Source organism: Musca domestica, unplaced genomic scaffold, assembly GCF_030504385.1.
Source record: "Musca domestica strain aabys unplaced genomic scaffold, Musca_domestica.polishedcontigs.V.1.1 17, whole genome shotgun sequence".
NCBI classification, from domain to species: domain Eukaryota; kingdom Metazoa; phylum Arthropoda; class Insecta; order Diptera; family Muscidae; genus Musca; species Musca domestica.
This window is the reverse complement of record NW_026712230.1, coordinates 10,347,406-10,410,282: the sequence shown is the minus strand read 5'-3', so window position 1 is coordinate 10,410,282 and position 62,877 is coordinate 10,347,406. Positions and strand designations below refer to the sequence as shown.

The 62,877-nt window shown below is 34.6% G+C and overlaps 1 protein-coding gene across 2 annotated transcripts; it reads left to right on the top strand.

Annotated features, from left to right (window-relative positions):
* The first annotated feature begins 7,817 nt into the window (after positions 1-7,817).
* LOC131801637 (heterogeneous nuclear ribonucleoprotein K homolog) lies at positions 7,818-60,778 on the top strand. 2 transcript variants are annotated; one of them, XM_059120503.1, is made up of 8 exons: positions 7,818-7,918; positions 10,326-10,382; positions 11,934-11,977; positions 17,564-17,636; positions 18,837-18,932; positions 56,146-56,958; positions 57,023-57,192; positions 60,212-60,778. In XM_059120503.1, exons 1-8 carry the CDS (start codon positions 7,823-7,825, stop codon positions 60,240-60,242), a joined length of 1,380 nt encoding a protein of 459 aa, XP_058976486.1. In that variant the 5' UTR covers positions 7,818-7,822; the 3' UTR covers positions 60,243-60,778. The 2 variants fall into 2 exon arrangements, with proteins under 2 accessions (XP_058976486.1, XP_058976487.1); XM_059120504.1 differs by lacking the exon at positions 11,934-11,977 and having other exon boundaries at positions 7,836-7,918.
* The last annotated feature ends 2,099 nt before the right edge of the window (positions 60,779-62,877 follow it).

Here is a 62,877-nt window from a genome sequence, read left to right as displayed (position 1 = left end):
TATTTCTTTCTGTTGGGGTGTAAGTATTGCACTTTTTGGAATTCAATGGCTTTACCCGAGCTCATTTTTCAACATTTGCCGAATGGAATATTGCGATATGTTCAGCTCACGAGCCATTTTTCGACCGTTTTCTTTGCTGATGTTGTTGTATCTTCCGTCCACATCCCTTGACGTCGGCTACGCTACCAGTATCACGGTAACGAGCGATGGTACGAGACACAAAAGATTTATTAGCATTTAAATGCTGGAGAGCTCTAGCCACTTGTGATTTTCTAGCCAAATATAAAAAAATTCCACTATCACGCTGAATCCATCACGAATAACTTTTTTCCGGAGAATTCTCACCAAATGCTTTTGTACGCTTGTAAACAATATAATGTGCTGTCACTGGATAATTTTAACAGCTGTCGGACGAGTGGCTTAGAAATGACAGCAGTCTGAAGTTGATTGCAGTTTTTTCATCTCACCCTGTAAATTGTATTGTGCAGCAATTTTAAAAACCATGATTAGAAATGTATACCATTCCATAAAATATACCGAAAACTACTCAAATAGTTTTAATTTTAATGTGACACAAAAAGAGTAGGTTTTGATGGGATTGCTGTCACTCTCGTCAAATAAATATGAACAGATTTCAACATTTTATGAAATTTCCAAAATTAAAATTGCATTACCTACTGAACGAAAATTAAAAGTACTTTGTTGGAGCACAAACACACTTACACGGAAATGAGACGGCCCACATAAATATGCCGCAGACAATAACTAAAATCCCTTTACCTCCCTTGGCCTCCTCATTTCATATCGCTTTACTTTTGACATATTTTGAAATGAATAATCATACGTGTTTCTTTTGAAATGACCTTTCTAGGTAACAATAACAAGAAAATAAAATAATCATTATTTAAAAAAGTCAACCTCAATCAAACATCCAATCTTGATATTTCCCTAATGTGAACACATTAGTTGGACATGAATGGAGGAAATTAAACAAATCATAGATGGGAATGGGTTAACCTTTTGATCAGGGGCATTATATTTCTTTAATATCATTATCAGTTGATGTGGCCTGCTAAAAAAACATTTACTATTATTGATATTTTGATAATAGAATGACGAACAATTAACCATGATTAGGATTTAAATCTTAAAGATTTCGATACGAAAAGCTGTAAAACATAATTACAATAAAACGATTTGTTTTTTCGAAATAAAAAATTTAAATATTGAACTTAATTTTTTTATAATTTTAACATATAACTTAAAATATTTTTAAAAATAAACATAAACTTAAAAAGAAAAAATGGTGGATGATTGCAATTTGTTTTCGACTTAAATAAATATAAAAATATAACTAGTTGAGAAAAACCTGAAAACTAAAAAAAAAATGAAATAGAACACGGTCGGCGTTTTATGTAAGACACCATAGTTATTTTATTGTTACATAATAGCCAGCCTTAATCACATTATTGTTGTTTTTTTTTTCATAAAAACAACGTTTATTATTAGTGGAGAAAATGGTTTGAAAAATTTCACAAAAAAACAAATTAAAAATACAAATTGAATTAAAATTGAAATAAAAATAAAAACATATAAAACATAAACTTAAATAAATGAATAAAATTAGATGATAAAAGAAACAGTTATATAAAATTAAAATATACCCCCAAAAAAAACAATAAAATTAAAAAAAACAACTAAGTTCAGCCGGGCCATTTTGAACTTATTTAAAAATTAAAAAAAAATCCCTAGAATAATACCTCCCGAATGACACCCTTATGTGGGGGGCTATACGAAGACTGACTTTCATAAGTAATTTTGTTTATAAGCTTTAGTACCGATTTCGAATTTACGAATGCGAAATTTGAAACTATTCCGGTGATTAATGCCGCTAATATCTTTAAAATACCGAATATCGGGAGGTACCGTTATATGGGGGCTATACGAAGACCTGGATCTATATAAACATTTTTTTGTCATGTTGTAGTATCCATTACGAAACTTCAACTACGAAATTTGAAACAATTCTGGTAAAGTTTCATTAAAATCATCAAATATCGAATATACAGGGTGAGATGAAAAAACTGCAACCAACTTCAGATTGCTGTCATTTCTAAGCCATTCGTCCGACAGCTGTGAAAATTATTCCAGTGACAGCTCATTATAATTATTTTAGATGGAATTGAAGCGTTAGAGCACTCCAGCATTTAAATGAAAATCGTTTGTGTCTCGTACCATCGAAAAATGGCTCGTGAGCTGAACATATCGCAATATTCCATTCGGCAAATATTGAAAAATGAGCTCGGGGTAAAGCCATTGAAATTTCAAAAAGTGCAAGAACTTACACCGCAACAGAAAGAAAATAGACTCAAAAGAACTAAAGAGTTGCTTCGCTTGGCCGAAAGTGGTGAACTGCCGAATTTGGTTTTCTAAGATGAGAAAACATTCGTTGTCCAGCAATTTTTAAACAAACAAAATGAACGTGCTTACTTGCCAAAGAGGTGCACCTTCGGTTGCCCACCAAATCTCAAGCGCGCCGGCCATAGTGTGGTGTGGGCCGCAAATAACAGGCGATGGTCGCCCTCCGCTCGTATTAATCGACCATGGCATTGAATAAATGCCGAATATTATCGCGAAAATATTCTGGAGGGTGTATTAAAGCCTTGGGAACGCAAACATTTTGGCCGCATACCTTGGACATCAACCCAAGAACAGTTAAAAAATGAGTTTCTTCGCTTCATTTCCAGCGCAGAATGGCCACCAAAATCTCCGGATACAAATCCGTTGGACTATTGTGTCTGGAGTATTTGTAAAGCAAGGTTGGTACTAAAAATACCAAAGTGTCGATCACCTAAATACCGCAGAGCAACATTCGGGCAGCGTGTGACGGTTTCATTGGCCGTTTGAAGACCATAATTCGTGTCAAAGGTTATCAATTCGAAAAAATCAAAGTTTTCTGTCAAAACTATTTCAACGACTTCATATGCAAATCCTAGAAACCAACAGAGACCTCAAGATCAAATTTTGGGATTTCAGCTACAAATGTATGACGTAGCATCAATAATCTAAGTATCAAATATCAGAATTGTATATTTTTCTTCACGTAATACCAAATTAGTTCCACTTAGTACTTTTCGAACAGTAAAGATTTCAACGGACACCACCTCCACATCTATGTCAAATTTAATTATTTCAGCTTTATTCCTTCATCCAATACCAAATATAGTACCATTCAGCAGGTTCGTACAATTATAGCACACATTTCCGAAACCAGCTCCAAATGTCCGGGTTACACTTGCATAGCGACCCTAATGCCAAATTTCAGATTTCAAGCACTATCTGTTCACTCAATACCAAATTGTATCAAATATGGTTATATTTAGTACTTTTCGTGCACTTGAAGTACACATTTGCAAAACTACCTCTATATCACCAGCCTACCAACAATAGGGACCCCAATACAAGATTTCAAAATTCCACTTTCATTCGTTCACCCTAAACCAAACTGTTCTAAATTTAGTAACATTTAATGCAGTTCACACACTTAGTACACATTTCCAAAACCACCTTAATATATCAACCTGATTTTCAAATACCAAGTTTTTAGCTTTATCCGTTAACATAATACCAAATGGTACCATTTTATAAGTTTAGTACCATTTAGAACTTTTCGTAGCCTTAAAGGTCGAATTTCAAAATCCTTTGGTGACTATTATTCCAGTTTGGCTAATACAAAGTGTTAAATTTTTAGTAAATTTTAGTACTTTTCGTACCTTTTAAGTACGAATTCCCAAAAACCCTACACACTTAGGCTGACGCTCGTGCAAAATTTCAAGGGTCTTGCTTCAGTTAGTCCGTCAGTTACTCTTTTTTTTTACGGGGGGAAATAAAAAAAAACTGCAACAGAGTCAAACGCCATAATATTTTTTTAATTTTATTGAATAAAAGCAAAAACTGTCGGAAATAGCAAGATTATTCACATTTAAATGCTGGAATGCTCTAACGATAGCCACTCGTGGATTTCCAGCAAATATAAAGAAATCACACTATCACGCTTGAACGCCATCACGAATAATTTTTTTTTTTGAAAATTCTCACCAAAATGCTTTTGTACGCTTGTAGACAATAAATGAGCTGTCACTGGAAATGACAGCAGTCTGAAGTTGGTTTTTTTTTCATCTCACCCTGTATATACAGATGAAATATAGTTTTTTTTTTTTGTAGAAAAAGTGTTATTTTGAGATGCTCTGGTGTTTATATTATTTATTTTGATTTAATTTTATGTAATTCATGTATTCCCTGTAATAAAATCTAAGCTTTTCAAATTCAAAAACAATTTTTCCGACTGATTTCACAATGACAGCCATTGACATTTCAACTAAATATTGCACAAACAATATCATATATTTCAATGTTGATACAAATGCTGTTGAAAAAAAAAAAACTTTGCAAAATATAACGAGTTTTTAAAACAAATATTTTTTTTTTTTTTTGTTAAACTCATTTGTTGGGAATTTATTTGTCCAATTTTTATGTTGTTGTTGTTTATTGTTATTATGGTCAAATGCAATTGATGATGGTTTTTGGCTTTTGTTTTAATTTCTTGTTCTCATATATCAAACAATTAGCCATACATACGTATATACAGGGTATGTACATTCACATACTGTAGAATGTGTGTGCACATGTGTGTTTGGTATTTGAAACCTTGAATGTATTAACCCATCATCATCATCATCAGCAATGGTTGTTGGCTGGTTGGTTAAGTTGTGGCCAGGAGATCGCTGCTCTTTGTGGTATTTTATAATCGTATTAAATAAAAAATAAATATTTGTTGTTTTACAAAAAAAAAGCATTACAATAATCTCCTCCTGCTTCACAAATATGTGAAGCAGCATCTATCTACTTCCATTCAATATCAATATTCTGTGTGTTGTTGTTTTTGTTTTTCAATTTATTCATTCATTGATCTGTCAGACTGAGGACCGCCAGTCAGCCACTCAAATCACTTCACTCACTCATCATTGCTATTCATGGTTGATAGTTTCAATTTTATATTTATTGGAGGTTTTTTTTCGTCACACCACCCCCACCTCCCATTCCATCTCTTTGATATTACCCCCACCTGTATTCGGCCCATTGTGTTGGCTGGCTTATGGTTTTATTCTTCTTCTTCTATATCAACAACACAACACCTGTTGTTGTTTTATATGTTGAACAACATCAGAAATATTTGCAAAGCAATAAAAAATTACCACAAATTGAATTAGCAATACTTGAGAAACACATTGATTTTTAACCCACAAATCGCTAAGACTCTTTACAGAGAGGACCCTAATATACAAGGGTTTAAAAGCATTCCTAATCAAAAAACAACAAAAAAATCGAAAAATCCTAAATTCAATTACTTATTTCGGACTTCTTTAGAAATAAATTTTTGTAGAAGTAAAGACCCGGGTTTTCTATATTAAAAAAATTCACGTTTTTCTTTGTTGTGCAGCAGTTGTAAACAAACAAAATGATCGTGTTTACTTGCCAAAGAGGCCTGCTGAAAATGTACACGTTCGGTTGGCCACCAGAACTCAGGCGCCGGCCATGGTGACGGTGTGGGCCGCCATTAAAAGCTGATGGTCACTCTGCACCAGTATTAATCGACCGTGGCATCAGAATATATGCCGAATATTATCCGCGAAAATATTCTGTAGGTTGTATTAAAGCCTTGGGCACACAAACATTTTGGCCGCAGACCTTAGATATTCAACAGGATTCAGCACCATCGCACTCAGTACGAATGGTTGTAAAATGAGGTTCCTCGCTTCATTTCCAGCGCACAATGGCCACCAAAATCTCCGGATACCAATCCGTTGGACTATGGTGTCTGGAATGTTTTGGAAAGCAAGGTTGGACAAAAAAAAATGCCAAAGTGTCGATCACCTCAAGAAAACGCTTCGCCGGTAATAGGCCCAAATTCCGCAGAGCAACATTCGGGCAGCGTGTGATGGTTTCGTTGGCCGTTTGAAGGCCATAATTCGTGCCAAAGGTGACCAATTCGAACAAATCTGCACTTATTCTAATAATTAAAAATTTATTTCCGACATTTTTTGCCTTCATTCAATAAAATTTAAAACAAAAATGTAAAAATTATGGAGTTTGACTTTATTGTAGGTTTATTTTTTATCTCACCCTGTAGATTTACCCGGACCACAGTCCCCCTTGACGATTTTTTCTTCCTATATGTCATACCCTCTGAGAAGGCCGAGCCGAACTTCACCATTTGGAACGAATTTGGCAATTCTCAAAACAATAAAATCCGCTAAAAATTCTGTTAAAATCTTTAAAATACCGAATGTAGCTCTTATATTAGGGTCTATACGACGGCATGGACCTGGATAGGTAGCTTTTGTCATAAACCATTACAATATTCAAATGCGAAGCTTAACAAAATCGGTGAATATATACCTAAAATCATCAATATACCAAGATGTGGACCTGCACATACAATCTCCTGTCATAGGCTGTAGCAGCCATTTCGAATTTCAAATATCAAATTTGAAACATTTCCGATGAATAAATTCGCTAAAATTATCAAATACCGAATATCGGGAGGTACCGTTGTATGGGGGCTCTACCAAAACGTAGGTCCACGGTTTTTTTTTAATACCAAAGTCCTGCAGACATAATATACATTTAAGTAAATTTATCAATCTAAAATTTTATCAATAAAATTTTATCAATAAAATTTTATCAATTAGTTCGGAATCTAGATCGATTTCCACAGACGGATAGACGGACGGACTAGCTAAATCGACATAGATTTTATGCTGATCAAGAATATATATACTTTGTGGGGTCTAAATTGTATATTTTGAGGTGTTACAAACGGAATGACAAACTTAATATACTCTTCATACTATGGTGGAGGGTATGAAAAAGTCTCAGACCATGAGGATAATTTTTTTTCCTATAAAAAAATCTTCAGTTTACTGAGGGACCGATGCTTTCCACCAAAAAAAAAAATATATTTTAAAACAAATTGTCTTTAAAATGGTGTCATGCCAAATTTCCATGTAGGAAAAGATCGATACTTTGGTATTTATTTCAAGTCAATAAAAAAATGTTCTCCTAAAACAAAATTCTCTGGTACGCTTATGGGCAACTTGTGTGCATTTAAATCGGTAAATTCACTTTTCTGTTTAATTGTTGCTGCCACTTTTGAGTTTAGGTTGGTGCCCAGACAGCTAAACCAGCAAGGCAGTGAGCTATGCTGTTGATTGTTGGCTCAGTGGCTGGGCTGAGCTGGTGGTTTTGGCTGCTGCTGTCTGAATGTTTCAAATCAGTTTCGACGACAACCGACCATATTATTATTTATTTTGTGTTTTTTTGCTTCTTGTTTCGTTTTTTTTTTTTTGTTGTTAAATTCATTTATTACGAATTCCAAAAACAACAACTACACCCGTTTAATGTGCATTGTTTTTTTTTCTTCATCTGAGGTTTGTTTTTGTTTCACTTTTCAGCCATTCAAAGAAATTCCAAGTTTTAGTTGTCTTGAAACACTTCAACACTACTGGCAGATTTATTGTTGGCGCTTTGCATTTCGAACACAAATTTGAATTTTCAATTATTTGTTTTGTTTACAAACAAATCAAGAAACCTAACAACGACGCGGCCACAAAAAAGAGGCGGGAAAGAAAGAACTCTTGTTGCGGAGAGAAATCTGTTTACATTTTCTTCTAAAGTATTTATCATGTTTTTTTTTTTCTTCGGAAATTGTTTACTTATTACTAATTTTGTGTTGGTATTTTTCATTCTTTTTCCAGAAAACATGAAAATCAAACGTGAAAATCACGATGATGGTCCCCACTCAGAGAAACGTAGCCGACACGGTGATGATCAAGTTCGCATCTTGATACCCAGTAATGTAAGTATTTGTTCGTTAACTTTTATTTTTTAAATAAATAGAAAAGTTTAATTGGCTTATTTGCCAAGTACTTACCATGGTATAAGACAAATTAGAAAATAAATATGTGAATTTTAAATGAAATAATCTTGAACTCCATTAGGCGGTCGAGATATCTCCAGAACTGTTTAACATCTACATTTAGATCGTAACGATCGCTAAGTAAATTCGTGATAGGTTGAATTACCATGAAGACGAAGTATTTTCCAACGTAAGGTATATAAGATTCAGTCTTAAGCGCACATTTGAACTCAGGGACTTTTTACAACATTTTTAAATACAGTTAGGGTGAAATTTGACAGGCAAAACTAAACATTTTAAAATCTAGAAATTTACACCATTAACCTTCAGCCAATATACAGGGTGATATAAAAACAATGCAGCAAAGTCAAACGCCATATTTTTACATTTTGTTTTTTTAATTTTATTTAATGAAAGCAAAAAATGTCGGAAATAGCATCAAATTTTAGAATAAGTTTGGATTGTTCGAATTGCTCACCTTTGGCACGAATTATGGCCTTCAAACGGCCAATGAAACCGTCACACGCCCATTTCCGGCGAAGTGTTTGCTTGAGGTGATCAACACTTTGGCATTTTTTTAGTACCAACCTTTCTTTCCAAATACTCCAGACACAATTATCCAACGGATTGGTATCCGGAGATTTTGGTGGCGATTGGGCGCTGGAAATGAAGCGAGGGACATCATTTTACAACCATTCTCGGGTGATGCGTGCTGAGTGCGATGGTGCTGAGTCCTGTTGGAATATCCAAGGTCTGTGGCCAAAATGTTTGCGTGCCCAAGACTTTAATACGTTCTCCAGAATATTTTCGCGAAAATATTCGGCATTAATTCTGATGCCACGGTCGATTAATACGAGTGGAGAGCGACCATCGGCTGTTATGGTGGCCCACACAATCACCATGGCCGGCGACCACCGAAGGTGCACATTTTCAGCTGACCTCTTTGGCAAGTAAACACGATCATCATTCATTTTGTTTGTTTACAAACTGCTGGACAACGAATGTTTTCTCATCGGAGGAAAACTAAATTCGGCAGTTCTAAACCACGAACCATATCTGCTTATGTTGCGTTTTCTTACGTCCACTTCCTTGACGTCGGGCTACTTTACCAGTATCACGGTAACGAGCGATGGTACGAGACACAAAAGATTTATTCACATTTAAATGCTGGAAGTGCTCTAACGATAGCCATTTGTGGTTTTCCAACCAAATATAAAGAAATCACACTACCACGCCTGTATTCCATTACGCATAACTTTTTTTTCTGGAAAATTCTAACCAAAATGCATTTTTACCCTTGTAAACAATATATTGAGCTGTCACCGGAATAATTTAAGCAGCTGTCGGACGAGGGGCTTAGAAATTATAGCAGTCTGAATTTGGTTGCAATTTTTTCATCTCACCCTGTATATTTAAACCAGAGCTCTGAAATGCCAATGTCGCTCTCTAGTCAAAGTATGGGAAAAATAAAGAAATCAAATATCCTCTATTTTTCTAGGCCACTCGAATAACTGTGAGTAGGCTTTGAAGTTTTCAAATGGGAATAAATTTGGCTCGAAATCGAACAGATTTTACTCTTTCTGAGAACTCTTAAGTTGTATCATACCATTATTATTATTATTTTTTGTTGTAAGTAGGAGCAATTTTTAATCCGCAGCTGCAAACGAAACAAAAACAAATAGCGTTGTTGTTTTTACACAAAGCCCACAGAGCCTTGGCGTTTGTACACAATCTCGTCGCGCTTCTCAAAAGATGTAGAAGGTCTTCTTCTCACACGAGACCAGAAGTTCACACAGAAGGGCGGAATGTCTTCTTCCTACAGACGACCCTAAGGTCCTCCCAGAGAAACCCCAATGGCCTTCTCATAGCAGTTTGCTACTACCTACTCACACGAACACACAAATTTCCATTTGATTTCTTTCTTAGGATACAATCTTACTCTATTCTGAAAATGTTGATACTCTCTTCTTTTTCAAATAGCAGTACTCGTTAACTAGTGTTGAACTCTGGTTTAGAGGCTGATAAGATATTCTTTTATAAAAAAGTACACCTTTATTGATTTGATACTCCAAGCAAGTATTTTTTTTGTGAAAGTTGGACTCCATGTAATTAATGGACTCCATATTCCCTTGGCCTTCAATAAATTAATTAATAAATAATAAAAAAGTAGTATCCCTAGTTTTTTTTTTTTAAATTTCAATTGAGCCCTCAATTAGGAGCCCCCACTGCTATATATATTGTGTTCGTAATGGTAATACGTTCAAAAACGTTCAGCATTGAGATCTCGCCCAACATAAAGATAATTTATATATAATTTTATAACTTATATTTTTCTTTTATTTTTCAGATTGCCGGTGCTATTATAGGCAAAGGAGGCCAACACATTCAAAAAATGCGCACACAGGTATGGTAATGAAACTCCCTATCCACCTTGGTTTAGAATTCTAAGTATTTTTTTATGTATTTTCTATTTTTTCTGAAACAATGTAACCTCCTATTTACCAGTCAGATTGATTGTCCTATTTTTTTCCAAAACTAATTTGTCAAAGACCACAAAAAACTTTGTGAAATTAAAAAAATCTCCCACTAAGTTAAGAGTTTAATGTCCTTTCAAGCCCTTAACGAGTCATTATTTTGATGGAGAGGACTGGATCACTCGACCTTTGCGACAAGGAGTATTAATGGGTTTTATTTAGTTTTGTGGGTTATCTGTTTGCGATTTCAATTTTTCTTTCACTGTGTCTCATTATTTGCTCTTATTTAAGTGTGGTTTAATTGGTTTTAACAACAACTAAAGGGCCCTTATTTTTGGGATATCTATCCTCTTTTCTTAATACATTTATTGCTTCTGCTGGTTTAACTTCTTTTCTTAACATTTCTGCATCTCAAAATATCTTTTCTTTACCTACTTCATCATAACATGGTATCTGTATAATCTTCCAGTTCTTTTTTTTTTGTTTTAACAACCTTTGCTGCCTTGGCTGCCCCTCCCTCTTTTTTCCTAGTCGACTGCGGGGTGTGGAGTGTTGTGTGTGGATCATCACTACTCTGCATCTTCTCGGCAAATTTTTGTTAACCACGAATTCTCGTATTTTGTAGAACCATTTCAAATATTTTGTAGCTAAACTTTTAGTTAGTCCCAACTTAGTATACAATTTTGAAATGAGATCATTTTAATGCAAACAAGAACAAAAACAACCTTGACAAAAAAAAAAAACGAATAAAAATAAAACAAATACCACTTGCAATTTACCATTAATTAAATGATCAATTTTTCTCTTTCTCTTTTTCTCGCCCCCCAACCACCAAAATCTCTCAAAACCATAAACCAACTAAATCCAAATGTTGTTGGTCTCTCAAATACAAATCTCAATTGTTGACCTAATCCAACAACCAAAAATTAATGGTCCCTGTCTGCCTGTGTATTACCTGTTGTGCCCGACCAAACCACCACCACCGACCAACCGCGACCGACCATGATGGAACCAAAATGATTGGTGTGGTTCTGAAATTCGATCTTCATCAACGATTTGTTTTCAATAACAAATACAATTTTATATATCCGGCCCGGTTACTTGGCCCGATTGCCTGTCTGCCCGCCAAATGATTGACCAAAAAATTAAAACTCTGACCAAATATGCCCGAAATCTAAAAAACAATCTGTCATTGAAACCTGAACTGATTCTGCGTACCAAACCAAAACCAACACCGAAAATACCAAAACACCGACCAAACAATCTACGGGTCTTCTGTTGTCTTCTTTGTGGATCTGTTTCAAAATCTGTGTCTCTGACTCTGCGCGACCCAAACAATCGATCAATCCATCCATCAACGACCGACCAATGTCTGTAACTACACCAACACCACAAAAAAAATATTACCAACCAAAAACAAAAAATACCACCACCCCCCAATCAACTACAACAACAACAACCTAACTTTGTTTGTTGAGCAGTATAATGCCACTGTGTCTGTCGACGATTCCCAAGGCCCCGAACGGTAAAGATCTTACTATATAACTCACACACACACATACATATATATTTTCTTCTTCTCTTCCTATATAAACAAATATGTCTCATCATAACTTTATTAAGCCATGAAAAAAAAAAAAAAACAAAAAACCGACAAGTATAATCCAATTTTATTAGGTCTAAAATTCACATATATTACAAGAAACAAAGAAAGGGATTACATTTTCTTTATCTAGACTTATAATGGGCTTAGTTTTAACAAGTATTATCATTGAATATAGTATATGTGTTTGTAATATGTATTCCTTGTAGACTAACCTAAGCTGAAAGATTCACTGGAAACGAAGGTAGAGTTTGAAAAATTCCCTCTGAAAAATATGTTGCATGTCGTCAAGCATTAATCACCATTTTCATCAACTAATGCTAAAGATTGCTGGTGTTCTGGTAACTAGTTGCTTCACAAATGATGAAAATGGCACTTAAAGCTTTAATACTTTTTTCCCAAATGCCTAATTAACAACCCACAAAAATTATTATCATGGAATTTTTAATGTTAACATTAGCTTTTGCAGATTTTGAATCTCTTAAGGAAAAAGAAAACACAATTTCATTACAAGGCCTAAGAAGGTGAAGGTCATAAATCCCAAGCAGATGCTTTGGAATATTGAGAGGAATTCAAAGGAAATAACATTTCAGTTAACCTGGAAACCGTCATCTTCTGGGCCTGCTAGGTTCATTTCTTAATGCTATCGGCGTAGAAGTGTAATCACTGAAGAGGCACCCGTTAAATTCCTAGACGGAGAAATGGTCCGTGTTACCTGGTAATCGTCATATTTGGGCCTGTCAGGTTCATTTCTTAGTGCTATCGGCTTAGAGAAGTAATCACTGAAGTGGCGTCTAGACGGAGAAATGGTCCGTGTCACCTTATTAGTAATCTCATTCCTCGCCAAGTTGGAGTGCCAAGGACCGAAGCATGGCTTGACATTTTTTTGTTTCATTTTAGAGATGAAATCTGAAATTCGCTGCCAAAATGTTAAGCCAGAGATACACAACAAGACCCTTTAAGACGTGACTCGTGCCGACGTTGTGTTAGCGATTATTAATGACAATTGGTGTGGATGGCATCCAAAGTTCGTGCATTTTTAAGATATTGTTTCGCAAATGATCAGACAGCAGAATTTCACAATAGCATAAATGTGAGCCTGAAAATTAGACTATCGAACTTTCAAACCCAGCCCTGGCATGGAACTTCATAGCTTCGACAGGTTAGCTTTATTGCCAAGAGCTTGCATTAGGGTGTCAAAAGATCTAAGTCTCTAAACTGTTACTTTACAACTACAGAACTTCTATAGTCATGTAAGCTCTTCAAGTTAACGGAAACTCCGCTTTCTTGTGAAAAATGCACGCCTAAAACTCAATGTGATGCTCATTATTTCGTTATTCCTCATTATGTTGAGAACTTTTTAAAAATCCGATAAGACTCAATTGTACATGTCTTACTTTACTATTTCCCTAATTAGTTTTCTTGATTACCGCAGCCAGCAGAACGTCTGCATTAATCATTGGAGATAGTCTCAGAACAGACAAGCAATGGACAATCTGATGGGACTCATGGAAGTCCATGAATAGAACCTCTTATAACCCCTGAAGAATTTAATATTCGAATGGGTTCCCTTTTTAACTGAAATTCCAATGAAATCGATGGGAGAGTGCAGGTCAATGTTTCAAAATACCATAAAATGTGCGGTAGGCTTTATATGAACCTTCAAAGGGCTTTTTTTTATCAACTGTCAGTTCCAAATACCAACTTTGAAACAATTTCCTTGAAAAAAATGGCTAAAGTCATGAAAATAACCGGAGGTATCGTCACATGGGGGCCATTGATTTCCTATGTGCACCATGTTCTGCCAAAAGATGTAGAAACCATTACAAACTCTAAATAACAAATTTAAAACAATTCCGTTGAAAATGCTTACAAAATACCGAATATGGGAATATTATATGGGGGTTATACTAAAACGTGAATCTAGAAATTTCATTTTCAATACCAGTCATCCTAGACAAATACAATACAAACTAATAAATAATATAGGCTGTATCTCGATTTCAACACACAGGCGGATAGACATATGGACTTCAGTTAGAAATGAATGTTATATGGGATTTCCGACGAGTATTTTGAATAACAAATTTTATGTACCGTCCTTTTCATATACTCTGAAGAATATAAAAATTCCAAAAACAAACACCAAGGCTTCGCGTTCTTCTTGAGCTTCGATTTAGCACTTGCAAAGCATTTAATATTGCAAAGTTTTCAGCCTATACTAGAACGCATTTATCCATGAGGTAATATGAGAACTTTCTGGATTTGCTCTGCCCTGTAGCCATTGTGGAATTTTGTTAGCGACTGCAATCTTTTCAATACTGGAATTGAAAAAGCAGCTTTTTAATATTCCTTCAGAACATGGTTACTGTAGAGCCAGATGAATAAACTCAAGTCTGACCTCTTAATAAGCTCCTTCTCTTTTTTATCGAGAAAATCAGCGAATGTATTAGGTTTACGAATGTCACTAAAACCAAGTCCAAACTTATGTATAGTAGAATAAGTTCCCATTCAGGCCGAACTTTTTGCACCTTCCACCGTCAAATCATGTTTTGAATGCCAATCACAATCCCAGAACTAGATTTATATGTGCCTGCAGGACAAATTAAATACATTCGTAGCTTATGGAGGAGGTAACAAAATGACGAGCTTCGTACATCTCTTTTAGGTAGACAAGCCTCGAAAATTGTATTTTAAAATACTTCAAAGTAGACTCGCTTCTATTCTATTCCTTACGGCTTTCCATGAAGGTTGTTTCTCAATACATCGCAGAATGCATAAACCCTCTGTTAGATGGTATCGATGGCAAACCGGAAATTTTTCATATGTGAACCGTAATACAACACCGTCTTTTTTGGACATTTTTTTGTGATCCCTACCTGACCTAAGTCTGATAGAAATATTGCCACGCACCAAGTTTTACTGGATTTTTATGATGTGGGAAGTTTGACGACGATTTCATGTTTAATGAAAGTTATTCGAAATGTTTACCTTTTGTGGGGGGTCTTGTACCTTCAGGAATCACAAGTAGTGCCAAGTTTTAACTATACAGGGTGAGACAAAAAAACTGCAACAAAGCCATAATGTTTACATTTTTTTTGTTTTATTGAATGATAGCAAAAAATTTCGGAAATAGCATCAATTTTAGAATAAGTTTAGATTTGTTCGAGTTTGACACCTTTGACACGGCCAATGAAACCGTCACACGCTGCCCGAATGTTGCTCTGCGTATTTTGACCCATTCTCGGCGAAGCGTTTGCTTGAGGTGATCGACACTTTGGTATTTTTTAGTACCAACCTTGCTTTCCAAAATACTCCAAACACAATAGTCCAACGGATTGGTATCCGGAGATTTTGGTGGTCATTGTGCGCTGGAAATGAAGCGAGGAACCTCATTTTGACACGTACTGAGTCCTGTTGGAATGTCCATGGTCTGCAGCCAAAATATTTGCGTGCCCAAGTCTTTAATATACCCTCCAGTCATTTTTCGGCCACTGCTACGCGGGTTTCGATCAAGTCGCTTCTTTACTTTTCGAACCATTTCTGCTGATGTTGTTGTTTTCTTCCGTCCAATTCTTTGACGTCGGTCTACGCTACCAGTATCACGGTAACAAGCGATGGTACGAGACACTAAAGATTTATTCACTTTTAAATGCTGGAGTACTCTAACGATAGCCACTTGTGGTTTTCCAGCCAAATGTAAAGAAATCACACTACCACGCTTGAATTCCATCACGAATAACTTTTTTTTTCTGGAAAATTCTCCCCAAAATGCTTTTGTACGCTTGTAAACAATATAATGAGCTGTCACTGGAATAATTTTAACAGCTGTCGGACGAGTGGCTTAGAAATGACAGCAGTCTAAATTTGGTTGAAGTTTTTTCATCTCACCCTGTATAGGATACTCTCCGCTAAATATGATATTCGTATTTGGCGTCCAAACTTTTTAACTTTTCTGTCGGAATTACCTTACCGGAAAGAGTGAACCGAATAGCCCATTTCGCTAAGTGTGATAAAAGTATTACGATGTACTATTTACACAAAATCGTATCGTGCGAGCACTTTGCGCACAGCGTTCGATATTCATATCACTGAATTCAGATGCGAGTCAGACCAGTTCAACGTCTAGGTCTTTCTATAACACATCTAGGTAAATTTTGTACGGCAGCATTGTAACAGATGTCGAATGCATTAGAGAAAATTCAAAAAAAAAAAAAAAAAAAAAAAAAATAGTACCTGACATTGAATCATAACGCGATATTAATAATTGATTATTTGTAAAATATTTAAATCTATTTCCTATTCCTGCACATATTTCAAAGCAATTTTACTCAAAAATTACCACAATTTCTGAGTTACTAACCAAAAATTAGTTCGATTATTGTTCCTATTCTCATTACCACATCATACCATATGCCGTCGCTAGACAATTGTTATAATAGAAGCTACCATTCAACTCCATATGGAATTCGCATTTCCCCCCCTTAGTTACTGGCTTATGTATTTGTGTTGTGGTTAACCATAATGTGAAGTAACATCTATGGGAGCGGCAATGGTCGGTCAGACAACTTTTAGATTTAAGTTCAATTAATACAAAGTATGTATGTACTGTAATTGAAGCAAGTAGATTGATGGTAACCAACTACAGTCCTTTGAATTCATAGCCAAATACCAGTTGCTTACGCCTGTGTCTTCTGTGCGTTTTGTGTGTAAGCTATTATGTCACTAATACAACTAATTGACGACAAGAGAGAAAGACAACCAAATATGGTTGTGTGTGTAACCGAAAACTCAGGTGATGATTACCTTGAAAAGGATATTGACCGACCCGACCTGTCGTAACTTACATAACGGATAACAATTGTGACGATGATGATGACTATAATGAGCCTTGGGTTACTGGTTTTTATGTTGTTTCGTTTTTTATTCTACTTCTTTACGTTAATGTTTGTGTGTATAATTGTCCTCTATATACAACTTATTTATATACTATAACCATGTACTTGCTCTGTTTCTGTTAGCAACACTTGGTATTTAAAAAATGGAAAAAAGTTTTATTTTTGTAAATACACTTTTTATCTTCTCAACTTTCTTGATCTCTCTCTCCCTTTCTCCTCTATCTGTATCCTGTTTCATCTTCATGACCACCACGACCTACAACTTACATACATACAGTGTACAAAAGATAACCATTTGCTAGTCCTTGAAAAAAAGCTCCTTCCCAAAAACAATAAATTTGCCACTTAATGTAATTGATTGTATTTACGTATGTGGGATAGTCATTTTTGAGAAAAAAATAAGAAAACAAACAAAAGAATGTCCTTTATTTTGTTCCTTACTTGATGATACCACTTCTTTTTCTTATCCTAAATGTAATATTTTGTAATTAGTTTTTTGTTTTAATTTCGTATATTGTTGTTATTTTGTTAATAATTTGTTTCCTCTTTTTTGTATTCTTCTCTTTTCTTGCTTGCTCCGTCGTCTTTGTGGACTCCAAATGAAATGTAGAACAATTTTGATATCAGCCGAATTGGATGATACCATCTCAATTATCACGGAAATGATGAAATACTATGAAGAGGTAAGTAAACTTAGTTTTATCTGACATTTTTGTGAAAGAGAATAACATTTCCTTCCGCATAATTCGAATATTTTAAGAACTATCCAATTTGTTGAATTTCCGAGGCTGCCTTAAAGTATAAATATTAAATTTGATTATTCCAGGTGAAATTTATAATTTCTTTGAGATGATTAATGGGATTTTTAGTTTAGATCTTTTTTATTTTTGAGGGGAAATGTAAAAAATAAGCTAAACTTCTTGGAATGAATATCTACGGGTCAGATTTTTACTAAGACCAGAGCAAATGAGAGAATGATATTAAGATGCAGGGGTCCAAGGATTGGGGCCATGCGCTTGTACTGTTTGACAGCTACTTTACTTGGAAACCATTCGGTACATGTTTCAATGATGTAGACACGAAAATGTTCAAAAAGTAATAACTAGAGAAAGTCTTCTGAGAAGAATAAAGGGTTTATTACGTACCAGGGCATATTTAGTTCTATAAGGACATTTAAGAATGAGGAGATATTCTTATAAATATTGATTATTGTAGCCAAATTAAATTTTGATCCATTATTAGTCTATCAACCTAAAACGTTTCTTATTGGTCTATATTAAAAAAATCAATTCAAGCATTAGAGGTATATAATATTTATATAGTTTTTTTTTCTATATTATCCGATTGCACACTGAAGATAATTAAACATTCTCACGTCATATGAATCCTCCTTCGACTCGAACACAGTCTCCAAGTGCAATCTACTACTTATCTATAAACAAAAAAACAAACATATAAAATCCGACGGATTCTCTTCGTCCCAATAGTAACTGAAATTAGTTTTAATGTCAACAGTTCTTAAGACCATGCCTTCGGACCATGCTAGCTTTGCGATTGGTAGTAAACATAAGCATATCTCCTTTGTCGACACTGCGGAAAATGTTATTATCTTTATTTATGTATATACATATATATATATATATATATATATATATATATATATATATATATATATATATATATATATATATATATATATATATATATATATATATATATATATATATATATATATATATATATATATATATATATATATATATATATATATATATATATATATATATATATATATATATATATATATATATATATATATATATATATATATTTATATATTTATATATTTATTAAATCTATTATTTTCTTTCCCTTTGTTGCAGCGTGATTGTGAATACGATGTGCGTCTACTCATTCATCAGAGTCTGGCCGGATGTATCATCGGCAAGGGTGGCCAAAAAATCAAAGAAATTCGTGATGTAAGTAAAACATTTTGTTTTTATTTTTGAGTTTCTTAGTGACATTTAAGGATTTTAAAAATAAATATTAAAAATCCGTTGTAAGAAATTCGCATGAAGTGTATTATCGATAAGGTATGACCTATTATTGAGGATTTTTGTGATTAGTTGCAAAAATGATTGCATACTTTCAGGCATTTAATTATAAATCAGAGACTCAGTGTTGCCGTTTCATGGTTAGTGCAATTTTAATTTAAAAATCGAACAAAATTGCCGCAAGAAAGTAAAATTTTATTTCTTCCATAAAAATATGGGGGGCTTTCGAATCGTTACGTTATTAAGTAGAAGAATTTGTAATTGAGTAGTAGTAAGATGGAAATCTTATAAAAATTAATAAATGTTATTTACTTTTCCAAGTCATATTCATCCAATAGTTTTGACTAAAAAACTTTTTACAATTTAGATATTTTTGTATCCAGTTTTAATTATATATGTATACTTTTCGTACCCTCCACCATAGTATGGAAGGTATATTAAGTTTGTCGTTCCGTTTGTAACACCTCGAAATATAAATTTTAGACTCCACAAAGTATATATATTCTTGATCAGTATTAAATCCTATTTCGATTTAGCGATGACGCCCGCCCGTCTGTTGAAATCACTTGCTTTCGAACGAATTGAAGTGGTTGATCAATCAAGTTTGCTTAGATGTATTTTATGTCTGCATGACTTCTGATATTGAAAATGGGCCAAGTAGGTCTACGTTTTAGCATAGCCCCCATATAACTGTCCCGCTAGATTCAAGGTGTTAATCAAAATTTTAACAAAAATTGCTGTTAATTGACAGTTTGTGTTCCCATCATGTAAACAACATCCTTGCATAGACATTTTTATAAAGACCTCCATATATTTTATATATTATTGATTTTAGCTAATTTTTTTCAACGAAATTTTCTCAAACTTGGTATTTGAAGTTCGTAGTAGGCACCACCTTCTCTGGCATTTAATTGATTAGGTCCGCGTTTTTGTACAGCCCCATATAACTGTACCTCCAGATATATTCGGTATTTTTATGATTTGTACCATACTTTTCAACAGAATTGTTTCAAATTTGGTATTTGAAGTTCATAATGAATACCACCTCCTAAATAAAAAACGCATATATGCCCACATCTTCGTATAGGCCCCATGTAACGATACCTCCCAATATTCGATATTTAAAGGATTTTATCTACATTTTTTAATAGAATAATCTTAAATTGTCTTCCGGCCGAACTTAGCAGTCTTTTTACTTGTTTTTCATATTTTGAAAACTGAAGACAGATTTTATTTAATAAGTAGTTGTTGTCTGCCCAACCACTACTTATTAAATATTACGACAAAAACACTTCGTTCGATTCTACGAAAAGTTAATTGCCTTGGGTCACAATTTTGCTAAGACTTTCCCATTATGAGATCAATAACTAAAAAAATTTCAAATATGCCTGTCCCTAACAAATGATGTCTTCTGCAACAGACATCATCGAGCCTTCGAAAAATAGTACATCAATATTGTTCCTTCTCTATTTTTGATAGGTGTCTTTTACAGAAATTTCAAGTAAATTTGCTGATAATAAAAACAACAACAACTTATCTAAACTGTTTCTTCCATGCCATTATGTAGTTATGTCATGAACCTGTTATTTGCCTGTGTGTGGTCATTAGTTCCTGGGAAATATTTCAATTTATTTTTGCAAAAACAAATTTGTAGGTTTAATATTTTTCATGTTTCCATGGACTTTTGTATGCGAATAACAATAACACACATACTCTCATGGTGGTCTTGTTTTGTTTTTATTGTTACGTTTATTTCTATACAGTTCTCTCTCCACCTATAGAATTTGTAAATTGAATGGACAATGTTGTTTGCTCTTGTTGAATATCTCGTCATATTTTTGAAATGTATTCAGAGAATCCTTTAATCTTTTATTAATTTTTTTGTGTGGAAGTTGGAGTTTCTCACCCTACTCTAGATGAAGGAGGGGGATTTCGATAAAAAAAAAAACAAAATCGAAAAAAAAAAGAAATTTGTGTGGGAACAAAAAATGTTTCTTTGTGGGAAATTATTTTTTTTTTTAATTTCAAAAATGGTTACCTCAAAGTCTTCTATAGAAAATTGAAGACTCCGGAGTCTTCTATAGCAAATAGAAGATTTCAAAGGTCTATAACAAATGGATGACCTCTTAGTCCTCTATAGTAAATTGAAGATTTCAATGTCTTTTATAGCAAAAAGAAGACCTTAAGGTCTTCTGTAGCAAATATAAGACTTCAAGGTCTTCTATAGTAAATATAAGACCTCACTGTATTCTATAGCAAATAGAAGACCTCAAAGTCTTCTATAGCAGATCTCAATGTCTTTTATAGCAAAAAGAAGACCTCAACGTCTTCTATATCAAATAGAAGACCTCAATGTCTTCTATAGCAAATAAAAGACCTCATAGCCTTCTACAGCAAATAGAAAATAGAAGAACTCAATTCCTTCTATAACAAATAGAAGACCGTAGGATCCAAAGTTCTTATATAGTAAATGGAAGACCTCAAAGTGTTTCATAGACTTCAACGTCTTCTATAGCAAATAAAATACCGCAAGGTCTTATATAGCAAATAGAAGACCTCAATGCAATCTATAGCGAATATAAGGCCTCAAGTTCCTCTATAGCTAATAATAGCTATAGCTAATAATAGCTAAGACCTCAATGTGTTCTATAGAAAATGGAAGACATCAAGGTCTTCTATAGCAAATGAAGGACATCAAATTCTTCTATAGATAATGGAAGACCTCAAGGTCTTCTTTAGTAAATTAAAGACATTTAGCAAAATGAAGACCTCAAGGCCTTCTTTGGCAAATACAAGACCTCAAGGGTTTTTTTTAGCAAAGTCAAGACTTCAAGGTCTTCTTTGGCAAGTTCAAGACCTCAAGGGTTTCTTTAGCAAATGGAAGACCTCAGGGTCTTCTATAGCAAATGTATGACCAAAGGGCTTTTTACAGAAAATGGAAGACCTCAAAGTCTTCTATAGCAAATAGCGATCCTCAAAGTTTTCAGTAAAAACAGAACACCTCCAGGAAATAAGAGACCTCAAAGTGTTCTGCAAATCAAATTAAAATCTGAGATTGTTTGGGTTTTTTTTAAATTTTTATTTTTGCAATTCCCTCACAAAAACTACCAAAAGTAATCCAGATTCTCGTCTGGATAAAAACTGGATTTCGAAAAAGATAAACTCCCAAAAAAATATTACCAAAAAAATCCAGCTGCAAATGGAATGTAAAAATATTTCAGAATTTCAAAAGAAAACAACCAAAACCTGATGATGAGAAGAAGTTGATTTAAATCCCCAGGAATACAAAAACAACAACAAAACGTCAGCCAGGATAATGTCTAAGCAAGCAACAGCATCAATGGCAGCAGCTGTTTCCTCCTTTCAGTTTCTTCTTCTTGTACTCCTGTTTTGTATGGCTAAGGACTAGTGTCTGAGAAGGAAATCATGAATGACTTTTTGTTGTTGTTGTTGGTGCTGGCTTGGCAATAGCAAAGGAACGGGGGATATGTGTGCTGCTTTCTACGCATTTTCAGGTAGTGTGTGATCACGCAACCAACCAGTCACTCACACCACCACTCAAATCTTCAATATTTTTTTTTTTTTAAGTTTCTCAACTCCCATCTGTTCTTGCTGAAATATCATAAATTTAAATCCATCTTTATTTTTTTGTTAGTTTCAAACAACAAGGACTACGTCCGTGCGTATTGGGTGTTAGAGAAAACTAAGACTAAACTAAGAGGAGGGCTAAACGATTACATGTTTTTTGGGCACATGGGGCACAGTGGAGCTCAATTTTTAAAATAAGATTACTTTTTTTTAACTTTAATGGTTGTTGATTAGATGGTTTTTTAACCCCTTCTTCATACTTTGGATCCATCTATATTGAACACTAGTCTCAATTTTATTTTTTTTTTCCCATTGTACCATTTGCATTATTCCTCTTTCTAATTCATGTTTTCTTTCAGCGTTATTCATTGCTTTTTGTCCGTTTTCTTTGGGTTTTTGAGCTTTCTTAGAAGGTAGCAATGACCTTTGGCGACATTTGTATTATGTGGCGTTGCCAATGGCCGCACATATTCGAATTTGCTTTTTGCACCACTTACCAACAAAATGCCTTTCTTTCTTTTGGTCTGCATTTGAAAGGCTTTTTGTTGTTTGTTGAATGTTTTGCTCTTGCCTTTCGTTTTTTTTTTCTCTCCTTTATGCTTTTCATTGCAACTGTTGTTAATTTTCTTTATGAGGAATGTACTTCTTTTACATACATTTTGGTAGTAAATTACTTTTTCACATTTTTGTAGCATACTTTTAAACGCTTCCGACAATTTTTAAATTTAAGCCAAAGGCTATACTATGTGGTCCTCTCGATATTTAGCATTTCAAAGAATTCAGATTCAATTTTAAAGCGAATTTGAATCGAATCAAAATTCGAACCATGATAAATGTTCGATGTTGGTGCCATTTCGACATAAGCCAATATGGCGCAATATCGAATATTGGGAAGTACGTTTATATATACAGTTACGAAAAGGTTGACCGGTATGGCTCATCTTCGAACCTTCGAAATAGCGGTTTTAGACCCCAGGTTTTTTTGAACCAAATCCGTTTCAGGAATCAGGAATTTTTGGAATCGATCTAGCGATGCCCGTCTGTCTGGTTGGTGCGCACAACAACTCTCGAGGATAGTATCCGACTTGGTCCAAACTTGGTACATCGTAATATTATTATCAAAGTTAGATCGAGTTCGGAGACGGACAACATCGGTCCACTCCCTCTGGTACCTCCCCCAAAACAGGTCGACATTTTCAAATAAAATATTTTACTACACAGAAAGAGAAAGAAACCTAATTTTTTGCATCAGTGCTAGGTCAGGTGCGAAAATGGACAAAATTTGTCCAATCCATCAAGTACCTTCTCCACAAGAGGTCAAAATTTTGAATAATTATAATTCTTACAAAATGTGATGTGATGTGAGAGTCCGATTGCACAGTGGTCGCTGCCATTGGCCAAAATTCAAAAAATGAAAATCAGATATTTATTGTCAAATGTGTACACATGAACTCTTAAGAGGTTAAGCTTTTTAGAAAACATAATAATCTTGGCTTCATTCTAACGGGACACTTCGAAAATAGCATCAAAAAAGAGAAAATGTAGTTAGTTGCTTTTTTCAGTGGAATCAGTAAAAAACCAGTAAAGAAAGTCTTCAAGTCGGGCGGGGCCGACTTTATGATACCCTACACCACTTTGCTAATTAAGTAGAGCTCCACATAACAATTAAACGTTTTTATGGGAGAATTCAATCATACACGCTGTGATTATAATTATAATTTAAGGTTGAAAGAACTAAATATGCCGAAGCATTTGTATCTTTTAAATTCGGAATTGTATTGTCCATGTGGTGCACAATTAATTTGAAATCGGATAAAGATATATATGGGAGCTATATCCAAATCTGAACCGATCTCGATAAAATTTGGCAAAGATATTTCTGAGCTGTATTTGATATATTTCCCTGAATATCGTTGTTACGGAGTTCATATTACGGTTGTGGGTAACAAATATAACAAATCGGATGAATAATATATATGGAAGCTATAGCTATATCTGAACCGATCTTCACCAAATTTGACATACTAGCTTCTAGACTCAATTCGGTCGTAAGTGCCAAATTCCATCCCATTTGGACAAATATTAGACGTTTGGTGCTCAATAAAAGGTAAATCGGACGAAGTTATATATGGGAGCTATATCCAAATCTGAACCGATCTCGATAAAATTTAGCAAAGGTATTTCTGAGCTGCATTTGATATATTTCCCCAAATATTGTTGTTACAGAGTGCATATTACGGCTGCGGAGGACAAAAATAACAAATCGGATGAACAATATATATTGGAGCTATAGCTATATCTGAACCGATTGCGATCAAATTTGGCACACATATTTTCAGGCCCAATTTGGGTGTATATGCAAAATTCCATACAATTCGGGCTGATATTACACGTTTGGTGCACAATAGAAGGCAAATCGGACGAAGATATATATGGGAGCTATATCTAAATTTTGACCGATCATTTCCAATTTCATTAGGGTTCGTCCTTGGGCCAAACAAATGATCTGTGCAAAATTTCATCTGCATAGGGCTATAAATGCTTACAAAAATACATGGACAGACGGACGGACAGACGGACGGACAGACGGACGGACGGACATGCATAAATCGACTCAGAATGTGATTCTATGCAGATCATCAAAAGGAACTATGGGTCTATCTCGTTTCCTTCTGCCTGTTACAAACAAATGCACAAAGACATAATACCCTGACCACCTTGTGGTGTAGGGTATAAAAAGAGTAAAAATAGATCTGTATTACAAAATTAAATACATTTTAAAATAACAATTCTTGGCATAATTATTGAAAAGCAAGGTATTGCCTTATTTTTAGTGCAGTAATTTGTGTGTTTAGTAGTTGTGTATAATATAGACAATGCGAGTGTTCTGAGTTGCCTTTAAGATTAATTTTGAAAATAAAATTGGATTTCAGCTAAAGTTTTAATTGTTTTCCCCCCTGAATCCTCCAATGTGATTTTTTTCACCCCATTAGTAATGGTCTTAAGATTCAAGAAGTGCTAATTTAACTTTCAGATTTTGTCAGATTTGTATTTTATGCCCAATGTACTGAAGTGACTTCGCTCCAATTTTGTCAGTTCTATGGTGCTAGTGACATAGAATATGTTTTTGTTGTTTGGGATTGATAAGGATATAATTGAGGGGTGTTCAATAATGTTGCCTGTATTGTCTTCTGGGTATAATATTAATGTCCAAGAATTTAAGGCCTTTGCACTGGAAACTGCTAAAGAGTTAACAAATAGATATCCATGGCACTATCTTTCACCCACAGCTAATAAAATTTTTATTCCAGGGTTGCCCATATTCGACGGACCCATCTGGCAACCCCATAACTTTTGACAGTGATGTCACATCGCTTAATGACATACCGCGTTTGAAGTGTCAGTCCAAGCAGATTTTTACCATGAACCAATAAAGCCACGCGAGCGCTCTGAAATAGTTGAAATTTAAATTCAACAGAAGGAGTATTGTGAAAACTCAACGAGCTTTTAAAACATTATAAAATGTGAGAAGTGCGCCTTCTAAGAACACCATTAAGCGTTTATACGAAAAATGTTCGACTAGTAAGGCTCTTTCTAATCCAAAGAGGCCATATAAAAGTCGACCAAGGCGATCGGCCGAGAATATCGCTGCCGTACGAGCCAGTGTTGAGAGGTCCCCAAGAACATCCCAAAAACGCCGTTCTCAGCAGTTGGGCATGATCGGTCCACTTTACAACGGATTATTCGCATTGATTTGCATTTGTTCCCGTACAAAATTCAGTTGACGCAAAGAAAGTTGCCTGCGGACAAGCCTCGTCGATTGGAATGGGCCCAAAGGGCCCAAAGTTCCGTCGAATATTGGCAACCTGGGATTTGTATAAAAAATACTTCTATTTTTGGAGGTACCTTTACAGAGGGACTCTACCTGAAGGCGGGCCGTTCCAAATAATTTTCAGTAAGACTATTTTTTAACCCTTATTCGGGAGGTACGTTGTAAGGGGACCATGCCAAAACATGCATCGACCATATCCATTTTGTCACATTTTTAATTTTTATCCCATCAAGGACCATAACCAAAGAATCATATTGATATCTGCACTGAAAGTATTTTTGGCCGCTGTTCCCATACGACCTCGACCACTGTGGATTGTCTTCAAATTACACACATCACAATATTTTTGTTAACCCGAAGTCTGGTGTGAAGATGGAATATACTGGTCCACTCCTTTTGGTAGACCCCCAAGGGTCTAAAGGTACCCATATAACGGTACCTCCCGATATTAGGTATTTTGGTGATTTTAGCGACATTATTCACTGGAATTATTTCAAATGTGGTGTTTGAAGTTCGTAATGAATACTACAGCCTAAGACAGAAAATTTTCTGTGCGGGTCGACGTCTTCGTATATCCCCCATATAACGGTACCTTCCGATATTCGGTATTTTGATGATTTTAGCTACATTATTCACCCAATTTTTATTAAAGTTTCACATTTGAGTATTGTAATAGTTTATGTCAACAGTTGCCTATGCAGGTCCACGTCGTCGTATAGACCCTAATATAACGGCTACATTCGATATTTTTAAGATTTTAACGGAATTTGTAACGGATTTTATTTTTTGAAAATTGCCAAATCATTCCAAGTGGTGGAGGGTATTCATAGTTCGGCCCGGCCGAACTTACAGTTTTTTTTACTTATTCTAATGCATTTGTATCATGTCGTCTGATCGAAACATTAATAGGTCATATGCATTTTGTCCAATTTTTAGAGCGTTATGTCTTTGAAATTGGATTGCCATTTTTTTAGAGAAAACATTGTGAGAACGTGAGCCTATTTCAATGTAAATACATTTTTAAGGACTCGTCACGATTGCCATTGCGAATTAACAAGGAACCATATCCTCCACAGAGAATTGACCACAAAAAAAAAAGACACAAATTTCAATTTTCTAATTAAATATCTTTCTAAACCACAACATGCAAACACACCTTCTAAACAGAATTATTTGAACAATAACAAAAACGCACTCAACATGTAAGCATAAATTACAGCAAATGGTTTAGAACAAAAAAAAAAAAAACAAAAAAAACATATTCAACCCACAGCTGTTTGGCTAAGCCACCAGCTAATATATAGAATAATATACTGACTATGCATGCTGCTGGTAGGAATATAATTACGAATAGTTGTTTCTAGCCACCAAAGCAAAGATCATTACATTTGAAGGCGACGGCGGCGGAGGAGTAGAAGGATTTTGAAATAAAAAGTGTAAAAAACGCGAGAAAGATATAACAGCTGCACTTTATACTCCTCGACACATTATTATCCTTCAAGCGTGGACAACGACTTTCCATTATAACAATAAAAAACAGCAGACAAGGAGTATTGTATCCTTTTTTTCTTAGCTACAAATGAAATGGCATGAGGGGAGGAGAAGTAGATAGGTAGGGAGAGAGAGCGGGTAACACCTGTTTCAAAAATACCACACATTTCAAGAAAAACATTTTCAAGTTATTCTTCCTCTAAGGATGTCTAGTAAAAGATGATGAAAAAAAAAAAAACACAGTTGTCCTCATCACTCATCATCATCATCGGCATCTCCATGTTTTTATAGCATCCTTCTTCGTTCAGTCGTTATTCCCAAAAGGACAGCTGTAAAAATTAAGAACTGAAATGTGATTGAAGTAGATTTCATTTTTGTTTTCTATTTCTTAGATTTCTATTTTTATTTCCATAACCACCAGCACCTTTGCAACATTTGTTACATATTTTATGGACAATGACTTTTAAGTAGGGATTTGAAAAGACAAGACCGGGGATATATTTCATCGTAATGATTAAGTGACAACATGTGTTTTAAATTTAGATTTCCTGAAAAATTAAATTTCCTTAGTTTTCCTAAGAGACAGGAGACTAAAACCATGTTTTTGTTGAATGACAAGAGATGGGAAGGAGGCAGGAGGGATTGATGTATGGGGGAAGATTTTGAAGATTAAGTGAGATAAAGTGAAAGTTTAAAAATAGTTGAAACTTTCCCTCCCTCTTCGCTGGATTTCGAATAATCACAACATGAAAAAGTAAAAAAAAAAAAACTTAAAACAACCCTGAGGTGGAAATGATCTCAAAAACCCTGCGATGGAAATAATTCCAAGTTGGAGTATTCTTATACGGAAAGAATATTATAAGAAAATATATAATATTTGTTTCCTTGTAAGTGATACTACTTCATAGAAGACCATAGGAGAGGTTAGTAGGATTTTAAATCTATTGAAGCCTCTTAGATTCTTGAGAAGAATAATTCTTAGAAAACCTTAAATAGATTTTCTGATTTTCCGGAAGACATTTTTCTAATCTATAAAATGTGAAATCACGGGGTTTTTATAGATGGATCTTAGAAGTTTTTCAGATCCTATAAAAGAAAAAAGATTCCCATATTTGGTATGAGCCGCTTTACCAACGGCTCATGAGTGTGTGAAAGTGTCTATCTGGCTTTCTTTTTCACTGCAAATTTCAGATCATTAAGCCCCTCTCGAAAGATAAATAAACACAAAAAAGATAAAGATACAAGAAAAACATATATACCAAGAAAGACCTTCTGAAATAGAAGTGACTTTTAGAAGATTTATTTTTAGAAGCCTGTTTGAAGGTTAATAAGGTCCTTCGATTGCATATAAGGCCTATGGCAGGACCCTTGATGACATTTAGAATACAACTCAGGCCTTATAAAAGTCCTTTACAAATCAGAAACATATTCTAGAAATTTCATATAGAATTAAATATTTGCTAAAAATGGGTGGTTCTTAGGGCGGACATATATATAGTCTCTAGTATATTGGCCCTAAGAAGATCTACACCATAGAAGACCTAAAATAGAAAAGAAGAACACAATATCTTCTAAGGTTCCAAACAAAAAGTACGATTTTCTAAATGCATATATTTCATTCTGCCATTAAGAAAACTTACAGATTTTATGAAGGATTTTAAGAAGGTCAATCTGGTTCTTTATAAGATCTTCGATCGTTTGATTCTTTAGAAGATCCTTAGAACTTGTTTTGAAGACCTTTGAAAACCTTTGTATTCCACAGAAGAACTGAATTGAGTTTGTCAAATAATCCGTAACACAGTTAATCTTGTATTCTTGATCAACGTAAAATTCTAAGACGATATAATAGCCTTTCCGTCTGTTGTAATCACGCTAGAGTCAAATCGAATACATATGGGAAGCTAAAATTTTGCACAGATCAGTCCTTTGTGTGCAGGCAGGCCAAGTTCGAAGATGAGCAATCTCGGTCCACGATATCGTATAGCCCCCATACAACCGTACACCCAGATATTCGGGGGTAGCTAAAATTTTCAATGAAATTGTACCCCCCGATATTCGATATTTTGATGATTTTAGTCACAATTTTCAATTTCTAAAAATCCATACTGGAAGTTATTTCTAAGCACTTTATCCCCTGGAAGAGAAATGTCTACATAGATCCACGATATCGTATAGCCCACATACAATGGCACCCCCGATATTCGATATTTTGACGATTTTAGGGATATTAGGTAGTACAGCCTATGACAAAAAATTGTATATGCAGTCCCACGTCTTCGTATATCCTCCATAAAACGGTACCTCCCTATATTCGATATTTTGACGATTTAAGGTACAATATTCACCAAAATTATTTCAAATTTCGTATTTGAAGTTCCTAATAGGTAGTACATCCTGTGATAGACAATTGTCTATGCAGGTCCAGATCTTTAGCTACACTATTCACCGGATTTTTTCATCAAATTTTCGTATTTCAATACTGTAACGGCTTATGACAAAAGTTGCCTATGCAGTGCCACGTCTTAGTATAGACCCCAATATAACGGCTATATTCGGTATTTTTAAGATTTCAACAGAATTTTTAACGAATTTTATTTATTTTTTTTTTGAAAATTTCAAAATTCTTTCTGAATGGTGGAAATAATGGTATTGGATGTGAGTCGGCAGTCCTTCTCTTAATACCTAGCAAATAACAATAACAATACCTAGCAAAAATCTCATTACCACATCACCAAGTTTTTCCTGGAAATCATAATATACATACGATATGTCAGATCCCAGCAAAAAATCACATTACCAAATAATGGGTTTATTAAACACATTTTGCCACCAGTGACTATTTGCTAAACAGCATCCTACCCCATATTTTAATATGGACTTGTCATAGGAATTCAGAACTTATTTTCCTTTTTAAACTTGTCTGGTGTTGTGGAAATTCGAACCAGCCTCGTTAAGTTTTGTGGTGGGACGTGCGGTTCTGGTGGCTAACCGAAGGTGCACATTTTCAGCCGACCTCTTTGGCAAGTAAACACGATCATTTTGTTTGTTTAAAAAACGGCTGGACATTCGTTTCACCTTTTTCGGCCAAGCGAAGCAACTCTTTAGTTCTTTTGAGTCTATTTTCTTTCTGTTGCTCATTTTTCAATATTTGCCGAATGAAATATTGCGATATGTTCAGCTCACGAGCCATTTTTCCGCCACAGCGACGCGGGTTTCGATCAAGTTGCTTCTTTACTTTTCGAACCATTTCTGCTGATGTTGCTGTTTTCTTCCGTCCACTTCCTTGACGTCGGGCTATGCTACCAGTATCACTGTAACGTGCGATGGTGCGAGACATAAAAGATTAGCCACATTTAAATGCTGGAGTGCCAAATATAAAGAAATTACAGTGTCATGCTTGAATTCCATCCCGAATAATTTTTTTCTGGAAAATTCTCACCAAATTGCTTTTGCACGCTTGTAAACAATATAATGAGCTGTCACACCTATCGGACGAGGGGCTTAGAAATGACAGCGATCTGAAGTTGGTTGCAGTTTTTTTTCATCTCACCCTGTATACGTTTATTTCTTGACTCTACTAAATATGCATAGTGGTGTATGGGATGGGTTTATTATATAGTCGACCCCATCTGATTTTTGGTCTTTCTTTACTTGTTATTCCAAAAGACACCTACAAACATCAACCCATATTTTCTAGATATCCCTCTCCTACACTCCATTGAACCAATTAAGGTCAAAGTGAAAATATTTTGTGGTACATAAATTTATTTGCTGCTGTCACTGGCGATTTTTCAGCTATGGTGGTTTAGATGTTTTTATACTAGCAACAAAAAACAGCAACAACAATCATGATGATGTTATTCGCTGGTCTTGTTGATTTTACGCTGTATCCTTTTGATGCCATACAAAAATTACTTTGACCCAGTTTTTTGTTGTTTGTTTTTCGGAAAAGGCGAACAAATTCTGGGAGGACAACAAATTTTGCAATGAAGGATGCTAACACACATGAACACCACACACACACATACACACTCTAATATGGATTTTAATGTTACTCCTTTTTTGTGGTGGAGAGCCTTGAACACCAGAAACGTAACAAATTGCAAAGCATGGCTTCTTTGATAGAAGAAATGAGTTTGTTTTCCAAGAATTTGTAGTTTTTCTTTGGAAAACGTAGGCAAGGTGATGGTCGAGACCACAGGGGAGTGTGTGAAAAAATCCTAAATGGCAAAATAGAAGTCAAACAAGAATTTTTGCTTGGGCGGCGGCAATCAACATTTCAAAACGAAATAATGACCTCGGTTTTCTAAAGATTGCATGCGTGAGGATTTTTAACTTGAATTGTTGTTGTGGAGGTCCCTTCTTGACAAGTTTCTTATTTTCTGTTGTTGTTGTTTTCAAGGATTTGATTTCTTTGCCTCAAAATTATAATTTTTTTTTTGAAAAAACAAAAATGGAGAGGACTTGTTTATTAGACGCATTTTCCTTGGAAGCGGATTTTTTTTTGGTTGGAGCAAGTTCCTTTGTTGTTGGTCACTCACACATTATTTTTTGTTGTTGTTCTTGTTGCATTGCCAAAAGTGCACTTGGCAACAACTAAAAGGATTAGTTGTTGTTTTTTACAACTCTACGGGATATGTTCTCTATGCTTTTGTCGCAGTCGCATTTCGATGTCGCTCTTTGTTTGACGCCACAGTCGGCTGCCCAACCCGCCTGAATTTTCCTGTTTTTCTTGGAACTTTGTGTGTTTAGCATTCATTTCGCTTATCCTTTTAAATGTGCGTGACAAAGTCATTGGTTTTTATGCTACATTTCATTTGCTTTCATTTTTTGGCTCCTTGGAACTTGTTTCTTGCTTTGCTTTTTGTGTATATGAACTCGAATCCTAATGACGCCTTAAATTTAAAATTTTTAAGTATTTTTTAGAAAGAAAAAAATTAAATATTAAAAAAAATCATTATCACCCAGTTGTATGTGTGTGCCCTCGAAGAAGGACTGGGAGGCTCATAAATTTGAACCTGGCCAAAGAGAAAATGTGTGTAAAATGCAACCGGCAAACAAATGGCACAAGACAAAGTTATTCGCTTTGGCAGTTGTACTCTCTCGTTCTCTCTGCCCACCTTCTGCCACAGGTCCTCTACTTTGAGGTGAACACATTTCGTTGCAACAAGACAACAATCAGGACGAATGAACCTGGTCGGTTGTAGGCCTAAGACGAAGGCTAGCAAGCAGCTGCTTTGAAAACGTGCAACAATAACAATACTTGCCATACAACAGTTGTCATTCATTAAGGGTCTATTTATGTGTGCCCGTCCGTCCGTGTCTTTTTGTTTGTATGTGTTCCATGATGAAAGTCCTTTGAAAGGAAACATACATGGAACAAAAGTGACTGACTCCTTGCCAGGGGTTTTCCCTAGAATTCAAAATGTACAAAAGAAAAGCAACATGTGGTACTCTCTTTAATGGACTCAGAAACAACAAAAACAACCGATACTTGAAACAATTCTGGGTGTTGCAGTACAAACAATTCAAAGGCATTGGCCGACATCAACAACATGCTCATCAATGTTGTTGTCGTGGACATGGAAGGCGATGACTGGCACAGTTTGAAATAATTTCATTTTATCGTAAAGGGAAAACTATATCTCGTACCTAGAAAAGTATTTGAAACACAGTCTACATTAATTACTGGAACTTGTAAAGGGTCCTTAAAGAAGGATCCTTGTTGTTGTTGCTGTTTGTAAAAGCATTAGGTTTGGTTTTTGATGGTGAATTTACGAAATTTGGCGCCCAACGTGGGGACCATGTATTTTTTATGAAAAACATTTTTATGCAAAATTGTACAATAATATAGTTGTAAAGAATCGCTGACTTTTTTGCAATTTATGACAGATAATAGTATTGAAAATGGTGACCCATTCTGGGTGGGCTAGCAGAAGGAGTTCGCAGATATATATCATCTTCACAATAGATATTGTGTTAGCAAATCTGTTTGTATTTGTAAAATTTGAAGAGATTTGAATTGGATGCTTATTTCGCTGACTTTGAGCGTTTTGTTTTTCAAAATCTTGAATTCTATGTGGGCGTCGTACCACCTTTAAAGCAGATCTTGTGTTGACATAAGTATTGAGATGTGCCAAGTCTGAATGGAATCGGATGTTAATTTCGCATTTTATGGGCTTCATGGATATTCAAAATTTTGACACTTTGTGGGGGGAGGTACCAGAAGGAGTGGACCGATATATCAAATCTTTACAGAAAATAGGATGTGTGACATATAAAGAGAACCGGATGGTTATTTCGGATTGTATGATCGTTTTGGTTATTCAAAATTTTGACACTTTGTTGAGGAGGTACCAGAAGATATATGTCTTCGAACCCCACAACGGGTCACAATTTTCAATACTTTTTTCTGTCATAATTTGCTTGATTCACCGATTCTTTACAACTTGCTATATCTAAATATTTCTCTCAACCAGAAACCTGAGATAAATATCTAGTCATGATTTGTGAAGGATTAAGTCAAGGAAGTAGTCGACATAGTCTAAACCTGGCACGTCGCAATATTTATATCATATTTATTTAGCTCCGATACGAAATGGATAATATTGCCCATTCCTTCGAAACTCTTGGTTTCTAAGCGGGTATAAACCTCTTTGCAGAAAATATTCAATGTATGTCAATGCTTCGGAGTAGCGCCCATAGGGTCTTGACCAAATTTTCCAATCGATTTCGCTAAAAATTTGTGCTTAGGCTACTTTATGGGTAAGGAATATTTATCAATTTCAACATAGGTTTATATTTTTGCATAGTCCCCATATAGATGGACCTCCGACGTCTACCTTTACAACCAATATTCTCTGGGGGGTTGAGAAATTCTAAGTGGAGGTAATCGTATTGGGTAATAACAGTCAATTCCTCAACAGGTTTTGAATTATATTGCCAACTTTTCGACTTTTCATGGTATAGACTCACATAACGTTATCTCCCAGTTCGTATCGTATTTGGCTTATATGGACCATTTTCACAACAAATATTCTCTGCGGATGTAAATTCAATTAATGGTCAGTACAGCAAGCCACCAAATGGATTTTAGTTTCGCCGATCATACCTCTATCAAATTTTAAAGCTCTATTTCCCACCCCGTCCATAATCCGAAAATTGTCGCCTAGTGTTATCAATATTAAATAAGAACATAGTTTTTAAATAAATCCACGGTATGACTAAATAAGTATTTTTTAATTAAATGGGCCACAGTGTAATATTTCTTGAAAAATTAATTTTGGAAAAATCCTATAAAAATACTTTTTTTTTAAATTCTGAAGCAAGCTAGACCTACATGAACTTAAATAAAGGTCCATACTTATGCCTTGAAAAAAAAAAACCTTCTAAAAATCCCAAGACGCAACAAGTTGCCGAACAAAAACAAATTCCATCTTCTAATATCCTTTTTGATCCTGATAATTTGCCAGGAAATCTTTCATGTCTACATTCCAAATTCTTGCACTACTTCTTTAGAGGCATTTTGTCTCTGTATTTGTTTGAATGTCGGCATTTGTTCATTAATCCTGAAGATTTGTCTGGCTGGCTGTGGTCGCCTGGCCACTTTCCATCTGTTGGTAGGTAGAGATAGTTGCCTTTTTCGATGGTATGCTCTGTCGAATCTTAATTCGTTTACGCTCATCCCTCCCTACAACATCATCCCATCCTCATTGAACGGCAAATGCAACAACTGTCAAACCAATCGCTCAGCTGTCCTTCTTTTCGTTTTGTCTCCATCTAAAAAAAAAAAAAACAAGACACCAGGAAATTCTCGAATATTTTTGGTTATGTTGTTCGTTTCTCTTTCCGTTTTGTTGTGCTTCAAACAGGATTTGTCTTCCTCGCTTAAGCTGTGTTGTGTTGTGTTCGTACATTTGTTTCCTTGTTTCTTGGAGAATTTTAATGATGAATGCTTAACAGGTGCTAAAAATGTCTTGGTGTTTAGCCGGTTTCGTTGGGTTTTTTTGCCGTCTTCTTGAGTTCCGAAGCAGACAGAGGCAACTCAAGACGACAAAGAAGAAGTGGGAAAAAGTATTATCCTGTTTTGTTGCTGGAGACAGAGGTCCTGATGATTGCTGTATTTTTTTCTTTTACTATTATTTATTCCTCACGTTTTCAAATTTTATGCAGATGGCTGGTTAGGCAGACGACTTAAATTTGAATCATTGAACTTTGATGTCAGGTTTCTTTTTTTTCTGATGTAGGTGTATACAAGGACGAGAAAAAGGCAACAAGATATAAAGGAAAAAGAGATAAAGCTATAAGAAATTTTTTTATACTCATTTCACATAATTAATTATTATTTATTAATTTGTTGCATAAAAATGTCGACTATTTTATTATGAACTTTGGCGCCCGATTGGTACGAATACTGCTTTAGTATAATTTAATACTTGTAAAGCAACTTCCATATTTTACATACAAAGTCGACTTTTTTGTCATTTTATACGTTGGCGCCCAAAATGGTGCACTCAGGCAAATATGTGTTCATACAATTGCTGTAGAAGTTAATATGCCTCATTTAATGTGGTACTAAACATAATTATAGTGAGTGATTTGCAGTGTGAATTTGGCGCCCAACGTGTGTTATCCTATAATTTAAATAAAGAGATTGCCCCAGTCATCACAATGTTGAATAGAAACAATTGAAAAGACGATTTTCATCTAAGTGGCAACAATAAAATTTTTCATTCAAGTGTTTCTCTGCAGCATTGGGATGACTCGGACAATTAAATTATTCGCACCAAACGTGGTATATTTATACATAAAAATATATTTTTATTTTTAAATTTTATCAACCAAGATTTCCCACCAATAAGTCGCTAAAATCCTTTCCAATTGAAATAATGTGACGTCCATCGTGTGGCCCAATGAATTTTCTATTGGAAACATATTTCAGCAATCAATAAAATCATTATAGTTCGTTTTAAATAAAAATAAAAGTATGGCGCCCAACGTATGGCAAATTTTTTATTTTTATATTTTTTTTCCAAACTTTGGCAAATCTGCAACTACACAAAATCTGTTGTGAAGATGCCAGATATTGGCCTACTCCTGCTGGTACCTCCCCCATAAAGGGTCACAATTTTCAATGTTTATATCTCTCATAACTTGCGAAACCACTCACCGATTCTTTTCAACAGCAACAAAAAATATTCTTTTTAAGATCATCAGCCATGAGGCGATAAGGTAGAAGGGTTCATTGATGAATAAAAAGGGGGGTGGCTTTCTAAAAATCAGTAAAAAAAGCAAATTTTATAGACCGCTTAGGGAATTAAAGCTTAATTAAGGGCTTTCTAAACCATTTGTATCTTTGTAGACGGTCTGGCTGCCAAAAGAACAAATTTCTAGACGACTGAAAAGAAGAAAGAAGCGAAAAGACGGCAGATTTTGTACATTGTCCTAAGAGAGTACTCGGGGACGACCAGGAGAAAGCTTTTATTTCTTTGTGGATCAGTAACCAAATTATTCTCTTTAAAATCGCCAGCCATGAGACGAAAAGTAGAAGGATTTTTAGACTATGAGAAAGAATCCTTTATAGCTGAAAAGGGAAGACTCTCTAAGGACCAAAGGGAAGAGCTTACGAGAAGTTGAATTTCATAGAAATGGGGGAAATTAAAGAATATATATGAGAGAACCAAAGGGCATATTTCAAAACGATCAGATGGTAAACCTTGTAGAAGACAGGAAGGAAGTTTTAAAACGGTCAGAATGCAGATTTTGTACACGCCTCTTGGGGAAAAGAGTCTTGTGGAGTCTTGTGGATAACCATAAAAAGGCTTTGATTAAAGTGATATGGGTAATTTATTGTGAAATATTACCATCCTAGTCCTAGTCCTACCTCTAAACTGTTTATGTACTACCTATAAAAAACAATTTGGCGACTAGATAGAGATATTTATAAACGACCACATAGGCGATATTCCGGAAGTTTGAATTTGAAGTCTACAAATGGTTAAAGGCTAAGGTAGTCTTTGTATGGGGTTCGCTAAAAAACTTTTTTTGATAATTGAGTGTAGCTATGTGCGTGTGGCACGTCCTGTTGAAACAAAATGTTAGCAATATCCTCCTTTCAACATGGCCCGATAACGTAACGGCTTTCCTTTCTCATACCGCTGGACCAAAATCTGCACCAAACATTGACCCGTTTTGGGTGCGTGGGTTTTTCAATGTATGCTTACTGATTTTCTGTGCCCTAAATGGACAATTTGGCTTGTTTACATACGGAGCTGACGATGGTTCCCTTCTTCTCAAAATATTTACCCAAAATTCTAACACATTCTGCAACTTTACCACCTTTAAAGTTTCCAAATAATTGCAGAAACAACAATTTTGAATAAAATATTTTTTTTAAACATTTATAGTCAAAATTATTAAAAAGGTAAAGATTTTGACCAAAAATCTCTTAAATTATTCTAGTCTCTTCGATTTCTCAAATTTAACATTGCCTATAGTATGTATGGTGCATACTTTTAGGGGTAACAATTTTTTATTTTTTCTGCATTGAAAAATCGTCACTTCTACATAATTTTACGTTTTGTCACCATAGTAAAAATTGAAATTTAAAGATAAAATTTTATAAAAATCACCTCAGCAATCAGCCAACTCCTCCCTCGATCGATCCAACCATCCATCTGCTCTTCCATCAATCAGCAGCCTTGCTGCAATCTAATGTGAAAATATAATTTTATGCCCTGTAATTTCCCACATATATTTCGTCACTTTGTGTTTCCCCACAAGCTGTTGCTGTTGCTGCCGCTGTATGCCATGTTTTGCCATTGGGCGCCATCCTGATGCCTCCCAAGAAAAAAATGATGGCTTGCTACATTTCCTTGCTGGTCTGGTGATTGCATCGGCATTTCGGTATATAATGTTTTCTTCTCCATCTTCATCTTCTTCTTTATAACTAAAAACTAGAAAATCAATAAACCCACTTCACTTATTTTTCCCATAGTGCCATATCATCTTGTCGTGTCTCCTGGTTGACGCCAGTTTGTCACCCACTATCGACGAAACTCAATCTCAAACAAATATTTCCACTAGACATTCACAACAAACACGCATTCCTCCAGCCATCAGCGTTGCTCCATCACAGCAACATTGCTTTCAAGGTAATTATGAAACGGTGGAGCACTGGAGCAATGATGATGAAAATGGAGGAGGAGACGAAAAAAAATCTAAATGAAATTTCCTTTAAATTATCTTATTTTATTATATATCATTCACTTAGTTCCCACCACATCCCCTTTATTTCCCTTCACATTCCTCTTGTCATATATTGTTATGAACAATGTAAACTTTACGCTGCTTCGGTTGTCATCTTCTCTCTTCTTATCGTTGGAAGACTTCCGTCTGTCTGCCTGTCTTCGTTGGGCCAAGCATTTCCAGGTCCTTTCCTTCTCCTTCTTTTTTTTTGTTACACCCCACGAAAGCGTGTCACACACAATAACTTCATTAGATGCGTTGCCATGCATTTCCTGCATTTATTGAATTGGTGTCCTCTTCTTTTGTCCTTCTTCGTTTTTTTTTCACTTTTCTCGTCTTTATTCCTTGACACTATATGGCTGACGATGGTCCTTGTAGTCCTTGCTTTTAATTTTTCTGTAGAACTCAAATTTAAAGTAAAATTTCATGTGTGTGTGTGTCCGTTGACATGTTTCTTGGCTTTCGATGATGATGATGCAATAGATTGGTGGTTAATATTATTAGAGGTTCCGCCAATGTGAGCCAACTGTATTGCTGCTTGCCCAGCAAACAAAAATAGGAAAATTACTAAATGAAACATAATTTTTAACAACTCCGCGATTTTGACTCTGATAACATATAAAAAAAAGAAAAAATGTTCTGAAATATTCTTTTAAATCTTTATGATAGAAGTCTTCAAAAATATTTTCTAACATATTTGTGATTTTCTTAAAAAAATATATATATTTGACATTCAGTAAAAAATGTCTCTTAATTTTCCATGAGTATGGCTCCGTGAGTCGGTCTAGAAAAACATTCTTTTTGAAAACATCAAAAGTCATCTGTTTCAAAAGTTCTTAACAAAATGTTCCCCGTTTAAAAATTTAAAAAAAAACCCCGAGAGCATATGTTTATTATACCCTACGCCACACTGTGGTACGGGGTATTATGTCTGTGCATTTATCTGTCACATGCAGAAGGAATCGAAATGGACCCATAGTTCCTTTTTTATGTTCTTCATAGAATCACTTCATATGTTTCATTCGATTTGGTAATATGTACTTCACAACAATGATATTTGGTGCCAGATATCAAATAGAGCCTAAAAATACCTCTCTCCAATTTTATTAAGATCGGTTCCCATTAAAAACAATATGGCGCCCAACGTGGGACCCAAACAATTTCCATATAGTGTATTTAAATATATTAATATGGCGCCCAACGGGGGCCCGATATATTTTCGATTCGGATACAAGATTTTTGTTCTACAAAATCGTTATACAGGGCGAAATAAAAAAAAAACTGCAGCAAAGTCAAACGCCATAGTTTTTGTATATATTTTTTAAATTTTATTGAATGAAAGCAAAAAATGTCGGAAATAGCATGAAATTTAGGAAAAAGTTTAGATTTGTTCGAATTGGTCACCTTTGGCACGAATTATGGCCTTCAAACGGTCAATGAAACCGTCACACGCAGCCCGAATATTACTCTGCGGTATTTTGACTCATTACCGGCGAAACGCTCGCTTGAGCTGATCGACACTTTGGTATTTTTTAGTGCCAACCTTGCTTTCCAAATTACACCAGATAGTCCAACGTATTGGTATCCGGAGATTTTGGTGGCTATTGTGTGCTGGAAATGAAGCGAGGAACCTCATTTTGTAACTATTCTTGCTGATGGTGCTGTTGGAATATCCAAGGTCTGCGGCCAAAATGTTTGCGTGCCCAAGGCTTAAATACACCCTCCAGAATATTTTCGCGATAATATTCGGCTTTTATTCCGATGCCACGGTCGATTAATACGGGCGGAGAGTGACCATCGGCTTTTATGGCGGCCCACACCATCACCATGGCCAGCGCTTGAGTTCTGGTGGCCAACCGAAGGTGCACATTTTCAGCTGACCTCTTTGGCAAGTAAACACGATAATTTTGTTTGTTTACAAACTGCTTGACAACAAATGTTTTCTCACCGGAGAAACGCAAATTCGGCGGTTCACTACTTTCGGCCAAGCGAAGCAACTCTTTAGCTTTTTGAGTCTATTTTCTTTCTGTTGCGGTGTAAGTTCTTGCACTTTTTGGAATTTCAATGGCTTTACCCTGAGCTCATTTTTCAATATTTGCCGAATGGAACAATGTTATATGTTCAGCTCACGAGCCATTTTTCGGCCACTGCGACGCGAGTATCGATCAACTCGCTTCTCTACTTTTCGAACCATTTCTGCTGATGTTGCTGTTTTCTTTCGTCCACTTCCTTGATGTTGGGCTACGCTACCTGTATCACGGTAACGAGCGATGGTACGAGACACAAAATATTTATTCACGTTAGAAACTTGTGGTTTTCCAGCCAAATATAAAGAAATCACACTATCACGCTTGAATTCCATCACGAATATTTTTTTCTGGAAATTTTTCATTTAAATGCTTTTGTATGCTTGTAAACAATATAATGAGCTGTCACTGGAATAATTTTAACAGCTGTCGGGCGACTTTATAGCTGAAGAAAGACTTGTCGACTAGATAGAGGTATCTATAAAGGAATAGAAGGACGATCTGCTAGACGACTGAATTTGAAGGCTTTATAAATTGCATTAAGCTAATTTTATGGACGCCCTAAGGCAGTTCGCCAATAAATTTTTTGTTATTTTGAAAATCGAGTGTGGCGTGTAGCGCGTTCCTTCCTTACTTTCGAAAAAGGGCGAACCTTATTTAAATTCGTGAGAATCTTTCGTCATATGTGTAATATTTGCCCAAATAGGATGTTTTTCGCCACATCCGACCGAATTAAGTCTAAAAGCAGCAAATACTTCAAATTTGGCGAAAATCGATTTAGATATAGATTTGATGTTCAAGTCGCTCATATTCGTAATATGAACTCCACAATAATGATATTCGGTACCACATGTCAGATTCAGCCTCTTTCTAATCGCGATCGGTTCAGATGTGGAAATAGCTTCCATATATATCTTCATCCGTTTTTAGGGTTATTGTCTTCCGTTCGTCCGTCTATGAAAATCACTATAGCTTCCGAACGAAATAAAGTAGGTTGATAAAATTTTACTCAGATTTGTATTGGGTCTGCAGGACTTTCGATATTGTAAATGGGCTACATAGGTCCACGTTTTGGTATAGTCCCATGTAACTACTGCTAGATATGCGATATTTTGATGATTTCTGTCACACTTTTCAAATTTGGAATTTGAAGTTCCTAATGGGTACTACATCTTATGACAGTTATTGCTCATACAGGTTCACGTCTTCGTATAGCCCCCATATAACAGTACCTCCCTATATTCGTATTTTGATGATTTTAGCGGAATTTGTTCAAATTTTTTATTTGAAGTTCATTATGGATACTACAGCCTGTGGCAGAAAATTGAATATGCAAGTCTAGGTTTTTTAATTTTCTTTCCAAATGTTCTCCAATTTTATCAACATCGGTTCAGATTTGGATATAGCTTCCATATATATCTTTATGCGACTTCACGTTTACGGTGCACCAAATATGTAATATATGCCCAAATGGAGTGGATTTTGGTACATTTGACCGATTTTTTCCATTTGCCGAAACCTGGTTATAATACGCTTTAAAAAATAGGTTCATAGTTAGTATGATCTTACATCACATAAATTCCCAATACAAATAAACAAATTTGTTATGGCTTTTATTGGTTTTAAATTGTACTTAACATGTACCACTTATTGCCCACCTGGGATATTTACCCCCTCTCCACAGCTATGGTTAATCACACCCTAACCCCCCTTGGCTTGCACCATCATCAATACCCAATTATTTGTAATTAAAGCTACATAAGTTTTGTTCTCATAACCCTTTTCGCCTACACACCAAAACAGGTACAAAGGATATCGAATAAATTTAATATGCCCCCCTTACTTACCCACCTCAATTAAAATGGAAAAAAACAATAATTACCTAGAAGAAACAATTATTATGTACGAAATGCCAATCAAAATCGAAAGTGTTTCCCTGAAACCAAAAAGGAGAAAAGGACACAATTACCTTTGCGGAAGGGGAGTTGGGTGGTAGGTAATTCAACAAACAATAATAATTTATTATTAATTGGTATTTTCTATTTGTCTCTTAACAATTCGAGCGTGTCACAATTTTCCCTTCTGCTATCCCCCGTATTTCATTGCTCGGCGGCACAATGATATCATTTCCATAAGGATTTATGCTTATTCACCCAAATACTCGCACACTTACTCGCTTCTTGAGCAAAAGTTTTCAATGATATTTGAAAGTTTTTATACTTTGCTTGAGTTCTTCGTCCTTTTTGTCCATTCATGCCACCGCTGCTGTTGCTTCGGCATGTCATTCTCTTCAGGTTCTTGAAGCAAGTTCTACAAGTAACTCAAACTACCTTCTAATTATCTTTAAAGACCCCCCTCAAATCTTGCAAGACGAAGGGAAAAAACAACACACACACAAATAAACTAACAGTCAGTTAGTTTAGTAGTCAGTCAACCAACCATCCCACTAGTTAGCCTTGTTTCCTTCTTCTTTTTATTTCTGTTCTCACCAAAAGTGTAAATTTAAACACTGTTCGTGTTGTTCCTTGTTACTCTGAAGAGGGCTTGAACTAAAAACGCTTTAATAAGAAGATGGAGGAGGAAGGCAGGAGGGAATAGGGTGTTGGGAGAGGTGGTGTTTACCAGTTATGTGCTGCCAGGATATGATTAAAGTTATAACTAAATTCTAACATTTCATGCACTGACTGGTTGGCTGACTGGCGTCAGCTTTAGCGTCATTTGGCGGCATTTTTTCTCGACCAGGGTCTCCGCCGTCCATAGCTAAAAACCATAAAATGCGTGATTAACTTAAGTTTTTCGTTTTGTTTAGTTTTTCCTCTTTTTCTTCTTTTATAATTTTCTTTATTTACATACATACACATCCATACATTCGACATTCATTCTCTGGCGATGCCGTCACAAAGTCGCTGTATTTTTTTCGCCCAGCTTCGTCCGTCTAGTTCCTCGTTTGAAATTTTTATTTAAACATTTCAGTTTTGCAATGTACATTCATTGAGAGTCCAATTTCTTTGTTCTTCCTTTATTTCCTTGTTCCTTACTCCTTGTTGCTATCAATCCAGTTTTTTCTTCTCTAATTTTCTCCATCATTGATAATGGCAATATTCTCTCTTTTTCTGCAATTTTTTGTTGAGAGAGGTTTAAACTCTTGTCGTACAAAATGTCCTTTTTGTAAATTGAGAATTATTCTCTTTGCCAAATTCTCTTAATTGATATGGGATGCGAAGAGCAAATGTTCCACAGTGTTATTTTTTGTAAAAAGAATAAAATTTTAGCAACTAATACTGTTAAAACGTTTTATTTGAAAATTTTTAAAATAAATATTTGTTTTGGTAGAAAAATATGTGTTTTAGTTTTTTTTTTGATTTCTAATTTTGACAGTCCTTGAAAAACACAAGGTTGTAGATGTATGTGTCTTTCAAAAAGTTGTCTTTAAAAATGAAGGTGGTTACCTAGAATAGTCCTAAAAACACGATATTGACTGATAGTCGTTTAAAATTACTATATTGACTCTAATAGTCCTTGAAAAAATCTAGATTTATTTTATTTCAAGAATTCAAAGAAAAATCAATAATCGAATTGTGTCTTAAATATTTTTTAGGACATTAATAAAAATGTTTTTTAAGACCTGAATGTCGGTTTTTATATGTTATGACCTTATAGTCCTTGGAAAACGTGATATTGGCTTTTATATCGCTTGAATAAAATCTGCAATTATGATCATTCGAAGAAATTCATCAGAAAAAAAATATATATTCGTTGTTTTCTTTTTTCAAATACTATTTTTGAAATATTTTTGAACGATAGGTAGATTTTGTCTTTAAAAAATTCACGATTAGAATACTCAAAAAAAAAAAAAAAAAAAAAAAAAAAAAAAAAAAAAAAAAAAAAAAACTTCACGACTTTGAGTGCCAAAGCCCCTTGTTTTTGTTTTTATTATTATTATTATTTTTTTTTTGTGAAAATTTCACAATTAATTGTGCTTTGAAAAAATATACTTTAAATAGTCCCTTGAAAAATCACGACGAATAGTACTTTGACAAATTATTCTTTAGAAAAATACGTGATTGATATTCCCTTGAAAAACATTCTTTGAAATATCCACGTTTGGTGGACTTTTGGAAAAATATTATTTTAAAAACCAACGAGTAATAGCTCGTTGAGTATTATTTTCAAAAAAAAAAAAAAAAAATTCTTAAAAAAGTATTATCATTCTAAAAAGTATAACTATAATATATTTGTAAAACGATTTCTTCGAAAAATTCTTAAAAAAAATCTTTATCTTTTGCAAAATAAAAACTATAAAAAATCCACAATTTAAAAAACTCTTTTAAAAAAGTACACAATTCTTAGTGAAAAAAATTCACAATTGATAGTCTAATTAAAATGTTTTTCTGAGTTTTGCCTTGTAAGGGCGAAGATCATATGTTTTATGATTTATGTGTTTGTTTTCACTTTCGAGACGAGCTTAATGATCTTTTTTCTTCAGAAAATCAAAGATTGATGGTCCTTTAAAAACTTAAAAAAATCACAATAGCTAGTTATTTAACAACAATTTTTAAATATTCCTTTGAAATATTATACTTAGAAATCTACTACTGATAGTAGTATTCTTGAAATAAAACGTCTTAAAGTATTTCCCAAAAATCGACGATTGTGGATTTTAATATAAAATGTTCTTTTAAAGAATTATCAACCCTGAAAAAATGTAAATGTATTATTATTTACATTTTTTCAGGGTTGATAATTCTTTAAAAGGACATTTTATAAAAAAATCCCCAATCCATTCCAAAGTTATTTCTAAAAAATCACGATAGATGGTTCTTTAAAAAAAGTATTCCTTAAAAATCTACAATTTATTGTCCTTAGAAAAAAACATTCTTTAAAATAGCTCATTTGTAGAAATGTGGTTTTTAAAACTCCACGATTGTCGCTTTTTGAGTCCTTAAAAAATATTCTAAAAAATCCGAGACTGATAGTTCGCCTTTTTATAAATTAAACTCCACTTCCCTACAACACTGTGCCTCCATCCAAAAATTCTGTCATTTCTCTGATTGAGCCCCCCCTTGTTTTTAAATTTTTCTTTGACAAATAACACGTTTGCTAACACTACAAAAAACTTCTCACGTTCTTTTCGATTTGAACTTATCAAAAATAACTTTTTTTTTATAAAAATGTTCTCAATTTTTAGAAAAATTTGTGTTTTTTCTCCTTGAAATGCGCATGTTTGTTTTTCTCGCCGCGTCTTCGATGAGCGTCCGTCCGTTTCCACTTTGTGCACATAATACCGGTTCCTGTTTTCAAAAGGATATTCAGTTTTTTTTTTATAATTGTTCTCTACAATTATTGTGGTTCGTTTTGGTCCTATGACATCACACATGCCTTCGCTTACAAGCACACACGCATACAAATGACACAAACAACGTGCTATTGTTCTACACAATCCTAGTAACAACAACGACAACAAACATGAATTCTCAAAAATGTCCTTTTTGGTGCTCCATCCATGTATCCAAAAAAGATTCTCTTCACTTCATATATGTCATGGTGTCATCAATGCTCTTTGGGATTTTTTCGCTCTCGTAATGTGCGAGATGAGGGTGAGTAAATGAGGGAATGTTGACATTGCGGCGATTTTTTATGTGCACTAGAAAAAAAACCGAACTCCAAATATCATTTGTAGTATTATGGTATATAAAAGGGTATAAAAATTGCGAGTTTTCGATTTTACGAACTTCAAATACTAAATTTGAAACAATTTCGGTAAATAATGTCGCTAAAATTAAGGAGGTATGAGGGCTATACCAAAACGTGGACCTCCATGACCCATTTTCAATACCAAAAGACCTGCAGACATAATAGGGTAAGTGTGCCTAAGTTCGCTATGTCCCAGTAGTCGACACTTTTTATTTTTAAGCCCAAATAAATGAAACTATTATAACTAAATGTATTTTATTTACTTCAAATATTTTGTCAGCTATCTTTGTGAACAATTTTGCTAAGAAAAGATGAATTATTCTAATAAAAATTAAATTTTTGTCTGTGAAGGTCCTCAACAATTTATATTCTTAAGAAAAGTACAATAAAGACGTCGAATCAGTTTAACTAAACAAAAATATTATATTTTAATGAATTAATTTTTTATTATTATTAATTATTCTTACAAAAAAAATTGGTATGCCGAATATTGGAAAATGCCATACCGACAATTGGCTAGTGGTACCGACTACTGGCAAAAAAGCATTGTTTTAATAAAACAACAAATTTATGAAATTTAAGAAAAATTTATTAAAACTTATTTATTATTGCAAAAACTATACAAAATTTCGAATCTGAATAAATTAACTTTGTAAGTATTGAAATGTTCCACTCAGAATGGTGAGCGATTAAAAACACACAAATCCTAAAAGTGCCGACTACTGGTACACTTACCCTACACATTTTAGTAAAATTTTTTTAACTTACTTCATTTCGTTGGGAAGCTAGAGTGATTTCCACCTACATGGACGGACATCGCTAAATCGGCATTTGTGGGGTCTAAAATGTATACTTCGAGGTGTTACAAATGGAATAACAAACTTAATATACCCTCCATACAATGGTGGAGGGTATAAAAACATCAACGATACTCTATAATAATGTTCTCAAAAAACACGATAAGTAGTCCTTTATATAATTCGTGACTGAAAGTTCCGTTAAACATTATCCCTGGGAAAAAATATTTATATATTTAATATATATTGATGGCGTTTTAGAAAAACAATCTTTAAAAATCCACGATTGATAAAAAATCTACTATTGATAGTGGATGATAGAGAAAATATTCTTTATAAAATTCACGATTGATAGGTATTTTGAAGTAATATTTTTGCTAAAAATCCACGATTGAAAGTCTTTAAAAATTTATTCTTTAAAATTCTACGATTAAGAGTTTATAAAAAATATCCTTTAAAAAGCCTTTAAAAACTGTTCGACAAATATCATTAGAAAAATTATATCTTTAAGAAAATTAAAAAAATCTGAAATAAAATGCTTATTTGCGGTCGCTTAAAAAACATTGCATACATTAAAATAAGAAATTTAGAAAATATAGTGGTTATCTACACATTCCCTTTTTATATAATGTTTTTTTTTTAGTTTTAGCAGGTCCTTTTTTTATAATACATAGATCTTCAATATCTTTTAATATCCGGTTACTCGTTTATGATAGTTTTCGAAAGAATAAAATTAAGTCACTTAGCATCACTGAAATGCCATTAAGAACTCTTACATCAAGTCTTTTTAGTTGTCTTCTCTTTCTCTCTAATCTCTTCCTCCCTCTCTTAATTGTTTCATAAGTGCGAGTTCAAATTCCTGTGTACAACAGTGCGTGAGTGAATGTGGTGTGTGTGCGATGGTGTTCGTGTTGTATCATTGGGATTTTTTCCTTACATGTGTACACCTAGCTACCTGCCTGACTGACTGACTGCGTGACAGTCAGCAGACAGGCAACTTAAGCGGTCCTTAAGCTATTATTGTTGGCAGGCTGACTGACTGATGCCGCCGCCCGGCTTAGTTACTTCCTTAAACATCTGTCTATTCATTTGGTTTTCCATAGAAAATTAGGACTTTGTGTGGAGTACCTACTTAAATGTGAACATGGTGTTGTTGTTATTACTGGATTTCTCTGCAAGAGAAAGATATCTTCTGTACATGAGGAATAGTGAGAAAATGAGAGCAAGGGATGAAATGCTGAAACAAACCTCTACAAATTTGACTCGGTCGTACATAGTCATCGAAATTTCCCATTGCTAATCAGTATCACATTAACTCTGGTCGTGTTCAGAACAATTTTGTTTCGTTCTTCCTGTTTTTCTTCTTCTATCTCCTCTAATTCAGGAGGTTTGAGTTAATATCGTTGTGGTCGTCGTGTCGTGTAATTTTTTTTCAACAAAAAATATTTTTTTTTTTAAATAAAAAGAAACAAATATTCAATAGCAAAAAAAATGTCTCATTCTATGGAAAATTGTAAAATATTTAAAAGGAATAATGCCACCGTTTGGCAGTATGTCCTCAGTGTTGTCCTCAAGGAGCTGAAAATCACTTAAAATGGAATTTTTTCAATTTAAAAATTACCTGAAAATTTGGTTTTTGCCGCCCTTTGTGGAATATATCCAGTGACATGGAATTAAGCACAGCAAGCTAGTGCTTTCGAATGGGTAAGTGTAATTTTCAGGAACGAATTGCAGGCAAGAAGACATTTTGGGGTGTCTTTTGGAGGTCTCTGGAGCATAAAAGAAATTTAGAAGGTTTCCTGTTCGAAAAGATCCTTTGCGAACAGGATGTCTGTGTTGGAAAGGCTTTTCGTAGGTCTTATAGCCAAATAGAATTTTATGAGGTAGCATGCTTTTAAAAACATTTGACAAGGTTTTACATTTTTTAGAGGACTTTTATATATTTTTTAGCCAAAGGAGATGTTTAAAAGATTTCCATTATGTATATAAATGATTTTCTGTATTTTTAAGATCTTATTAGGTTATTATATCTACAAAATAGAGTCGTAATATAAATTTCAAGGGAAATATTTTTTCTTATATCTATGTAGTACTTTTGGGGGTATTTCTCTCTGCAGCAAAATTTGGGAGATCTCTCGTGTAAATGAGTCCTTCACAAGATCCTACATCCATAGAATGTATTCAGAAGGTCATAGACGAATTTTAAAGAGCTGTCAATCCAAAAAAACCCCTTTGAAGTTTGTGTTTTTTTGTAGAAGTCATTTAGTTGGCCTTCTAACTGTAGAGTACTTTTAGGCTTTCTCAGAACTGTAGGAAATCCTTTTGGTCCTCTAGGCATTAAGATCTTTTTAAAGATCTTCAGCATTTTTAGATGGTGTTCTGGCCCTAACAAAGGTCTTTTTGACCCCCCCAAAATCTGTATCTTGAGAATGTCTTCTAAACTGTTAAGACTTGTACAACATTCTATACCTTTTAAACCGTTGTCGATCGTTGTCCTTTCTCTGTTTTGAGCATTTGGCTCTATGCTCACTCTCGTTCTCTTTGATCAGAGTTTCGTGAAATATGGAACTATCTGTAGACTCTTCACCGTAGAAAACCAAGAAATGCTCTCTCTCGCAAGCGTTCGTTGTTCTCTCTCTATGTTTTGACATTATTCGTGTTTTTCCCGATTTCCCTCTGGGATCTATTTTTTCTAGCTATGATCGTATTTTCCCGCTCTTTTTTTCAGAGAGCGCCGGAGCTCTCTCTCAACGATCACAGATTTCTTACTTTTTTTTTATTGAAATATGAACTTTGCTTCTATTTGGAGCCAATTTTTTATTCTTTCCTGATTTCCATTTGGGAGACGATTATAGGAAAGTATATTGTTCCCAAAAAATAAAGTATGTTAAATTGTCGATACTGACATTCTCGCTTTGACAGCCTTCAAAAGCTTAGCTTTTGTGTCCTCTTTTGGGAAATAATTTCATTTCACGGTGACTTGTTTACCAATGCTTTAAAAGGACTTGTCCGACCGAATTTTAGGAATAAAAAATTTTCCTGCAACATTTCGATCGGTCCTCAAATCCTTTTTCCCCTTCCTTTAATTAGTTTTTTTTTTTTTTGTGGGAATTTTCTATGTCATACAACTTGGGTGATCCGCCCTCCCTCTCCCCCTAGAGGGTACATTGGGAATGTGACCTCAAGGAATTCACACACCAAACACACACACACACTGACGCTCTCCTGGGTATCTCTTGGGTCAATCATTGGGAACATTGCATTAAACCACGCAAATATAATAAAAAAGAAAAAAAAAAAAAACAAACAACAAAACAGAACATGACTCATTTTGTTTGAAATAGAAATATGATATGACATAATTGAGAGAAGCAAGCAAACCAGTGAGCCAACCAATTAGTCCAACAGCCATTGAGCCATCCAGGCTGTTATCCTGCTGCCTGCTACCAACACATACACGCAAACAAAAAAAAAAATGAAGCCATAAGAGAGGAGGAGATTTGGATGGTGATGGCGGAATACAACACTTTAAACTATGGCACAATTTTGTCAAAGGATTTTGGGCAGGGGGGTTTGGGGAAGGAAAGTCAGTGATATGATTACTACAATAGAAATTGTGTTTGTGTAATTGTGTTGGAGAATGAAAAATGAACTGTGCTGTGTTGGGGTTAAAGGGGTCTCCCCACAGTTCTTCATCATCATCATCATTACCATCATGTTGATGTTTTTGTGTTTGTTTTTTGGTGAGAGGGATGTGGTATCACTGCCACTATCATTTTCAGCAAGTTTTGTAATTTTTTCCATTTTTCTTTTTGGGATTGGCTTGACTTGTATCCAATTTCATCAGCTTCTGGGGTACACCATGGTTGTTTTTCTTTGGTTCCATGTGAAGTGGCCGTAATTATTTTTCATTCTTTTTTGTTGGAACGCAACTAAGGGTCACAAATTGTTAATGACATGATAAGCAAAGAATAGCTCTCTCCCAGGGGTTTTGCTGTGATAATTTTGCCCAAAACAATTGGCGATGTTTGAGAGGAAAACTTCGTTGAGGATGACATCATGACAACTGATAATAATTCTATTACTTCGATGGGGGCAGAGAATTTTAAATAATCAAAAAATTAAAAAGAAAACATCAGGAGGAGACTACATCATGGCATTGAAACTGGTTTCAAATACATTTTTTTCAATGTTTATGGGCCATGGGCAAATAATTCGTATTTGGTTTGGAAACATCGGAGATAAGCCAAAAGGATATGAGGGACACAAAAACATATTAGCAGTTGCTTTTTTGAATTTTTGAAATTTGCCTTTCCTTTAATGAAGTTGATGAGAACTCCTTGCATTCCCCCACCAACACTATCTGTTTTTGATAAACTATCTACGCAACCGGATGTGATTTTGATGTGTTTGAGTTTTTTCTTGTTTTGTTCTTTGGCAAACAGGATGTTTGCCTTTTATATCGTCTCTCTATCCGTACTCTTTTTGATAGTTCCTTTAGATTTCTGTTTTCAATTACTTTGGCAATATCGTTGTGTTTGTTGTAGCACTTCTTTGCTGTTGTATTCCCAAATCAATCATACAAAAAACTTAAAGAAAAAATACAAAACAAAAAAAAAAAATCGAACGAACCTAAAGAAACAGGATATAAAACATGGATATGTAAACCAGAAAAAAAAAACAACAACAAGAAAAACAAATGCAGAGGGATAAGGAAACAAGTGAATGACATACTGCTCTCTCTTGCTTAAGCCAATAAGGGATAGTATTATTCACATTGTTTTGTAGTCTTCTTCCCCGGTGCCTTCTTTAGTTTATTTTTCGATAAGTAAAAGGAGGCAAATGAGAAATTTATAATTTCCGCTTGGCAACAGGTGGTTGCAAAAATAAGAAAAGAAGAATGGAATATAATATATTTTTTATATATATAAATTGGTGATTTAATACAATTTACCAAACGAAATATGGAATATTTTAAGTGGAATCATACATAAAAAAAAAAACAATTAAATTATGTATTTTTAATCACAAAGGAAAAAAATAATTCACCTAGCTAAATTTAAGTAAAGGCTTAAAATACTTGTCTATCTTATTTGTTTTATTTGAAGATGTTCTAATTCAGTTAAATAAATTGCACCGAAATTTTTTTTATAAAATCTCCGAATTTATTGTTTTAAAAATAAAAAAAATATGTATTTTTTAATTAAAAATGTCTCATTTTTTTTTGTTTGAAAATCACTCAATTCAGCCACCTGAATTAATCACAAAGTTAAAATTGCTTAAATTATAATTTTTTTTCGTATAAATTGTTTAATGTGTTAGTAATTTGGCGGTGATTCTAATATCAAATTTCAGAATTTCAGCTCTTTAATTTCCCCCATAATCAAATTTAGTGCCAGTTAGTACTTTTATAGAATTAAATATTTATTTATATTTTTATAAAATTAAATATTTAGGTCAATACCTTCACTCAATGCCACATTGAGTACCATTTAGTAATTTTTGTACAGTTATAGTATACATTTCCAAAGCCATCTCCATATCTCAATTCCAGTTACCAACAGAGACCCCAAAGTCAAATTTGAGGATTCCAGCCATATCCCGTCCCCCAATACCAAATTTAGTACCGTTTGGAATATTCGTTCAAATGGAGGTCGCATTTAGTCATTTGAAATTATCCTAATATCAAGTTTCAGAATTCCAGCTCTTTAATTTCCCCCCATTACCAAATTTAGTATCATTTAGCAAAATTATAGTACGCATCAGTTCCTTCTCAAAAATTTCAAGATTTCAGGTCAATTCCATTACCCAATACCAGATTTAGTACTTTTCGTACTTTTTACTACTTTTTTTTACCATATTTCAGGTTTCAAACACTTTCCGTTCACCCAATACTAAATTGTACCAAATATAGTACTATTTTGTACTTTTCGTGCCCTTGACCACCAAACTGACCACCAACAGGGACCCCAGTACAAAATATAACTACATCCGTTCACTATAAATCAAAATGTAATAAATTTGGTACCATTTAGTACAGTTCGTACAAGAAGTGCTGCGCTTAACGAAAAAAAAATATTTAGACGTTCAAATGAAAACTAAATAGCAATAAATTTTCGCAAACAAATTACAAATTATTTTTAGTAAATTAATTTCTAATACCATCTTCTAACATAAATATCAATCAAGCTTATTTGCGTACCCATTTTATGTCCAATATTTCTTCCCTAATATGCCACTCATAATTTACCCCTTATTTACTACATCGTTGTGCTCAATAATGTTCTTTCGTGCCTGCTTACAATTCTTAAGTTACTCTATTCCAAGAGCTTACTGTTTTGCAGGGAGAAAGAGAGAGGAGTGCTCTCTTCACCATCTTCCTCCGAATAATAGTTGAGTGCGTGCGTTTGTCATGAGTAGGAAAACAGCTTGTTGTCTGTTCACAACATGGCTTAAATTAAACCTCTACGTAAATAATGCTTCTTGTTCTTCTTCATCGTCTTCTCATAATATGGTAACCTACATATGCACTACCATTGAACGTAGTTGTTGTTGTCATTGTCGTCGTTCTGTTATTCACGTGTGTGTCTGATGTATTCCTCTACATTTTGTCACATGCTTTATTTGTCTCTCAAGTGCCATCACGCACACACAAAAACACTTGCCATCACACACACACACACTGAGTGAGTTCCTCATCGTTCACAAGAATATCTGCAGCGTGAGTGTGAGAAATTTCCATATGAAGAGCCGGAATAAGTCCTTTCCTCTCCTCCCCTGTGTGTTAAATGTGTGTTGTGCTGGTCCTCGAATAGCAGTAATTCACATCCTGCGAATGTGTGTGTGTGTGTGTGAAAATATATGTTTGACAATTCACATGTACATGACCTACAAAGCCAACAACATCAAAACAAGAGGTGTCATCAACATTCTCTTGGCAGTCTCAAGTTGTTGTTGTGTCATCACCAACAGCAGCAAGTTTTTTTCTTCTGAAAAGGAGAAGGGATAACTGCTAGGCAGAAGGTACTTTATCTGCTATTTGAAATGACAGCTACTCATCCTTTTATTGTCGTATATTTTTTTTTTTTTTCGTTTACTGCCTTTGTTGCGACACTAACCAAAACCAACAGCAGCAACAACAGCATTGAAAACACTTCACACAGCATTCCTGCGGTCTTTGCCGAGCGAACAACCAAGCAACCAAGTCAGTCAATGGTTTTTTTTTTGGAAAAACAGTTCCCCCCTTGCCGAACTGGCTATGACAGTAGCCACGGAAATCAGGAAATGCTTAACGTAGATGTTGTTGCTGCTGCTGTTGTTTTTTTTTTTGATACGTTGCATAGATTGTAGACTCAACTGCTGCAGTATTTGACATGTTACCTTAAAGGTATTTACTTGCGGATTGTTGGACAGACGGACGGCTGGACGGACCCACATGCTGCAGCCTCTTTTGTTTTGAGTTTTTCGATTTTTTGGTGTGTTTGCTTCTCCTTTTTATTTTCTCCAAAACAATATGCTGTTGATTTTGTAAGGATTTCTGTTTCCAACCATTCTTGCATCTGTCGCTTATATCTGGGCATGGCATTGTGTACATGGGTGTGTGCGTGTGAGTTTGCATTGGTGAGAATCAAAAGCAAACGACTGCGTGAAGGGCGATATCCATAAAGTGTTTCGGGTTTTGTGAGACAATAACCAAAAATCGACTTGGCTGGCCTGGCCTGGCCGGCCTGCCATTCAATCTGTTGTGCTTTGATTTTGGAGGAGCATAAAGAACACAAACACACACATTTGGAAATCCTTGGGAATCATGGTAATTCAACCTTAACAGCAATGTGATAGGGAATTAGTTTTGAGTGCTGAACTCGGTGGGGAAAAATTTGCAATTGATGCCATTCAGTTACTCTCAAATGGAAGAAAATTGCAAAAAATGAATTTGTGGAAAAAAATTACCTTCACTACATTTCCCAACACCTCTAAATTTATTAATAATCAGAAAATATTTATTTTCGATTTGGAAGAATTTAAATTGAGTAATATTGCCAAGTCAAGAATTTGTTCATTTTGTCCAGATTTCCATTAAAACCTGGAAACTGTTGTCCAATTCAATAAAAATGCTTTAAACTTAATAATATTGGCGAATTATTTCTTCTAAAGGTGAAATTGTCAAAAAGCCTCAAATTAAATAACATTGCAAAATTTTAATTCTGGATTAACTTTTACTTTTTTTTTCACATTTGAAATACATTTCGTTAAATATTCAGAATTGAATCAAGTTTTCTCCTCGATTTCAAAATTATGAAATTTTAAACCATTTTAAATGAGAGGGTCTCAAAGATATCAAAATATACACAAATATAGTTTTTTTGAATTATTTTGTTTTTGAATTCAATTTATTCAATTTCTAATTCCTGTTTTAATTTTTTACTAATTGTTCCCCCTTTATTTTTTCCTTTCCTTTTTAGAAAATTGGCTGTCGCATTCTGAAGGTCTTCTCCAATGTGGCACCGCAGAGTACAGACCGTGTTGTCCAGACGGTGGGCAAACAAAATGAGGTTATTGATGCCATACGCGAGGTTATTACGCTGACACGAGAAACACCCATCAAAGGTCCCGTCCACAACTATGATCCCCTGAATTATGATCGCATGTATGCCGATGAATATGGCGGTTATGGCAATATTCCCGGCAGCAGTCGTCCCTCCAGAGATGGTGGTCGTCGTGGAGGCGGTGGTGATGATAGGGATTATGGCCGTGGTGGTGGTGGACGTCATGATGATCGTAGCCGCAGTGGTGGCCGGCGCGATAATCCATTTGTAAATCCATGGGCCGCGGATGATGGTGGTTACAATGGAGGCGGTGGAAGTGCTGGTTATGGTGCTGGCGGAGCGGCCGGTTATGGTGGCAGCAGTGGTGGCGGTTTTGGCAATAGCTTTGGTGGCGGTGGTGGAGGTTTTGGTAATGCTGCAGGTGGTCCCATGCCGGTTAATAACTATGGTGGAGGTGGCTATGGCAGCCAGGGTGGTTTTGGTGCAGGCAATGCTGCTGCTGGTTATGGTGGTGGCGGCTTTGGTGCTCCCGCAAATCAAGGATATGGCGGCGGTGGTGGCGGCATGAATCAGGCAGGTTTTGCTGGCGGTCCAGCCATGGGTAATGGCATGGGAGGTGGACCTGCCCCCGTGTTTGGCGCCAATGGTAATGTACCCAATAACATTACCGGTACTCTACCCGAGGGACATGATCCAAAGAATAGTACACAGGTTTCCATACCAAAAGAGGTTAGTTTTGGAAATCAGAAGCAATTGAAGAATTTGTTTAAATACTCTTTTTTTTCTTTCACAGATGGCCGGTGCTATTATCGGTAAGGGTGGCAGTCGTATACGTCGCATACGTAACGAATCGGGTGCTTATATAACAATTGATGAACCCCTACCTGGTTCTACAGATCGTATTATTACCATTTCTGGTAATCCCAAACAAATACAAATGGCCCAACATTTGTTACAGCAAAGGTTAGTATGCAAATACAAGTAACAATTTTCATCTCATTGAAAAACAAATTCATGACATATTTACATAAAATCCATTAAAACCCCCCATTTATGGTTCAAGGTTCATTATTTAAGTGTTAGTTTTTAAGTGGTGAATTGTAATTTATATATATTATATAAATATTTTTTATTTTGGTTTGGTGAAGGTGTTATCCAACGGTGCAACTCATTTCATAAGTGTGTGTGTGGTGTTCATTAAAAAAAAAAAAAATAAATAAAACAAAATCCCAGTTAACAAATCAAAACGCTTCTTCTACCCCCCCTCCATCATTCACGATACTCATTGTTTGGAAGACTAGTGATTTTGTTGTTTTGCTTTAGATTTAAACAATAAATCCCTTGTCTTCTTACAATTTGTATTAATATCTACACATTATAAATTAATTAACCACTCTTCAAAATAACCGTCATCAAGGACTAAAAAGAAAAAAATGAAGCGAAAACTTTACTAATATTCTCATTACATATTAAAAATATAAATAAAAAAAAAATTAAAACATTCAATAAAATCTTATAAGAAACATATGTTAAGAAAAAAGAAAGTAATAAAGATTATTCCACTATACAAAAATTATATATTATTGTTATATTGTAAAATAGCTTGAAGGGAAAAAGAACGGCTTTAGTTTCTAGCATAATCCTCATTCCAATAGGTTTTGCCTTTGTTTAGGTAAATATTCTGCTAAAGATACAATAAAAAATAAATAAATACAATATGATGTCTACTCGGAATGTTCATATACACCTAATTCAATCGCGGAGGGTAATCACCAAATTCTATTTTTCTAAAATAATAGGAAACCCTAATTAAAAGTAAAATCAATAACAAATTATAGAGCCAACAATACATTATGGACTATAAAATTATAGCCTAACAAATAATACACGTGTATCGGCGCATTGAACCCAAATAAAGTAAATCAAGTCGCCTCTATTCCACACTTTTTTATTCTTCAGATTAAGATTCTTTGAAAACCAAACGTTTCAGCCATAAATTGTCTTTGGCAATATTTTTTGTAACACGAGGACTATTTCGGTCCGAAATTTTAAGTTTAAAACGAGTCACCAAGGTTTTTAAAGTTCTTTTTTTCTTTCAAAAATTGTTAAAGACTTCATTTGAACGGGATCGGAAAAAGTCAAAATATTCCCCCAAATTTCTTGTCATAAAGTTCTATAGGTCACAGAACGCATCAAAACTCTAACTCTAAAATTTTTTTCCTCGACAAAATTTAGCACTTTTTCGAATTCGTTAAAAATTATCTTAAAACTTCACTCTGCAACAGCCGCCAATCTGTGATGTGAAAATGTTTAAATGGCATTCGGCTTGCGGATCAAAAACAAAAAAAAAAAAAAAAAAAAAAAAAAATTATTATATAGCGACCTTTTTATGGCTTGATATAGCTTTTATCACAAACAAAGGAACCCAATATTTTGGGCTCTACTGCTATAGAAGAAGAACCCCAACAATAACGTTTTGCATAGAATTTTAACAATGGAGGCAGATGTTGGCAGCTCATTAAACTTATTTCAAGGAACACCAGTGATAAAAACTGCCCAAAGAAAAATATTTCTTCTTGTAGAAACTAGAAAACCTTTATGTCTTGATACTTACATGCACGATAACTCTCGAGGGGATCATCCGATTTGATTCATACTTTGTACCTCGTAATATTATTGTCAAACTTAAATCAAGTTCGGAGATGGACAATATCGATCCACTCCTTCTGGTACCTCCCACACAAAATGTCAACATTTTCAAAGAAAATAATTTAATGTACAGAAAGAGAAAAGGATAATCCAGCTTTGCGAATCCTAATATTTGCATCAGTGCTAGGTCAGGTGCGAAAATGGACAATATCGGTCTAATCCATCTCGATCATTTTGAATAATTTTAAATCTTATTAAATGTGACGTAACTGTCCGATTGTCTTCAAATTACACTCATCACAATATTTTCAATAACCCAAGGTCTGGTGCGAAGATGGGATATATCGGTTCACTCCTTCTGGTACCTCCCCCACAAAAAGTCAAAATGTTTAATATTCATGAAGCTCATAAAACACGAATTTAACATCCGATTCCATTCAAACATGGCACATCTCAATATTTCCATAAACACAAGATCCGTTATAAAGATGGAAGAGATCAGACTATTCCCCCCACAAAGGGTCAACGTTTTGAATGACCAAAACGATCATAAAATCCGAAATAAGCTTCTGGTTATCTTCATATTTCACACATCTCAATATTTCTACTAACACAAGATCTGTGGCGAGGATGGAATATATCGATCCACTCCTTCTAGTACCTCTCCCATAAAGGCTACCATTTTTAATACATAAATCTCTTATAAAGTGCGAAACTTGGCATATGTAAGTATTTTTCTCAACCAGAGAGAATATGCTATTTAACGAGTAGTCTGGTACCTTCCCCACAAAAGGTTATCATTTGGTTTAAAAAGTATTCCCACGAAACAGGAAGTAATTGCTTTTTTTTAAATTTAGCACACCTCAACATTTAGATCAGAATGTGATGAAGTGGAATGCTTCTGATACCTCACCCACATTTTAATATTTTCTAAAACTAATCGCATATTTCATATAAAGTGAAGGAAGTAACCAATGCAGTCCAAACCTGAGACGTCGCAATATTTACATCATATTTATAAGTTTCGATATGAAATGGACAATACTGACCCATTCCTGCGGAACCTACTCCATAGAGGAATTTGAATAATCATAGCAGAAGTCTAAATATATTTAAATAATCGAACATTTGCTGAGGGTATACATCTGCCGACAAGACCAACTGATACTTTTTAGCTTTTTATTACATGTTTTACTTTATCTCGTCTCAGTTGAAGTGGTGTATAACAAACTATTATTTAGTTTCCTATATTTTTATATATTTCTGTTAATTTGTCTCGAAAATAAAATTCAAATACTAATTTCATTATTTTCCCCCTCTTTTATCTTTGCAGTGTCCATGAAAATCAACGTAAAAACTTCTAAGTAACAGTTTTGAAATTCCTTAATATAAACAAACAAGCAAAACAAACAACAAAACAAGAAAAAATAATTATATTTTTAAAAATTATATATATATATATTAAGTAAGAGCTCCACCAAAATATTCTATAAATGTCCCCCTCCCTCCCTAACCTTCACGAAAGAAACTCTTAATTGGAAGAAATTCAGAAAGAAGAAACAAATACGAAATTCTCCCTCCAGCACTTCAACAAGTTCCAGCATCCATCATCTTCTAGCCAGCCACACATCGCCACATTACAAAGTTACATGGAGGTATTCGATTGAACCAAACCTACAAACTACGCTAATTGTAAGGATCACAACTAAAGGAATTTATTGAAAAGGAATCGATAATTAACAACTACTTATACACATAATTATATAAAAAGTTCAAAGAGCCAAAATAAATTCTGCATAAATCAAAAGCAGATTAGCCAAAAACAACAAACAATTTGAGAGCATCTGTTTCTTCCTTTCCAAAAAAAAAAAAAAAAAAAAAAAAAACAAAATTAAACAAACCATTTAAAAGTTTGATACTTTATTTCCTTCTTTCTAAGTTTAAGTTTAAATATACACATATATTTTAATCATTAAAAAAAACACAAAACAAACCCAATATAATTTCCGCTTTCTTGTGTGTAACTTGTCACCCTTTTCCCTCCATTTTTCTCCCTTGTCTCCATTCACATTCATAGGTTTTTAAGAAGACCCAAATTTTTTAACTGTCTGTACAAATAAAGGCAGACACTGTTGGTGCCACCCATTAATAATAATCAATAATATTTTCTTGACAAAAACCCCCATACCCCCTAACCTCTCCTTAAATTAGTTTGTATTATTATTTTTTTAATTAAAAAAATAAGAATTATACACCGAAGAAGAAGAAGAAGAAAAGTTAAGAAACAAACACCAACAATTATTATTATTAATTCAATAATGAAGAAGAAAAACAAAACAAAGGAATAAAGTTCAAGTAACTTAAAACAACAAGAACCCACCATCGTAAGAATTGTTTCAGTAAATACAAAATAATATTTAAAAACAAAACAAAAAAACAGACGTCGTTTCTCTTGTTTTTTTCTCTATTCTATCTTTCCAACTTATTCCCTATTTCGTTTTGTTACCTCCTCGTTTGTCATCATCATTTATGTTTCATTTGTAGAAACATTTTTTACTGTTCTCCGCTCTTCGCCCTCTTTCCTCTATTACATATTTTGTAATATGTTGTTTTTTTTTTTCTACCAATCTGCTGCCTCCCTTTTTGTCCCCAAAGCAGCCAGCAACCCCCCTCAGCTACATTTACATTATTTTTACATGTAATTCATATACGCGTATAATATTATTCTTTATATAATTTGATTATATATTATATTCTAAATAATATTATCATAATTATAATTTATATACATACGTAAATGATAGAAGGCGTCTTATTCTTAAAATCAAACCAAAATTTGTAATATTAAAAAGGGATAAATAATGATAAAATAAAAAAAAAAATAATTAAAAATAAAAAAATTGGTTTTATTTAAGTTATCTCAAAGGCTTCCACTATTATATTCCTTGTGGAAAAAAATATTATTCAGAAAAAGGATTAAAGAAAAATTTCCTAAAAATCCATAATTATAGCTCGGATAGATCATCTTCTAAACTTTTTTTCTGGTTCTGTTAGAAGCTATGCTTATGGCTTGTTCAGCCATGAGCTAAATCTCCCTAAATATTCTTAAAAATTGTTTGATTAAAGGTTATTGAGTATAAGTCCCAAGTTAAATTTTTAAGGATAAAATTATGTACTGGTCGGAGTTTCAGGAATGGGGACAACTGATCGCTTAGCTCACTATCAATGTTCGCCAATAATGCCTGAACAAGGGGATTGAACGACTCCTTGTTAGTTTTCAATAACAAAACCATTGGCTCCTGCAGCTTTTGTTCGCCAGGGTTAGGTTAAAGGATGCGCGGTTGTATAAACAACCACTCCACTCTAAGACCTATTGGTCTATTGTGCTCATTCTAAGTTAAGAAGATAGGAGAATAGAATAGAGAGAAGAGAAGGAAATGAATAGCGGATGGTGAAGAAGTGAGATTCTGAATAAAGAGTAAAGAAGTTAGTAAATTTGCATCCAGGGTGTACCAGCGTGACGTCCTTAGCCATCTTAGTCTTCTGGCTAACTGAAGAATGACTGCTGGCACGATGTCGGAGAGGCAGCACAAATCTGGCAGAATTTGCTTACCCAGTAGCCTCTGCCTCACTCGTATAAGAGTTGGGCAGTGGCAGAGTACGTGCTCCATCGTCTCAGTTTCTTCCTCGTCCTTACAAAGCCTGCAGTATTCCACAACTGCCATAGATTTGATTGCAAATGAATGTAGAGCCTTCAGGGCCGCTTAACTATCGACACCGGACCGCCAAGTTTATTGATTCTATTTGCCAGCAGCTCTATTGCCTTCCTGACAGCAAAGATTTCTGCTTATGCTACAGTCGTTGCTTAGTTTGAACTATCGTTGGATACTTAGATTTTCACAGTAGACCCCAGCTCTCGTTCAGCTTTCCATCTTTGATCCGTCATTATAGACTGCTATACCGTTAAAAGGTGGAGTGTCGCGGCTCTAGATGTCTTTT

Coding starts and splice junctions, on each gene's coding strand:
- LOC131801637 (XM_059120503.1), top strand. CDS start 7,823: ATGAAAATCAAACGTGAAAATCACGATGATGGTCCCCACTCAGAGAAA. Junction 7,919..10,325: donor GCATCTTGATACCCAGTAAT/GTAAGTATTTGT, acceptor TTTATTTTTCAG/ATTGCCGGTGCTATTATAGG. Junction 56,959..57,022: donor AGGTTTCCATACCAAAAGAG/GTTAGTTTTGGA, acceptor TTTCTTTCACAG/ATGGCCGGTGCTATTATCGG.